The 71,303-nt window shown below is 48.2% G+C and overlaps 1 protein-coding gene across 1 annotated transcript; it reads left to right on the top strand.

Annotated features, from left to right (window-relative positions):
* Positions 1-28,644: 28,644 nt before the first annotated feature.
* On the top strand, positions 28,645-48,017 carry ST3GAL5 (ST3 beta-galactoside alpha-2,3-sialyltransferase 5). Its single transcript, XM_056862113.1, has 8 exons — positions 28,645-28,712; positions 30,610-30,644; positions 31,827-31,896; positions 36,722-36,836; positions 39,394-39,737; positions 39,933-40,119; positions 43,241-43,399; positions 47,751-48,017. The coding sequence occupies exons 1-8, from the start codon at positions 28,645-28,647 to the stop codon at positions 48,015-48,017; spliced, it is 1,245 nt and encodes a 414-aa protein (XP_056718091.1).
* The last annotated feature ends 23,286 nt before the right edge of the window (positions 48,018-71,303 follow it).

Here is a 71,303-nt window from a genome sequence, read left to right on the forward strand (position 1 = left end):
TAGAGGGGGCTTAAAGCCCAGACAGTATAGTTAACAAGGGGACCGTGTTTATTAGGTATTCAGAGACAATTTGGGAGGGGGGGCTTAAAGCCCAGGAAGTAGTAAAGAGGTACATGTGCGTGAGGTATTCAGTGATTATTTGGGAAGGGGGGCTTAAAGCCCAGACATTAAAGTAGTGTAGGGGAACCTGTGCATTAGAAATTCAAATAGTATTTGGGAAGGGGGGCTAAAAGCCCAGGCCTTAAAGTAGTGAAGACGTACCTGTGCATTAGGTATTCAGAGATAATTTGGGTAGGCGGAGGTTAAAGCCCAGGCAAAAAAGTAGTGCAGGGGATCCTGTCTTTTCAATATTAAAAGATTACTTAGGAAGAGGGGGCTTAAAGCCCAGGCAGTAAATAGTGTAGCGGAACCTGTGCATTAGATATTCAAAGATTATTTGGGAAGGGTGGCTAAAAGTTCAGGAAGAATAATAAAGAAGGGGAACCTGTGCATTAGGTATTCAGATATAATTTGGGAATGGGGGGTTTAAAGTCAGGGCACTGAAGTAGTATAGGGGTACCTGTGCATTAGGTATTCAGAGATTATTTGGGAAGGGGGGGCTTAAAGCCCAGGCAGTAGTGAAGAGGTACCTGTGCATTAGGTATTCGGAGATAATTTGGGAAGGGGGGGCTTAAAACCCAGGTAGTAAAGAAGTGTAGGCGATCCTGTGCATTAGGTATTCAAAGATTATTTGGGAAGGGGGGCTTAAAGCCCAGGAATTAAAGCATTGTAGGAGAACCTGTGCATTAGATATTCAAAGATTATTAGGGAAGGGGGGGGCTTAAAGCCCAGGAAGTAAAGTAGTGAAGGGGAACCTGTGCATAAGGTATCCAGAGATTATTTGGGAAGGAGGGGCTTAAAGCCCAGACAGTAAAGAAGTGTAAGGCAACCTGTACATTAGATATTCAAAGATTATTTGGGAAGGGGGCAACCAGTACATTAGATATTCAAAGATTATTTGGGAAGGGGGGCTTAAAGCCAAGGCAGTAAAGTAGTGTAGGGGAACCTGTGAATTAGATAATCAGAGATTATTTGGGAAGGGGGGCTTAAAGCCCAGGCAGAAAAGTAGTGAAGGGGTACCTGTGCATTACGTGTTCAGAGATAATTTGGAAAGGGTGGGCGTAAAGCCCAGGCAGTAAAGTAGTGAAGGGGATCCTGTGCATTAGGTATTCCGAGATAATTGGGAAAAGGGGCCTTAAAGCCCAGGCAGTAAAGTAGTGTAGGGGATCCTGTGCATTAGACATTCAAAGATTATTTGGAAACGGGGGGGGAAGCCCAGGCAGTATAGTGTAGGGAAACCTGTGCATTAGGTATTCAAAGATTATTTGGGAAAGGGGGCTTAAAGCCCAGGCATTAAAATAGTGTAGGGGAACCTGTGCATTAGGTATTCAGAGATTATTTGGGAAGGGGGCTTAAAGCCCAGGCAGTAAATAGTGTAGGGGAACGTGTGCATTAGGTATTCAGAGATTATTTGGGAGGGGGGGTTAACATCCAGGCAGTAAAGTAGTGTACGGAAACCTGTGCATTAGATATTCAAAGAGTATTTGGGAAGGGGGGTTTAAAGCCCAGGCAGTAAAGTAGTATCGGGGAACCTGTTCATTAGATATTTGAATAGTATTTGGGAAGGGGGGCTTAAAGCCCAGGCAGTAAAGTAGTGTAGGGGAACCTATGCATTAGGTATTCAGAGAATATTTAGGAAGGAGGGGCTTAAAGCCCAGGCAGTAAAGTAGCGTAGGGGAACCTGTACGTTAGAAGTTCAAAGATTTTTTCGGAAGGGTGGGCTTAAAGCCCAGGCAGTAAAGAAGTGTAGGGGAACCTGTACATTAGATATTCAAAGATTATTTGGGAAGGGGGGCATAAAGCCAATGCAGTAAAGTAGTGTATGGAAACTTGTGCATTAGATATTCAAAGATTATTTGGGAAGTGGGGGCTTAAAGCCCATGCAGTAAATTAGTGTAGGGAAACCGGTGCATTAGGTATTCAAAGATTATTTGTGAAGGGGGGCTTAAAGTCCAGGCAGTAAAGTACTGTAGGGGAACCTGTGTATTAGGTATTCAGAGATTATTTGGGAAGGGGGGCTTAAAGCCCATGCAGTAAAGTAGTCTAGGGGAACCTGTTCATTATTTATTTGAACAGTATTTGGGAAGGGGGGGCTTAAAGCCCAGGCCGTAAGTAGTGTAGGGGAACCTGTGCATTAGGTATTCAAAGATTATTTGGGAAGGGGGGCATAAAGCCAATGCAGTAAAGTAGTGTATGGAAACTTGTGCATTAGATATTCAAATATTATTTGGGAAGGAGAGGCTTAAAGCCCAGGCAGTAAAATCGTCATGGGCAACCTGTTTGTTAGATGTTCAAAGATAATTTCAGACGGAGGGGTTTAAAGCTCAGGCAATAAAATACTGAATGGGTTCCTGTGCATTAGGTATTCAGAGATAATTTGGGAAAGGGGGGCTTAAAGCCCAGGTAGTAAAGTATTAAAGTGGAAGGGGGTCTTAAAGTCGAGGCAGTAAAGTACTTAGGTACTGTGCATTAAGTACTGTGCATTAGGTATTCTGAGATAATTTGGGAAAGGGGGGCTTAAAGCCCAGGTAGTAAAGTATTAAAGTGGAAGGGGGTCTTAAAGTCGAGGCAGTAAAGTACTTAAGGGGAACTTGTGCGTTAGATATTCAAAGATTATTTGAGAAGGGGGGGGCTTAAAGCCCAAGCAGTAAAGTAGTGAAGGGCAACTTGTGCAGTAAATGTTCAAAGATTATTTGGGAAGAGGGGGGGCTTAAAGCACAGGCAGTAAAGTAGTGACAGGGAACTTGTGCGTTAGATGTTCAAAGATTATTTGGGAAGTGGGGGCTTAAAGCTCTGGCAGTAAAGTAGTTAAGAGGAACCTGTGCGTTAGGTGTAAAAATAATTTGGCAAGGGGGGGCTTAAAGTCCAGGCAGTAAAGTAGTGACAGGGAACTTGTGCGTTAAATGTTCAAAGATTATTTGGGAAGGGGGGGCTTAAAGCCCAGCCAGTAAAGTAGTGACAGGGAACTTGTGCATTAGATGTTCAAAGATTACTTGGGAAGGGGGGGCTTAAAGCCCAGTCAGTAAAGTAGTGAAGGGGAACCTGTGCGTTAGATGTTCAAAGATAAATTGGGTAGGGGGGGCTTGAAGCCCAGGCAGGAGTAGTGAAGAGGTACCTGTGCACTAGATGTACAGAGATAAATTTTAAAGGGGGGGCTTAAAGCCCAGTCAGGATAATATTTAAAGGGTACCTGTGCGCTAGATGTACAGATAGAAATTGGGGAGGGGGGCTTAAAGCCCAGTCAGGAAAGCAGTGAAAGGGTACCTGTGCGATAGATGTACAGAGTGAAATTGCAGAGGGGGGGCTTAAAGCCCAGTCAGGAGAGAACTGAAAGAGTACCTGTGTGCTAGATGTACAGAGAGAAATTGGGGAGGATGGCTTAAAATCCAGGCAGGAGTGTAATGAAGCGGTAGCTGTGCACTAGATGTACAGAGAGAAATTGGGGAGGGGGGGCTTAAAGCCCAGGCAGCAGTGGAGGGAAATGGTCCGTCAGAGAAAGGTGTTCAGAAAGGAATCAGGGTGGGTCGGCGCAAAGCCAAGGAGCAGAGGGAAAGTGTTCCTCTGAGGCTGATGATCAGAGAGGCAGGGACCCGTCAACCCCAAAAGGAAGACTGGGGAAAGGCCCTGTAAATAAACTGCCTGGAGTTAAATTCAAAGGGGGGGCGTTACCAAAGACTGACAGGCCCCCAGGCAAAAGCAGGGAGCATCCTAAGGGGAGGCAGCCAACAAGTTAGAGGGAGCGAGTTAGGGGGAGAGGGCTCTAAGTGCAGTTTTTACCAGAAGTCAGAGACACCAGGCTGCAGTTACAGGCACCAAGAACTGTCCAGCAGAGCCCCCACTTACCATTCCCACTCCTGTCAGCAGGCACACAGCTCCTGCCCTCCATAACGCCCACAGCCGCTCCCACCTACACTCAAGTCCTCAATGGATGGAGAGGCTGCCACACACCACCAACACCAATCCTTACCTGGGGTTAGGGAGGCTGCAAGGCCTCGGACACTAAGGGAGGGGCTCTGGGATTCAGAAGCTTTCCAGATATCCAATGTCCCCCCCACACACACCACCACATTTACTTACCTGTAGTTTGGGCAAAGAGTCTTCCCAGTTCTCTCCCCAATACTCAGCACTAAAACTTCCGACTGTAGAAGATCTCCCCCCCCACCTCCATCCCCGTGCCTCATTCCCAAGCTCCCCCATCTCCACAAATTCGGGATGGATTGAGTGGTCAACCACTGCATCCACTTGTCATTAACAGTACGATGAGGAAGAAGGCGGGTGGAACGGGGGGGGGGCCGACCAGCTCCTCAGGTGGTCCAGGAGCCATGACGGACCATCCAAAGCGATGTGCAGTCTCAGGAAATTCTGAAGCCATGGGGGTGGCAGGGACAGGGGGACAACTGTATTCTTGGCCTTCTTTTCTGGGGGGGGAAACAGACATTTGTAAAAATTAAAATGCAAGCAACGCTTTTTTTTTTAACCAAAGTAAGTGAAATACGGGAAGGGTATCATTAACGAGTAAGAAGGAAAATTGCAGGAGGGGGGCTATAAACCCCAACAGGTAGACAGGAGAAAGGACTTCTCTTAGATAGATAGTCAAGAGAGAAATCTAGGAAGGAAGGGGGCATAAAGGCCAGGAGGGAGACTGGGGGAGGGAGGGGATATCAGTGCAGTCCTGAGCATTTTTACCAGAAGAAAATCAAAGGGCCAGATTTGAAGGGGGGGCTTCTTACCCCTGGCTGTAGATGAAGGGGCCAACAGCCTGCCAAAGTAAAAGAGTGCCAATGGAGACCACCACGCTGCAGATCCACACCCCAAGCACTGTCCAGCAGAGAGCACCACCTGCCATTTCCTCTCCCGCCAGCAGGCACACAGCTCCTGCCCTCCAGGATGCCACACACCGCCTCCCCATACCTTCTCCAACTGGCATTAGGGCGGCTGCAGCAACGAAAGAAACAGAGAGAATTTTGCAGCCCCTCTAACGCCAGCAGAGGAGCTATGGAATTCAGAAGCTTTCCAGGCCTACAATACTTCCCCCACCACAATAAATAACCTTAATTTTCGGCAGTCTGCTTCATCGTCCCAGTTCTCTCCCCAAACACTCAGCCAAACTCCCCTCAAAGAAGACAGCAGCTCTCCCCCCTCCACTGTGCCTCAGCTCCAAGCTCAGAGAAAACTGGGAAAGGGGGGGCAGAGACCTGCCCACAGGCCAAAAGGGGAAGGGGCTATTCTCAGATAGATATTCTGAGAGAAAATGGGGGAAGGGGGCCTGAGACCCCCCCCCCACAAGCACAAAGGGGAAGGGGCTTCACTCAGATAAGTATTCTGAGAGAAAATGGGGAAAGGGGGGCTGAGACCCCCACACAAGCACAAAGGGGAAGGGGCTTCACTCAGATAGGTATTCTGAGAGAAAATGGGATAAGGGGGGCAGAGACCCTCCCAAAGGTCCAAAGGGGAAGGGGTTTAACTCAGATATTCTGAGAGAAATGAGGAAAGGGGGCAAGAGACCCCCCCCCCACAGCTCCAAAGGGGAAGGGGCTTCACTCATATATTCTGAGAGAAAATGGGGAAAGGGGGGCAGAGACCCCCTCACCCAAAGCTCCAAAGGGGAAGGGGTTTAACTCAGATATTCTGAGAGAAATGAGGAAAGGGGGCAAGAGACCCCCCCCACAGCTCCAAAGGGGAATGGTCTTCACTCAGACAGATATTCTGAGAGAAAATGGGATAAGGGGGGCAGAGACCCCTCACCCACAGCTCCAAAGGGGAAGGGGCTTCACTCAGATAGGTATGCTGAGAGAAAACAGGGAAAGGGGGGCAGAGGACCCCCCCCACAGCTACAAAGGGGAAGGGGCTTCACTCAGATGGGTATGCTGAGAGAAAACAGGGAAAGGGGGGCCAGAGACCCGCCCAAAGCTCCAAAGGGGAAGGGGCTTCACTCAGATGGGTATGCTGAGAGAAAACAGGGAAAGGGGGGCCAGAGACCCTCCCCCACCGCTCCAAAGGGAAAGGGGGCCAGAGCCCCCCCCCCACAGCTCCAAAGGGGAAGGGGCTTCACTCAGACAGATATTCTGAGAGAAAATGGGATAAGGGGGGCAAAGACCCCTCACCCACAGCTCCAAAGAGGAAGGGGCTTCACTCAGATAGAAATTCTGAGAGAAAACAGGGAAAGGGGGGCAGAGACCACTCACCCACAGCTCCAAAGGGGAATGGTCTTCACTCAGACAGATATTCTGAGAGAAAATGGGGTAAGGGGGGCAGAGACCCCTCACCCACAGCTCCAAAGGGGAAGGGGCTTCACTCAGATAGAAATTCTGAGAGAAAACAGGGAAAGGGGGGCCAGAGGACCCCCCCCCACAGCTCCAAAGGGGAAAGGGCTTCACTCAGATGGGTATGCTGAGAGAAAACAGGGAAAGGGGGGCCAGAGACCCGCCCAAAGCTCCAAAGGGGAAGGGGCTTCACTCAGACAGATATTCTGAGAGAAATGGGATAAGGGGGGCAGAGACCTCTCACCCACAGCTCCAAAGGGGAAGGGGCTTCACTCAGATAGAAATTCTGAGAGAAAACAGGGAAAGTGGGCCAGAGACCCCCCACAGCTCCAAAGGGGAAGGGGCTTCACTCAGACAGATATTCTGAGAGAAAATGGGATAAGGTGGGGCAGAGACCCCTCACCCACAGCTCCAAAGGGGAATGGTCTTCACTCAGATATTCTGAGAGAAAATGGGATAAGGGGGGCAGAGACCCCTCACCCAAAGCTCCAAAGGGGAAGGGGCTTCACTCAGATAGGTATGCTGAGAGAAAACAGGGAAAGGGGGGCAGAGGACCCCCCCCCCACAGCTCCAAAGGGGAAGGGGTTTCACTCAGACAGATATTCTGAGAGAAAATGGGGTAAGGGGGGCAGAGACCCCTCACCCACAGCTCCAAAGGGGAAGGGGCTTCACTCAGATAGAAATTCTGAGAGAAAATAGGGAAAGGGGGGCCAGAGACCCTCCCCCACAGCTCCAAAGGGGAAGGGGCTTCACTCAGACAGATATTCTGAGAGAAAATGGGGTAAGGGGGGCAGAGACCCCTCAACCACAGCTCCAAAGGAGAAGGGGCTTCACTCAGATAGAAATTCTGAGAGAAAACAGGGAAAGGGGGGCCAGAGAAGCCTCACCCACAGCTCCAAAGGGGAAGGGGCTTCACTCAGACAGATATTCTGAGAGAAAATGGGATAAGGGGGGCAGAGACCCCTCACCCACAGCCCCAAAGGGGAAGGGGCTTCACTCAGATAGAAATTCTGAGAGAAAACAGGGAAAGGGGGGCACAGGACCCCCCCCCACAGCTCCAAAAGGGAATGGTCTTTACTCAGAAAGATATTCTGAGAGAAAATGGGACAAGAGGGGGCAGAGACCCCTCACCCAAAGCTCCAAAGGGGAAGGGGCTTCACTCAGATAGGTATGCTGAGAGAAAACAGGGAAAGGGGGGCAGAGGACCCCCCACAGCTCCAAAGGAAAAGGGGTTTCACTCGGACAGATATTCTGAGAGAAAATGGGATAAGGGGGGCAGTGACCCCTCACCCAAAGCTCCAAAGGGGAAGGGGCTTCACTCATATAGAAATTCTGAGAGAAAACAGGGAAAGGGGGGCCAGAGGACCCCCCCGCAGCTCCAAAGGGGAAGGGGCTTCACTCAGACAGATATTCTGAGAGAAAATGGGATAAGGTGGGGCAGAGACCACTCACCCACAGCTCCAAAGGGGAATGGTCTTCACTCAGACAGAAATTCTGAGAGAAAATCGGGTAAGGGGGGCAGAGACCCCTCACCCACAGCTCCAAAGGGGAAGGGGCTTCACTCAAGATAGAAATTCTGAGAGAAAACAGGGAAAGGGGGGCCAGAGACCCGCCCACAGCTCCAAAGGGGAAGGGGCTTCACTCAGGCAGATATTCTGAGAGAAGATGGGATAAGGTGGGGCAGAGACCCCTCACCCAAAGCTCCAAAGGGGAATGGTCTTCACTCAGATATTCTAAGAGAAAATGGGATAAGGGGGGCAGAGACCCCTCACCCAAAGCTCCAAAGGGGAAGGGGCTTCACTCAGATAGGTATGCTGAGGGAAAACAGGGAAAGGGGGGCAGAGGACCCCCCCACAGCTCCAAAGGGGAAGGGGCTTCACTCAGACAGATATTCTGAGAGAAAATGGGATAAGGGGGGGCAGAGACCCCTCACCCAAATCTCCAAAGGGGAAGGGGCTTCACTCAGATAGGTATGCTGAGAGAAAACAGGGAAAGGGGGGCAGAGGACCCCCCCCCACAGCTCAAAAGGGGAAGGGGTTTCACTCAGACAGATATTCTGAGAGAAAATGGGATAAGGGGGGCAGAGACCCCTAACCCAAAGCTCCAAAGGGGAAGGGGCTTCACTCAGATAGAAATTCTGAGAGAAAACTGGGAAAGGGGGGCCAGAGACCCTCCCCCACAGCTCCAAAGGGGAAGGGGCTTAACTCAGACAGATATTCTGAGAGAAAATGGGATAAGGGGGGCAGAGACCCCTTACCCACAGCTCCAAAGGGGAAGGGGCTTCACTCAGATAGAAATTCTGAGAGAAAACAGGGAAAGGGGGGCCAGGGACCCCCCCACAGCTCCAAAGGGGAAGGGTCTTCACTCAGATATTCTGAGAGAAAATGGGGTAAGGGGGGCAGAGACCCCTCACCCACAGCTCCAAAGGGGAAGGGTCTTCACTCAGATAGAAATTCTGAGAGAAAACAGGGAAAGGGGGGCCAGAGACCCCCCCACAGCTCCAAAGGGGAAGGGTCTTCACTCAGACAGATATTCTGAGAGAAAATGGGGTAAGGGGGGCAGAGACCCCTCACCCACAGCTCCAAAGGAGAAGGGGCTTCACTCAGACAGATATTCTGAGAGAAAATGGGTAAGGGGGGCAGAGACCCCCCCCACAGCTCCAAAGGGGAAGGGTCTTCACTCAGACAGATATTCTGAGAGAAAATGGGGTAAGGGGGGCAGAGACCCCTCACCCACAGCTCCAAAGGGGAAGGGGCTTCACTCAGATAGGTATGCTGAGGGAAAACAGGGAAAGGGGGGCAGAGGACCCCCCCACAGCTCCAAAGGGGAAGGGGCTTCACTCAGACAGATATTCTGAGAGAAAATGGGATAAGGGGGGGCAGAGACCCCTCACCCAAATCTCCAAAGGGGAAGGGGCTTCACTCAGATAGGTATGCTGAGAGAAAACAGGGAAAGGGGGGCAGAGGACCCCCCCCCACAGCTCAAAAGGGGAAGGGGTTTCACTCAGACAGATATTCTGAGAGAAAATGGGATAAGGGGGGCAGAGACCCCTCACCCAAAGCTCCAAAGGGGAAGGGGCTTCACTCAGATAGAAATTCTGAGAGAAAACTGGGAAAGGGGGGCCAGAGACCCTCCCCCACAGCTCCAAAGGGGAAGGGGCTTAACTCAGACAGATATTCTGAGAGAAAATGGGATAAGGGGGGCAGAGACCCCTTACCCACAGCTCCAAAGGGGAAGGGGCTTCACTCAGATAGAAATTCTGAGAGAAAACAGGGAAAGGGGGGCCAGGGACCCCCCCACAGCTCCAAAGGGGAAGGGTCTTCACTCAGATATTCTGAGAGAAAATGGGGTAAGGGGGGCAGAGACCCCTCACCCACAGCTCCAAAGGGGAAGGGTCTTCACTCAGATAGAAATTCTGAGAGAAAACAGGGAAAGGGGGGCCAGAGACCCCCCCACAGCTCCAAAGGGGAAGGGTCTTCACTCAGACAGATATTCTGAGAGAAAATGGGGTAAGGGGGGCAGAGACCCCTCACCCACAGCTCCAAAGGAGAAGGGGCTTCACTCAGACAGATATTCTGAGAGAAAATGGGTAAGGGGGGCAGAGACCCCCCCCCACAGCTCCAAAGGGGAAGGGTCTTCACTCAGACAGATATTCTGAGAGAAAATGGGGTAAGGGGGGCAGAGACCCCTCACCCACAGCTCCAAAGGGGAAGGGGCTTCACTCAGATAGAAATTCTGAGAGAAAACAGGGAAAGGGGGGCCAGAGACCCCCCCGCACAGCTCCAAAGGGGAAGGGGCTTCACGCAGACAGATATTCTGAGAGAAAATGGGGTAAGGGGGCAGAGACCCCTCACCCACAGCTCCAAAGGGGAAGGGGCTTCACACAGATAGAAATTCTGAGAGAAAACTGGGAAAGGGGGGGCAGAGACCCTCCCCCAAAGCCCATGCAGTAAATTAGTGTAGGGAAACCGGTGCATTAGGTATTCAAAGATTATTTGTGAAGGGGGGCTTAAAGTCCAGGCAGTAAAGTACTGTAGGGGAACCTGTGTATTAGGTATTCAGAGATTATTTGGGAAGGGGGGCTTAAAGCCCATGCAGTAAAGTAGTCTAGGGGAACCTGTTCATTATTTATTTGAACAGTATTTGGGAAGGGGGGGCTTAAAGCCCAGGCCGTAAGTAGTGTATGGAAACTTGTGCATTAGATATTCAAATATTATTTGGGAAGGAGAGGCTTAAAGCCCAGGCAGTAAAATCGTCATGGGCAACCTGTTTGTTAGATGTTCAAAGATAATTTCAGACGGAGGGGTTTAAAGCTCAGGCAATAAAATACTGAATGGGTTCCTGTGCATTAGGTATTCAGAGATAATTTGGGAAAGGGGGGCTTAAAGCCCAGGTAGTAAAGTATTAAAGTGGAAGGGGGTCTTAAAGTCGAGGCAGTAAAGTACTTAGGTACTGTGCATTAAGTACTGTGCATTAGGTATTCAGAGATAATTTGGGAAAGGGGGGCTTAAAGCCCAGGTAGTAAAGTATTAAAGTGGAAGGGGGTCTTAAAGTCGAGGCAGTAAAGTACTTAAGGGGAACTTGTGCGTTAGATATTCAAAGATTATTTGAGAAGGGGGGGGGCTTAAAGCCCAGGCAGTAAAGTAGTGAAGGGCAACTTGTGCAGTAAATGTTCAAAGATTATTTGGGAAGAGGGGGGGCTTAAAGCACAGGCAGTAAAGTAGTGAAGGGGAACCTGTGCGTTAGGTGTAAAAATAATTTGGCAAGGGGGGGCTTAAAGTCCAGGCAGTAAAGTAGTGACAGGGAACTTGTGCGTTAGATGTTCAAAGATTATTTGGGAAGTGGGGGCTTAAAGCTCTGGCAGTAAAGTAGTTAAGAGGAACCTGTGCGTTAGGTGTAAAAATAATTTGGCAAGGGGGGGCTTAAAGTCCAGGCAGTAAAGTAGTGACAGGGAACTTGTGCGTTAAATGTTCAAAGATTATTTGGGAAGGGGGGGCTTAAAGCCCAGCCAGTAAAGTAGTGACAGGGAACTTGTGCATTAGATGTTCAAAGATTACTTGGGAAGGGGGGGCTTAAAGCCCAGTCAGTAAAGTAGTGAAGGGGAACCTGTGCGTTAGATGTTCAAAGATAAATTGGGTAGGGGGGGCTTGAAGCCCAGGCAGGAGTAGTGAAGGGGTACCTGTGCACTAGATGTACAGAGATAAATTTTAAAGGGGGGGCTTAAAGCCCAGTCAGGATAATATTTAAAGGGTACCTGTGCGCTAGATGTACAGATAGAAATTGGGGAGGGGGGCTTAAAGCCCAGTCAGGAGAGCAGTGAAAGGGTACCTGTGCGATAGATGTACAGAGTGAAATTGCAGAGGGGGGGCTTAAAGCCCAGTCAGGAGAGAACTGAAAGAGTACCTGTGTGCTAGATGTACAGAGAGAAATTGGGGAGGATGGCTTAAAATCCAGGCAGGAGTGTAATGAAGCGGTAGCTGTGCACTAGATGTACAGAGAGAAATTGGGGAGGGGGGGGCTTAAAGCCCAGGCAGCAGTGGAGGGAAATGGTCCGTCAGAGAAAGGTGTTCAGAAAGGAATCAGGGTGGGTCGGCGCAAAGCCAAGGAGCAGAGGGAAAGTGTTCCTCTGAGGCTGATGATCAGAGAGGCAGGGACCCGTCAACCCCAAAAGGAAGACTGGGGAAAGGCCCTGTAAATAAACTGCCTGGAGTTAAATTCAAAGGGGGGGCGTTACCAAAGACTGACAGGCCCCCAGGCAAAAGCAGGGAGCATCCTAAGGGGAGGCAGCCCACAAGTTAGAGGGAGCGAGTTAGGGGGAGAGGGCTCTAAGTGCAGTTTTTACCAGAAGTCAGAGACACCAGGCTGCAGTTACAGGCACCAAGCACTGTCCAGCAGAGCCCCCACTTACCATTCCCACTCCTGTCAGCAGGCACACAGCTCCTGCCCTCCATAACGCCCACAGCCGCTCCCACCTACACTCAAGTCCTCAATGGATGGAGAGGCTGCCACACACCACCAACACCAATCCTTACCTGGGGTTAGGGAGGCTGCAAGGCCTCGGACACTAAGGGAGGGGCTCTGGGATTCAGAAGCTTTCCAGATGTCCAATGTCCCCCCCACACACACCACCACATTTACTTACCTGTAGTTTGGGCAAAGAGTCTTCCCAGTTCTCTCCCCAATACTCAGCACTAAAACTTCCGACTGTAGAAGATCTCCCCCCCCACCTCCATCCCCGTGCCTCATTCCCAAGCTCCCCCATCTCCACAAATTCGGGATGGATTGAGTGGTCAACCACTGCATCCACTTGTCATTAACAGTACGATGAGGAAGAAGGCGGGTGGAACGGGGGGGGGCCGACCAGCTCCTCAGGTGGTCCAGGAGCCATGACGGACCATCCAAAGCGATGTGCAGTCTCAGGAAATTCTGAAGCCATGGGGGTGGCAGGGACAGGGGGACAACTGTATTCTTGGCCTTCTTTTCTGGGGGGGGAAACAGACATTTGTAAAAATTAAAATGCAAGCAACGCTTTTTTTTTTAACCAAAGTAAGTGAAATACGGGAAGGGTATCATTAACGAGTAAGAAGGAAAATTGCAGGAGGGGGGCTATAAACCCCAGCAGGTAGACAGGAGAAAGGACTTCTCTTAGATAGATAGTCAAGAGAGAAATCTAGGAAGGAAGGGGGCATAAAGGCCAGGAGGGAGACTGGGGGAGGGAGGGGATATCAGTGCAGTCCTGAGCATTTTTACCAGAAGAAAATCAAAGGGCCAGATTTGAAGGGGGGGCTTCTTACCCCTGGCTGTAGATGAAGGGGCCAACAGCCTGCCAAAGTAAGAGTGCCAATGGAGACCACCACGCTGCAGATCCACACCCCAAGCACTGTCCAGCAGAGAGCACCACCTGCCATTTCCTCTCCCGCCAGCAGGCACACAGCTCCTGCCCTCCAGGATGCCACACACCGCCTCCCCATACCTTCTCCAACTGGCATTAGGGCGGCTGCAGCAACGAAAGAAACAGAGAGAATTTTGCAGCCCCTCTAACGCCAGCAGAGGAGCTATGGAATTCAGAAGCTTTCCAGGCCTACAATACTTCCCCCACCACAATAAATAACCTTAATTTTCGGCAGTCTGCTTCATCGTCCCAGTTCTCTCCCCAAACACTCAGCCAAACTCCCCTCAAAGAAGACAGCAGCTCTCCCCCCTCCACTGTGCCTCAGCTCCAAGCTCAGAGAAAACTGGGAAAGGGGGGGCAGAGACCTGCCCACAGGCCAAAAGGGGAAGGGGCTATTCTCAGATAGATATTCTGAGAGAAAATGGGGGAAGGGGGCCTGAGACCCCCCCCACAAGCACAAAGGGGAAGGGGCTTCACTCAGATAAGTATTCTGAGAGAAAATGGGGAAAGGGGGGCTGAGACCCCCCCACAAGCACAAAGGGGAAGGGGCTTCACTCAGATAGGTATTCTGAGAGAAAATGGGATAAGGGGGGCAGAGACCCTCCCAAAGGTCCAAAGGGGAAGGGGTTTAACTCAGATATTCTGAGAGAAATGAGGAAAGGGGGCAAGAGACCCCCCCCCACAGCTCCAAAGGGGAAGGGGCTTCACTCATATATTCTGAGAGAAAATGGGGAAAGGGGGGCAGAGACCCCCTCACCCAAAGCTCCAAAGGGGAAGGGGTTTAACTCAGATATTCTGAGAGAAATGAGGAAAGGGGGCAAGAGACCCCCCCCCAAAGCTCCAAAGGGGAATGGTCTTCACTCAGACAGATATTCTGAGAGAAAATGGGATAAGGGGGGCAGAGACTCCTCACCCACAGCTCCAAAGGGGAAGGGGCTTCACTCAGATAGGTATGCTGAGAGAAAACAGGGAAAGGGGGGCAGAGGACCCCCCCCCACAGCTACAAAGGGGAAGGGGCTTCACTCAGATGGGTATGCTGAGAGAAAACAGGGAAAGGGGGGCCAGAGACCCGCCCAAAGCTCCAAAGGGGAAGGGGCTTCACTCAGATGGGTATGCTGAGAGAAAACAGGGAAAGGGGGGCCAGAGACCCTCCCCCACCGCTCCAAAGGGAAAGGGGGCCAGAGCCCCCCCCCACAGCTCCAAAGGGGAAGGGGCTTCACTCAGACAGATATTCTGAGAGAAAATGGGATAAGGGGGGCAAAGACCCCTCACCCACAGCTCCAAAGAGGAAGGGGCTTCACTCAGATAGAAATTCTGAGAGAAAACAGGGAAAGGGGGGCAGAGACCACTCACCCACAGCTCCAAAGGGGAATGGTCTTCACTCAGACAGATATTCTGAGAGAAAATGGGGTAAGGGGGGCAGAGACCCCTCACCCACAGCTCCAAAGGGGAAGGGGCTTCACTCAGATAGAAATTCTGAGAGAAAACAGGGAAAGGGGGGCCAGAGGACCCCCCCCCCCACAGCTCCAAAGGGGAAAGGGCTTCACTCAGATGGGTATGCTGAGAGAAAACAGGGAAAGGGGGGCCAGAGACCCGCCCAAAGCTCCAAAGGGGAAGGGGCTTCACTCAGACAGATATTCTGAGAGAAAATGGGATAAGGGGGGCAGAGACCTCTCACCCACAGCTCCAAAGGGGAAGGGGCTTCACTCAGATAGAAATTCTGAGAGAAAACAGGGAAAGTGGGCCAGAGATTCCCCACAGCTCCAAAGGGGAAGGGGCTTCACTCAGACAGATATTCTGAGAGAAAATGGGATAAGGTGGGGCAGAGACCCCTCACCCACAGCTCCAAAGGGGAATGGTCTTCACTCAGATATTCTGAGAGAAAATGGGATAAGGGGGGCAGAGACCCCTCACCCAAAGCTCCAAAGGGGAAGGGGCTTCACTCAGATAGGTATGCTGAGAGAAAACAGGGAAAGGGGGGCAGAGGACCCCCCCCCCACAGCTCCAAAGGGGAAGGGGCTTCACTCAGACAGATATTCTGAGAGAAAATGGGATAAGGGGGGGCAGAGACCCCTCACCCAAATCTCCAAAGGGGAAGGGGCTTCACTCAGATAGGTATGCTGAGAGAAAACAGGGAAAGGGGGGCAGAGGACCCCCCCCACAGCTCAAAAGGGGAAGGGGTTTCACTCAGACAGATATTCTGAGAGAAAATGGGATAAGGGGGGCAGAGACCCCTCACCCAAAGCTCCAAAGGGGAAGGGGCTTCACTCAGATAGAAATTCTGAGAGAAAACAGGGAAAGGGGGGCCAGAGACCCTCCCCCACAGCTCCAAAGGGGAAGGGGCTTAACTCAGACAGATATTCTGAGAGAAAATGGGATAAGGGGGGCAGAGACCCCTCACCCACAGCTCCAAAGGGGAAGGGGCTTCACTCAGATAGAAATTCTGAGAGAAAACAGGGAAAGGGGGGCCAGGGACCCAACCACAGCTCCAAAGGGGAAGGGTCTTCACTCAGATATTCTGAGAGAAAATGGGGTAAGGGGGGCAGAGACCCCTCACCCACAGCTCCAAAGGGGAAGGGTCTTCACTCAGATAGAAATTCTGAGAGAAAACAGGGAAAGGGGGGCCAGAGACCCCCCCCACAGCTCCAAAGGGGAAGGGTCTTCACTCAGACAGATATTCTGAGAGAAAATGGGGTAAGGGGGGCAGAGACCCCTCACCCACAGCTCCAAAGGGGAAGGGTCTTCACTCAGACAGATATTCTGAGAGAAAATGGGGTAAGGGGGGCAGAGACCCCTCACCCACAGCTCCAAAGGGGAAGGGGCTTCACTCAGACAGATATTCTGAGAGAAAATGGGGTAAGGGGGCAGAGACCCCTCACCCACAGCTCCAAAGGGGAAGGGGCTTCACACAGATAGAAATTCTGAGAGAAAACAGGGAAAGGGGGGGCAGAGACCCTCCCCCAAAGCCCATGCAGTAAATTAGTGTAGGGAAACCGGTGCATTAGGTATTCAAAGATTATTTGTGAAGGGGGGCTTAAAGTCCAGGCAGTAAAGTACTGTAGGGGAACCTGTGTATTAGGTATTCAGAGATTATTTGGGAAGGGGGGCTTAAAGCCCATGCAGTAAAGTAGTCTAGGGGAACCTGTTCATTATTTATTTGAACAGTATTTGGGAAGGGGGGGCTTAAAGCCCAGGCCGTAAGTAGTGTAGGGGAACCTGTGCATTAGGTATTCAAAGATTATTTGGGAAGGGGGGCATAAAGCCAATGCAGTAAAGTAGTGTATGGAAACTTGTGCATTAGATATTCAAATATTATTTGGGAAGGAGAGGCTTAAAGCCCAGGCAGTAAAATCGTCATGGGCAACCTGTTTGTTAGATGTTCAAAGATAATTTCAGACGGAGGGGTTTAAAGCTCAGGCAATAAAATACTGAATGGGTTCCTGTGCATTAGGTATTCAGAGATAATTTGGGAAAGGGGGGCTTAAAGCCCAGGTAGTAAAGTATTAAAGTGGAAGGGGGTCTTAAAGTCGAGGCAGTAAAGTACTTAGGTACTGTGCATTAAGTACTGTGCATTAGGTATTCTGAGATAATTTGGGAAAGGGGGGCTTAAAGCCCAGGTAGTAAAGTATTAAAGTGGAAGGGGGTCTTAAAGTCGAGGCAGTAAAGTACTTAAGGGGAACTTGTGCGTTAGATATTCAAAGATTATTTGAGAAGGGGGGGGGCTTAAAGCCCAGGCAGTAAGGTAGTGAAGGGCAACTTGTGCAGTAAATGTTCAAAGATTATTTGGGAAGAGGGGGGGCTTAAAGCACAGGCAGTAAAGTAGTGAAGGGGAACCTGTGCGTTAGGTGTAAAAATAATTTGGCAAGGGGGGGCTTAAAGTCCAGGCAGTAAAGTAGTGACAGGGAACTTGTGCGTTAGATGTTCAAAGATTATTTGGGAAGTGGGGGCTTAAAGCTCTGGCAGTAAAGTAGTTAAGAGGAACCTGTGCGTTAGGTGTAAAAATAATTTGGCAAGGGGGGGCTTAAAGTCCAGGCAGTAAAGTAGTGACAGGGAACTTGTGCGTTAAATGTTCAAAGATTATTTGGGAAGGGGGGGCTTAAAGCCCAGCCAGTAAAGTAGTGACAGGGAACTTGTGCATTAGATGTTCAAAGATTACTTGGGAAGGGGGGGCTTAAAGCCCAGTCAGTAAAGTAGTGAAGGGGAACCTGTGCGTTAGATGTTCAAAGATAAATTGGGTAGGGGGGGCTTGAAGCCCAGGCAGGAGTAGTGAAGGGGTACCTGTGCACTAGATGTACAGAGATAAATTTTAAAGGGGGGGCTTAAAGCCCAGTCAGGATAATATTTAAAGGGTACCTGTGCGCTAGATGTACAGATAGAAATTGGGGAGGGGGGCTTAAAGCCCAGTCAGGAGAGCAGTGAAAGGGTACCTGTGCGATAGATGTACAGAGTGAAATTGCAGAGGGGGGGCTTAAAGCCCAGTCAGGAGAGAACTGAAAGAGTACCTGTGTGCTAGATGTACAGAGAGAAATTGGGGAGGATGGCTTAAAATCCAGGCAGGAGTGTAATGAAGCGGTAGCTGTGCACTAGATGTACAGAGAGAAATTGGGGAGGGGGGGCTTAAAGCCCAGGCAGCAGTGGAGGGAAATGGTCCGTCAGAGAAAGGTGTTCAGAAAGGAATCAGGGTGGGTCGGCGCAAAGCCAAGGAGCAGAGGGAAAGTGTTCCTCTGAGGCTGATGATCAGAGAGGCAGGGACCCGTCAACCCCAAAAGGAAGACTGGGGAAAGGCCCTGTAAATAAACTGCCTGGAGTTAAATTCAAAGGGGGGGCGTTACCAAAGACTGACAGGCCCCCAGGCAAAAGCAGGGAGCATCCTAAGGGGAGGCAGCCCACAAGTTAGAGGGAGCGAGTTAGGGGGAGAGGGCTCTAAGTGCAGTTTTTACCAGAAGTCAGAGACACCAGGCTGCAGTTACAGGCACCAAGCACTGTCCAGCAGAGCCCCCACTTACCATTCCCACTCCTGTCAGCAGGCACACAGCTCCTGCCCTCCATAACGCCCACAGCCGCTCCCACCTACACTCAAGTCCTCAATGGATGGAGAGGCTGCCACACACCACCAACACCAATCCTTACCTGGGGTTAGGGAGGCTGCAAGGCCTCGGACACTAAGGGAGGGGCTCTGGGATTCAGAAGCTTTCCAGATGTCCAATGTCCCCCCCACACACACCACCACATTTACTTACCTGTAGTTTGGGCAAAGAGTCTTCCCAGTTCTCTCCCCAATACTCAGCACTAAAACTTCCGACTGTAGAAGATCTCCCCCCCCACCTCCATCCCCGTGCCTCATTCCCAAGCTCCCCCATCTCCACAAATTCGGGATGGATTGAGTGGTCAACCACTGCATCCACTTGTCATTAACAGTACGATGAGGAAGAAGGCGGGTGGAACGGGGGGGGGCCGACCAGCTCCTCAGGTGGTCCAGGAGCCATGACGGACCATCCAAAGCGATGTGCAGTCTCAGGAAATTCTGAAGCCATGGGGGTGGCAGGGACAGGGGGACAACTGTATTCTTGGCCTTCTTTTCTGGGGGGGGGGAAACAGACATTTGTAAAAATTAAAATGCAAGCAACGCTTTTTTTTTTAACCAAAGTAAGTGAAATACGGGAAGGGTATCATTAACGAGTAAGAAGGAAAATTGCAGGAGGGGGGCTATAAACCCCAGCAGGTAGACAGGAGAAAGGACTTCTCTTAGATAGATAGTCAAGAGAGAAATCTAGGAAGGAAGGGGGCATAAAGGCCAGGAGGGAGACTGGGGGAGGGAGGGGATATCAGTGCAGTCCTGAGCATTTTTACCAGAAGAAAATCAAAGGGCCAGATTTGAAGGGGGGGCTTCTTACCCCTGGCTGTAGATGAAGGGGCCAACAGCCTGCCAAAGTAAAAGAGTGCCAATGGAGACCACCACGCTGCAGATCCACACCCCAAGCACTGTCCAGCAGAGAGCACCACCTGCCATTTCCTCTCCCGCCAGCAGGCACACAGCTCCTGCCCTCCAGGATGCCACACACCGCCTCCCCATACCTTCTCCAACTGGCATTAGGGCGGCTGCAGCAACGAAAGAAACAGAGAGAATTTTGCAGCCCCTCTAACGCCAGCAGAGGAGCTATGGAATTCAGAAGCTTTCCAGGCCTACAATACTTCCCCCACCACAATAAATAACCTTAATTTTCGGCAGTCTGCTTCATCGTCCCAGTTCTCTCCCCAAACACTCAGCCAAACTCCCCTCAAAGAAGACAGCAGCTCTCCCCCCTCCACTGTGCCTCAGCTCCAAGCTCAGAGAAAACTGGGAAAGGGGGGGCAGAGACCTGCCCACAGGCCAAAAGGGGAAGGGGCTATTCTCAGATAGATATTCTGAGAGAAAATGGGGGAAGGGGGCCTGAGACCCCCCCCCCACAAGCACAAAGGGGAAGGGGCTTCACTCAGATAAGTATTCTGAGAGAAAATGGGGAAAGGGGGGCTGAGACCCCCCCACAAGCACAAAGGGGAAGGGGCTTCACTCAGATAGGTATTCTGAGAGAAAATGGGATAAGGGGGGCAGAGACCCTCCCAAAGGTCCAAAGGGGAAGGGGTTTAACTCAGATATTCTGAGAGAAATGAGGAAAGGGGGCAAGAGACCCCCCCCCACAGCTCCAAAGGGGAAGGGGCTTCACTCATATATTCTGAGAGAAAATGGGGAAAGGGGGGCAGAGACCCCCTCACCCAAAGGTCCAAAGGGGAAGGGGTTTAACTCAGATATTCTGAGAGAAATGAGGAAAGGGGGCAAGAGACCCCCCCCACAGCTCCAAAGGGGAATGGTCTTCACTCAGACAGATATTCTGAGAGAAAATGGGATAAGGGGGGCAGAGACCCCTCACCCACAGCTCCAAAGGGGAAGGGGCTTCACTCAGATAGGTATGCTGAGAGAAAACAGGGAAAGGGGGGCAGAGGACCCCCCCCACAGCTACAAAGGGGAAGGGGCTTCACTCAGACAGATATTCTGAGAGAAAATGGGATAAGGGGGGGCAGAGACCCCTCACCCAAAGCTCCAAAGGGGAAGGGCTTCACTCAGATAGGTATGCGGAGAGAAAACGACAGAGGACCCCCCCACAGCTCCAAAGGGGAAGGGGTTTCACTCAGACAGATATTCTGAGAGAAAATGGGATAAGGGGGGCAGAGACCCCTCACCCACAGCTCCAAAGGGGAAGGGGCTTCACTCAGATAGAAATTCTGAGAGAAAACAGGGAAAGGGGGGCCAGAGACCCTCCCCCACAGCTCCAAAGGGGAAGGGGCTTCACTCAGACAGATATTCTGAGAGAAAATGGGATAAGGGGGGCAGAGACCCCTCACCCAAAGCTCCAAAGGGGAATGGTTTTCACTCAGACAGATATTCTGAGAGAAAATGGGATAAGGGGGGCAGAGACCCCTCACCCACAGCTCCAAAGAGGAAGGGGCTTCACTCAGATAGAAATTCTGAGAGAAAACAGGGAAAGGGGGGCAGAGACCACTCACCCACAGCTCCAAAGGGGAATGGTCTTCACTCAGACAGAAATTCTGAGAGAAAATGGGGTAAGGGGGGCAGAGACCCCCCCCCCCACAGCTCCAAAGGGGAAGGGTCTTCACTCAGATATTCTGAGAGAAAATGGGGTAAGGGGGGCAGAGACCCCTCACCCACAGCTCCAAAGGAGAAGGGGCTTCACTCAGACAGATATTCTGAGAGAAAATGGGATAAGGGGGGGCAGAGACCCCTCACCCAAAGCTCCAAAAGGGAAGGGGCTTCACTCAGATAGGTATGCTGAGAGAAAACAGGGAAAGGGGGGCAGAGGACCCCCCCCCACAGCTCCAAAGGGGAAGGGGTTTCACTCAGACAGATATTCTGAGAGAAAATGGGGTAAGGGGGGCAGAGACCCCTCACCCACAGCTCCAAAGGGGAAGGGGCTTCACTCAGATAGAAATTCTGAGAGAAAATAGGGAAAGGGGGGCAGAGGACCCCCCCCACAGCTACAAAGGGGAAGGGGCTTCACTCAGACAGATATTCTGAGAGAAAATGGGATAAGGGGGGGCAGAGACCCCTCACCCAAAGCTCCAAAGGGGAAGGGCTTCACTCAGATAGGTATGCGGAGAGAAAACAGGGAAAGGGGGGCAGAGGACCCCCCCACAGCTCCAAAGGGGAAGGGGTTTCACTCAGACAGATATTCTGAGAGAAAATGGGATAAGGGGGGCAGAGACCCCTCACCCACAGCTCCAAAGGGGAAGGGGCTTCACTCAGATAGAAATTCTGAGAGAAAACAGGGAAAGGGGGGCCAGAGACCCCCCCCCACAGCTCCAAAGGGGAAGGGTCTTCACTCAGATATTCTGAGAGAAAATGGGGTAAGGGGGGCAGAGACCCCTCACCCACAGCTCCAAAGGAGAAGGGGCTTCACTCAGACAGATATTCTGAGAGAAAATGGGATAAGGGGGGCAGAGACCCCCCCCCCACAGCTCCAAAGGGGAAGGGTCTTCACTCAGACAGATATTCTGAGAGAAAATGGGGTAAGGGGGGCAGAGACCCCTCACCCACAGCTCCAAAGGAGAAGGGGCTTTACTCAGACAGATATTCTGAGAGAAAATGGGATAAGGGGGGCAGAGACCCCTCACCCACAGCTCCAAAGGTGAAGGGGCTTCACTCAGATAGAAATTCTGAGAGAAAACAGGGAAAGGGGGGGCAGAGACCCTCCCCCACAGCTCCAAAGGGGAAGGGTCTTCACTCAGACAGATATTCTGAGAGAAAACAGGGAAAGGGGGGCCAGAGACCCCCCCCCACAGCTCCAAAGGGGAAGGGTCTTCACTCAGACAGATATTCTGAGAGAAAACAGGGAAAGGGGGTGCAGAGACCCTCCCCCACAGCTCCAAAGGGAAAGGGGGCCAGAGACCCCCCCCCCACAGCTCCAAAGGGGAAGGGGCTTCACTCAGACAGATATTCTGAGAGAAAATGGGGTAAGGGGGCAGAGACCCCTCACCCACAGCTCCAAAGGGGAAGGGGCTTCACTCAGATAGAAATTCTGAGAGAAAACAGAGAAAGGGGGGCCAGAGACCCTCCCCCACAGCTCCAAAGGGAAAGGGGGCCAGAGACCCCCCCCCCCACAGCTCCAAAGGGGAAGGGGCTTCACTCAGACAGATATTCTGAGAGAAAATGGGATAAGGGGGGGCAGAGACCGCTCACCCACAGCTCCAAAGGGGAAGGGGCTTCACTCAGATAGAAATTCTGAGAGAAAACAGGGAAAGGGGGGCAGAGACCCCTCACCCACAGCTCCAAAGGGAAAGGGGGCCAGAGACCCCCCCCCACAGCTCCAAAGGGGAAGGGTCTTCACTCAGACAGATATTCTGAGAGAAAATGGGATAAGGGGGCAGAGACCCCTCACCCACAGCTCCAAAGGGGAAGGGGCTTCACTCAGATAGAAATTCTGAGAAAACAGAGAAAGGGGGGCCAGAGACCCTCCCCCACAGCTCCAAAGAGAAAGGGGGCCAGAGACCCCCCCCCACAGCTCCAAAGGGGAAGGGGCTTCACTCAGACAGATATTCTGAGAGAAAATGGGGTAAGGGGGCAGAGACCCCTCACCCAAAGCTCCAAAGGGGAAGGGGCTTCACTCAGATAGAAATTCTGAGAGAAAACAGGGAAAGGGGGGCCAGAGACCCTCCCTCACAGCTCCAAAGGGAAAGGGGGCCAGAGACCGCTCACCCACAGCTCCAAAGGGGAAGGGTCTTCACTCAGACAGATATTCTGAGAGAAAATGGGGTAAGGGGGGCAGAGACCGCTCACCCACAGCTCCAAAGGGGAAGGGGCTTCACTCAGATAGAAATTCTGAGAGAAAACAGGGAAAGGGGGGCCAGAGACCCTCCCCCACAGCTCCAAAGGGGAAAGGGCTTCACTCAGATGGGTATGCTGAGAGAAAACAGGGAAAGGGGGGCCAGAGACCCGCCCCACAGCTCCAAAGGGGAAAGGGCTTCACTCAGATGGGTATGCTGAGAGAAAACAGGGAAAGGGGGGCCAGAGACCCGCCCAAAGCTCCAAAGGGGAAGGGGCTTCACTCAGACAGATATTCTGAGAGAAAATGGGATAAGGGGGGCAGAGACCCCTCACCCACAGCTCCAAAGGGGAAGGGGCTTCACTCAGATAGGTATGCTGAGGGAAAACAGGGAAAGGGGGGCAGAGGACCCCCCCACAGCTCCAAAGGGGAAGGGGCTTCACTCAGACAGATATTCTGAGAGAAAATGGGATAAGGGGGGGCAGAGACCCCTCACCCAAAGCTCCAAAGGGGAAGGGGCTTCACTCAGATAGGTATGCTGAGAGAAAACAGGGAAAGGGGGGCAGAGGACCCCCCCCCACAGCTCCAAAGGGGAAGGGGTTTCACTCAGACAGATATTCTGAGAGAAAATGGGGTAAGGGGGGCAGAGACCCCTCACCCACAGCTCCAAAGGGGAAGGGGCTTCACTCAGATAGAAATTCTGAGAGAAAATAGGGAAAGGGGGGCAGAGGACCGCCCCCCCACAGCTACAAAGGGGAAGGGGCTTCACTCAGACAGATATTCTGAGAGAAAATGGGATAAGGGGGGGCAGAGACCCCTCACCCAAAGCTCCAAAGGGGAAGGGCTTCACTCAGATAGGTATGCGGAGAGAAAACAGGGAAAGGGGGGCAGAGGACCCCCCCACAGCTCCAAAGGGGAAGGGGTTTCACTCAGACAGATATTCTGAGAGAAAATGGGATAAGGGGGGCAGAGACCCCTCACCCACAGCTCCAAAGGGGAAGGGGCTTCACTCAGATAGAAATTCTGAGAGAAAACAGGGAAAGGGGGGCCAGAGACCCCCCCCCACAGCTCCAAAGGGGAAGGGTCTTCACTCAGACAGATATTCTGAGAGAAAATGGGGTAAGGGGGGCAGAGACCCCTCACCCACAGCTCCAAAGGAGAAGGGGCTTCACTCAGACAGATATTCTGAGAGAAAATGGGATAAGGGGGGCAGAGACCCCCCCCCACAGCTCCAAAGGGGAAGGGTCTTCACTCAGACAGATATTCTGAGAGAAAATGGGATAAGGGGGGCAGAGACCCCTCACCCACAGCTCCAAAGGAGAAGGGGCTTCACTCAGACAGATATTCTGAGAGAAAATGGGATAAGGGGGCCAGAGACCCCCCCCACAGCTCCAAAGGGGAAGGGTCTTCACTCAGACAGATATTCTGAGAGAAAATGGGGTAAGGGGGGCAGAGACCCCTCACCCACAGCTCCAAATGGGAAGGGTCTTCACTCAGACAGATATTCTGAGAGAAAATGGGGTAAGGGGGGCAGAGACCGCTCACCCACAGCTCCAAAGGGGAAGGGGCTTCACTCAGATAGAAATTCTGAGAGAAAACAGAGAAAGGGGGGCCAGAGACCCTCCCCCACAGCTCCAAAGGGAAAGGGGGCCAGAGACCCCCCCCACAGCTCCAAAGGGGAAGGGTCTTCACTCAGACAGATATTCTGAGAGAAAATGGGATAAGGGGGGCAGAGACCCCTCACCCAAAGCTCCAAAGGGGAAGGGCTTCACTCAGATAGGTATGCGGAGAGAAAACAGGGAAAGGGGGGCAGAGGACCCCCCCACAGCTCCAAAGGGGAAGGGGTTTCACTCAGACAGATATTCTGAGAGAAAATGGGATAAGGGGGGCAGAGACCCCTCACCCACAGCTCCAAAGGGGAAGGGGCTTCACTCAGACAGATATTCTGAGAGAAAATGGGATAAGGGGGGGCAGAGACCCCTCACCCAAAGCTCCAAAGGGGAAGGGCTTCACTCAGATAGGTATGCGGAGAGAAAACAGGGAAAGGGGGGCAGAGGACCCCCCCACAGCTCCAAAGGGGAAGGGGTTTCACTCAGACAGATATTCTGAGAGAAAATGGGATAAGGGGGGCAGAGACCCCTCACCCACAGCTCCAAAGGGGAAGGGGCTTCACTCAGATAGAAATTCTGAGAGAAAACAGGGAAAGGGGGGCCAGAGACCCCCCCCCACAGCTCCAAAGGGGAAGGGTCTTCACTCAGACAGATATTCTGAGAGAAAATGGGGTAAGGGGGGCAGAGACCCCTCACCCACAGCTCCAAAGGAGAAGGGGCTTCACTCAGACAGATATTCTGAGAGAAAATGGGATAAGGGGGGCAGAGACCCCCCCCCACAGCTCCAAAGGGGAAGGGTCTTCACTCAGACAGATATTCTGAGAGAAAATGGGATAAGGGGGGCAGAGACCCCTCACCCACAGCTCCAAAGGAGAAGGGGCTTCACTCAGACAGATATTCTGAGAGAAAATGGGATAAGGGGGCCAGAGACCCCCCCACAGCTCCAAAGGGGAAGGGTCTTCACTCAGACAGATATTCTGAGAGAAAATGGGGTAAGGGGGGCAGAGACCCCTCACCCACAGCTCCAAATGGGAAGGGTCTTCACTCAGACAGATATTCTGAGAGAAAATGGGGTAAGGGGGGCAGAGACCGCTCACCCACAGCTCCAAAGGGGAAGGGGCTTCACTCAGATAGAAATTCTGAGAGAAAACAGGGAAAGGGGGGCCAGAGACCCCCCACAGCTCCAAAGGGGAAGGGGCTTCACTCAGACAGATATTCTGAGAGAAAATGGGATAAGGGGGGGCAGAGACCCCTCACCCAAAGCTCCAAAGGGGAAGGGGCTTCACTCAGATAGGTATGCTGAGAGAAAACAGGGAAAGGGGGGCAGAGGACCCCCCCCCCCCACAGCTCCAAAGGGGAAGGGGTTTCACTCAGACAGATATTCTGAGAGAAAATGGGGTAAGGGGGGCAGAGACCCCTCACCCACAGCTCCAAAGGGGAAGGGGCTTCACTCAGATAGAAATTCTGAGAGAAAATAGGGAAAGGGGGGCAGAGGACCCCCCCCCCCACAGCTACAAAGGGGAAGGGGCTTCACTCAGACAGATATTCTGAGAGAAAATGGGATAAGGGGGGGCAGAGACCCCTCACCCAAAGCTCCAAAGGAGAAGGGGCTTCACTCAGACAGATATTCTGAGAGAAAATGGGATAAGGGGGGCAGAGACCCCCCCCACAGCTCCAAAGGGGAAGGGTCTTCACTCAGACAGATATTCTGAGAGAAAATGGGATAAGGGGGGCAGAGACCCCTCACCCACAGCTCCAAAGGAGAAGGGTCTTCACTCAGACAGATATTCTGAGAGAAAATGGGGTAAGGGGGGCAGAGACCCCTCACCCACAGCTCCAAATGGGAAGGGTCTTCACTCAGACAGATATTCTGAGAGAAAATGGGGTAAGGGGGGCAGAGACCGCTCACCCACAGCTCCAAAGGGGAAGGGGCTTCACTCAGATAGAAATTCTGAGAGAAAACAGAGAAAGGGGGGCCAGAGACCCTCCCCCACAGCTCCAAAGGGAAAGGGGGCCAGAGACCCCCCCCCACAGCTCCAAAGGGGAAGGGTCTTCACTCAGACAGATATTCTGAGAGAAAATGGGGTAAGGGGGGCAGAGACCCCTCACCCACAGCTCCAAAGGGGAAGGGTCTTCACTCAGACAGATATTCTGAGAGAAAACAGGGAAAGGGGGGCCAGAGACCCCCCCCACAGCTCCAAAGGGGAAGGGGCTTCACTCAGACAGATATTCTGAGAGAAAATGGGATAAGGGGGGCAGAGACCCCTCACCCGCAGCTGCAAAGGGGAAGGGGCTTCACTCAGATAGAAATTCTGAGAGAAAACAGGGAAAGGGGGGGCAGAGACCCCTCACCCACAGCTCCAAAGGGGAAGGGGCTTCACTCAGACAGATATTCTGAGAGAAAACAGGGAAAGGGGGGGCAGAGACCCTCCCCCACCGCTCCAAAGGGAAAGGGGGCCAGAGCCCCCCCCCCACAGCTCCAAAGGGGAAGGGGCTTCACTCAGACAGATATTCTGAGAGAAAATGGGATAAGGGGGGCAGAGACCCCTCACCCACACCTCCAAAGGGGAAGGGGCTTCACTCAGACAGATATTCTGAGAGAAAACAGGGAAAGGGGGGGCAGAGACCCTCCCCCACCGCTCCAAAGGGAAAGGGGGCCAGAGCCCCCCCCCCCACAGCTCCAAAGGGGAAGGGGCTTCACTCAGACAGATATTCTGAGAGAAAATGGGGTAAGGGGGCAGAGACCGCTCACCCACAGCTCCAAAGGGGAAGGGGCTTCACTGAGTTCATTGACCAATCAGATCTGCGGCTGGTGGCCTCAGTTACTGAAGGAAACCTGTTGCTGACCAAGTGACCAAAGCGGTGGAAGGAGGACAAATGAGGAGGGCGGGGCTGCAGTCCAAGACCGCCCATTTCTCACAGGTGACACCCTCCTTGTTTCCTGCTAATTGAGTGGAGGGTGGTTAATTGGCTGGCGCCCCAGTTCCTACCTTGAGGGGGGGGGGAGAGATTGGGGAAAAAAACCCTGAAATCTCAACCCCAAAAGGTCCCACAGCTTTGCTGAACTTCAAGCACAGTAGTTATTTCCCATCTCAACTTATTCTGCTGGCCCTTTGTAGACCCCAGGCTGGACCAAAGCCTGAAAGCAAGAATACTAAAGCAAAACCAGCAGAGGTATTTCATCACACAGATCCCCCACACGCACACACACACACACAGGCCCCCCTCACAGCACATTAAGAGTGTGGGGGAGAGGCGGGGGCAGCCTACTTTCAGCCAGCCTCTTCCTAAACTGCAGCCTGGATTTGTACCAGGTTTGCAATAGCGTGTTCCGGAAATTAAAACCAAGGTGTGTCTCCGGAAGGCCTGCGACACGCCTGCAGTGTCAGCCACTGTACTAAATTAAGGAATTTTGTTTTTATTTTTGAGCGTGAAAACCTTTTCCTTAAAAAGCAGAACACTCGTTCTAAATGTGCACATGAAAAAACAGGATTTTCTCAACTGGAAACACTGGGAAATCTGGAGCGCTAAAAAAAAACAAAAAAACCCTCTTGCGCTGTTAGGTGCCTTTACAGCAGTTTCAAGATTTTTTTTGTTGATGCAAATAGTTTAATGTGCTTGGTAAGAGATTATTAAGCTACTTGGTATTTTCAGTGTGATAAAGTTGAGCTTAATGAGCTTAACACAGAAACTGGACTACTCATTCTCAGGTGGGCGTCTTGAATATCGTGTGTTGCTCTCGCACAGCAAATGCAAGAGAGTTTGCAGGACGCTCCGAGGACCCTTTCAGCCCACCAAGGCCGCCCCCCCAAGTACAACGGGAGACGGGGACGTCCCTGCCCCCGCCCCCGCGCGCCCGCCCGGCGAGCCTCTCTCCACTTGCCCCGCCAGTGCTCGGGGGGGGGGGGCGTTTCAGAGGGTTCTGGAAAAAGCCCCCCTCCCCCCCCCGCTCCCCCGCTCCCGGCATGCGGGCCAGGAAAGGGGCCCACCGGCGTGGCGCCCCCAGCGCGCTCTGGGTTTCCAAGGGCGGGGGGTGAGGGGCTTTCATGCCCACGCGCCCCCCCACCCCGTTTCCTGCCCTGCTGGCTGCCGGTTCGATGCCCGCCTCCAGCCCCCTTTCTTTATCTAGACCCCCGGGGGGGGCCCCTGCTGTCCTTTGCCCCGGGGTGGACCCCGCCCCCTATTCCCACTGTGGAGAGGGGGGGCCGTGGCGTGTGTGTGTGTGGAGGGGGGGGGGCGTCCTCCCGGCTCCAGGCCGCCCGGTTCTCTTCCCAGGGACGCGGGGGGGGGAAGTGTCCCCCCCGCTCTGCAGCCGCCCACGGAACCCCCCACACACACACACACACACCCCACCCTCCACGCCCAGGCCGCATTTCCGGGGGGGGGGACGGGGGGGTTTCGTGCTGCACCCTCCGTCCCTTGGGCCCTCGCGGGGGGGAGGGGGGAGGGGGGTCTTCCGGAGACCGCCCTCTCCCCCCTCTCCCCGGCCACGGAAGGCGCCTGGGAGGGGGCGTCCTGGGCCGCTCCGCCATTGGCCGGCCTGCGTCACGTGCCCCCTCCAACCCCCGCCCCCCGCGGCGAGGAAGGCCGCGGAGGACGACGAGGACGCCCCCCCGCCCCCCCCCCACACACACACCCCGGCAGGTGAGGGGGGATAATGGGGGGCAGCCCGGACTCGCGGCGGCGGGAGTCCGGGGGGGGGGCAAGGCTGAGCGGGGATGGGGGTCCCTGGAGGGGGGGTCCTGGCGAGGGGCCCTCTCCCCCCCCGCGCGGGGGCCGCGTAGCCAGGGGGAGGGGGGCCGCTGGGGGTGGCGCGGAGGCGGGAGCGCGCCTGTGGGGGGGGGCTCTTCTGACAGGAGGGGCGACGGTGCCCACCCCCCCGCCAGACCCCCCCCCCACTCACACACCCCCAGCAGTTCCCTGGGGAAACGGAGGGGAGGGGGCTCGACTTCAGTGGGGCTCCTGGGTGTGTGTGTGTGTGTGTGTGGAGGGGGGAGGAGACCCCCAGGGCAGTTTTTTGGGAGAGCAAACCCCCCGGGGGGGCTTTTAGGGGAAGCCCCCTCCTCTTCGCCCCCTCCCCAGGCAGGAGCTGTCTTCCCAACGGGGGAAGGGGTGTGTTTTTCCCCGCCCCCCCCCAACATCTCCCATTTTCTATGTCAGAAAAATTGAAAATAGCTTCGTGGTGGTGGTGGTGGGAGGAATGGGGGGACCCCACCCCAGGGACCCCACTCCCCCCCCACACACACACACACACGCTCCAAAAAATGGTTTTGTTTCCCCAGGTGTTCCCATTTCCACGGATTATGTGGGGGGTCCTCAGGTCATGCAGAGGCTTCCAGGTAAGGAGTCCGGCATGTTGAACTTGGCGGGGGGGGGGGCAGGAACAATTTTGACTTCCAGCACGGGGGGGGGGGCACCAGAAGAGTCACTTGATACATTTCTGTATTAATACAAATACTATGTGTGCAGGTATCAACCTAGTAAAGCTTTATATTTGAGAGACTTCTACTTACCACTATCACAAGAAGAACCTATTAGACCAGCTGTTTGAGTAATTGAGGATAGAATTTACAACAGGTACACATGCCTGGTTGGGTTTGAACTGTTTGTATTTGTATTTCTGTAAATGTGTGCAGGTTTATAAAGGGTTTTAATTAACCACTGATGAAGGCCCCATAGGCCGGAACGCGTTTGGTATGTGGTTATAGTTATCAACCTCAGGAAATGCCATTGTGCTATTTTAATGCTTTTAAATAATTTTAACTTTTATATAGCGCTTCTAATAAATTATACTTTTAGTATTTATACATTGACTTATATATATTTTCCTTTCACCCAACCTTGGGTACCCAACAGTATAAAAACAAATAATCACAAATTGCTAGTAACGGAATTACCGTGACCCATGTTGCCCATACGAAACTCTCCAGAGTGTCTCCGGAAGTTCTGAAGGTGCACGCAAAGGGTACTGAGGGCTTCTTTAGGGATTTTTAAAAACGTTACTCCATTTTTTTTTAATATTGCAAAAGTTCATGAAAATTACCATATCGCACATGGTTGATTAATGGTTGCAATATGGACTGATATGTTCCCCTGTAAAAAGTGCTGTCTTTCCTATGGGGGAAATCTCTGAATTTTTGTCATTTCTGCAGTTTCCCAAGAATACCATGCTAAAAGGAAGTTTTGGATTGCACAAGCATTTACTATTAAATTTTTCTCAGCAGTGAATAAGCCAGGAGACTAAGAAGCAGACCCAGTAAAACATTCAAGATCTCTCTTAGACACTTACTTAAAATGGTTTAAGTAAAATGGTTTAAGTTAGACAAAATTCTGAAAGACGGTCTCACAAATACTAAAGGTGAGAGCATCTTTACCACTTACCCAAATGTGAAGATTTTACTTAATTAGGAGTCAGATACCAGCCATATAAAATTTTATAAATGTTTTCTTTCAAACTGACACATGGAGATGAACACATGAAGCTGCCTTATGCTGAATCGAACCCTTGAGGGTCTATCAAAGTCAGTATTGTCTACTCAGACCGGCAGCGGCTCTCCAGGGTCTCAGACATAGGTCTATCACGTCACCTACTTGCCTAGTCCCTTTAACTGGAGATGCCAGGGAATGAACCTGGGACCTTCTTCATCTGTAGAGCAGATGCTCTACAAACTGAGCCACAGCTCAGTCCATGAGCAAATTCTGTATCCCAATTGTATTCTTTGCCTTCATTTTCAACATTTTATCCCCATTAGCCTTAAATATAGCCCCGTTTAGTTGAGTATGTCCCAGTTGTATTCTTTGCCTTTTTTCAACAATTTATCCCCATTTAACCTTAAGTATATTCCCGTTTATTTGAGCGTAGCAGAATAAGATCAATTTTAGCATTCCGTGTAGACATCAATAATGTCAAAGTTTTTAAATTTAGTCTTTCTCTCCATAATGTCACCTTTATTTAAAGTATTCGTTTGCCTAACGTTTTAGCTATTGAAACCTGGGTGGCTGTAGCTTACTCTTCATCCCTCTGGTTTCTTTCCTTGTGCTACAGTGACTAGTCTTAATAACATCACTAACACTAACATAACTAACAGGAATTGTTTTTCTTTGCAGCAGGCTGGGTGAGGGTGACTCTGTTTTGCTGAAGACTGAGTATTTGTGTTCTGTACCACGCTCTACACGAAGATGAAAAGGAGAAGTTGGATTATAAAAAGTATTTTGAAGTAAGTGTCTTTGCCAAGTATGTCAAGTTGTGATTGAAATAATAGTAGGGGGGCAGTATGGGCAAAGAATAAAAATCTAATTGCTGAATTTGTTTTAAAAGTTACATTTGCCACCAAATTCTGCAAAGTAGCAATTGCTGTAGGCTGTCAGGTGTAAAGGTTTTTTTTTTTAATTTTTTAAATTTTGTTATACATATCCATACATTCAATTAACATTATCATTTAATCCCTTCTAAACCTCTGTTTAACCTACAATGTATTGTACTACTACCTAAATTTACTGTGATTTTCCCTCTTCCTTCTTCTATCTCTAACTTGTCTCCGTAATCCTCTTTGCTATTATCTTCTAATTCTTTATAAAACATTCTAGAATTGTTAAAAAATACTTAATTTCCTCATTCATTTAATTCTATAATATAGCTGTTATAAACAATTGAATTAGACTAAATCATAACCTTTACCATTTTGCATACTAAGTTCATTATTACAGTATACAATCCATGCCTCCCACTCTTTCACAAATTCATCATTGTCTTTCTGGTTTACTAACGCAGTCAATTTCACCATTTCTGCTAATTCGAACATTTTATCCAGTCAATTTTGTCCGGTGTCTCAGTCATTTTCCATTTAGCTGCATAGACCATTCTTGCAGCTGTGGTGGCATAAAGTAAAAAAGTTCTTTGTGTTAAAATATGGTCTGGTATAATGCTTAACAACATCATCTCCGAAGTTTTAGGGATATTTTGTTGTAAAATTAATCTTAGCTCGTTATATATCATGTCCCAATTTTTTTTTGCTGTCACATCACAAAGCCACCAAACATGATGAAAAGAACCAACTTTTTCCTGACATTTCCAGCAGGTTGGTGACATTGTACTGTACATTTTGGACAGTTTTTTCGGTGTCAAATACCATCTGTAAATCATCTTGTAAATGTTCTCCTTTATCGACTGGGAAAGAACCTTTTTCATATCTCTTGACCAGAGTCTTTCCCAACAATTCAAGGGAATATTATGACCAATTGTCTGTGCCCAAGTAATCATCGTTGGCTTAATTCTTTCTTGTTCTGTATATAATAACAACAAAAGCTTATACATCTTTGAGATTAAATGATCAGTGTTATCCAACAATGTCTGTTGTAAAATTGGTTTTTCTTTAAGAAATCCCGTTGTCATGTCTTATATATATACAGATTTTATTTGACGATATTGAAACCAGCTTAGATAGTCTTTGACATCTTCACAGTCTTTTAAGGCACATTTATTCCCTTCCCATTTTAAAAGGTCTTGGTATGTTATAAATGGTGATGGTCTTAATGGTCGTAAAGTTAACATTTCTTGTGAATAGTCAAAAAGGGCAAGAGTCCAGTAGCACCTTAAAGACTAACAAAAATATTTTCTGGTAGGGTATGAGCTTTTGTGAGCCACAGCTCACTTCTTCAGATACTTGTTCAGATACTTCAGTATCTGAAGAAGTGAGCTGTGGCTCACGAAAGCTCATACCCTACCAGAAAATATTTTTGTTAGTCTTTAAGGTGCTACTGGACTCTTGCCCTTTTTGACTACTGCAAACAGACTAACACGGCTACCCACTGTGAATTTCTTGTAAGGATATCCATAACGGTGTTATGGATACAGATGTTTGTATCTCAGCCAAGTTTTTATCAAGGATGATCTAATAGTATGATGTTGAAAAGCCATATGTGTTTTAAGTTTGTCATACCACAAATACCCATGCCATCCAAATCTATTATCAAAGCCTTCCAAATCTAGTAAACGTGCATTCTTTAACAGTATCCAATCTTTTAGCCATACCAAAGCTGAAGCTTCCGCATGTTTTCCGCATGTTTTCCATTGTATTGAGTCTTTGCAATAGAAAAAATCAGCTGTCATTTTTAAAAAAAAATTTTAATTTTTTTTAAAAAATTTAATTAAATTTTATTGTTTTATTCATCTGTAGTTTTTATTTTGTGTTTTATTTTCATTCTTTAAAATAATAATTTCAATTCTTTCTGACACTTGAATGTGGTGTTATCCTCTCCACTCGCTTCTTTAAAATTATCCCGAAATATACTAGTATTATCAAGTGGGGCGTAATGCATTACCGCTATCAAGTGACTTTGAGTCTGTTTGTTGCTGACATCAGGAGAGAAAGTGTGGATATCGGATCTGAAAAGGAAAGCCAAGAGATGAGTCTGATTGACATCCCAGCAGAATCAAAAGGGAGGGACCGGGCTACAGGCAGAACCAGCCTGGGAATCAGCGAGCACGCGGGTCGCTTGGTGAGGAGGGGAGGAAAGGTTGTTTGGAACTTAGCTTAGCCCAATCTATCCAAGGCCCGATGCCAGGGCAGATTGGCCCACGGCAGCCACCAAGCCCAGGGCCAGCCCTGCCCAAAGAGAGGCCGATGCAATCCGCCATCATTGTGAGCCGGAGGTGCAGGGAAGGAGGCACCTGTCCCAGCCTCATCTCACCCAGAGCAGCAAAGGGTCACCATGGCAAGGGGCACACCCCGCCCAGTGAGGAACATGCTGTCCGGCCCACACAGCCAGGCCAGGCACCTCCTGGTCGTGGCTGACCGGGCAGGCTCTCCCTTTCTCCTTTGCAGGGGTATGGCCAGGGAGGGCTGGGGGGCACAGCCTTTTTCCTAGGCTTTCCTGATCCCCCTGACCCCATATCATCAAATATTAGTGAGATCTGTGTCCTGATTCTGAACTCCTGTGCCCACGAGGGGCAGTGCAGCTGACCCGGAGTGGGTGCGTGGGTGTTACCATTTTATGAAAGCAAGTGGGGATTTAGTGAAAGAACGGCTCGACTTTTGACCCAGCTTTCCCTTTCAAACTAGAAAGTGAGTCAGGCCAGAAAGTGAATCTCTCTTTAGTAACTAACAGTAAATCTCTCTTTAGTAACTAACAGTGATTAAAACGAACTGCTGCCATTTCCCCGATTTATTTCCCCCAGTTATTTAAAATCGGGCTGGAGAGTGAGAGAGTCAGGAACAATTCTGAAGCTCCCATAACCGTGGCAAAAGGGCATCGGAAGAGCCCTGCTGGAGGAGGCAAAAGGATCTTTTGATCTAGCCATGAAGGCAGCAATTCTCCCCTTCTCTTTGCCCCCACCAAACTGGTGTGCGGAGCTTTGCTGTGTCAGAAACTGGACGTTCTATTTAATTGCCAGGATTGATAGCTGTTGTGATCATCCTGTACTTTATGAGTTCGTCTGATCTCCTTTTAAAACCATCTAACCCTGGGGTCATTATCTTCATATCTCTTCAGAGTAGATTCCAGAAGTAGATTAGATGTAGCATAAATAAACAGAACTAAACATTAAATACTCCACTGGGGAGGGCCCCTGGAAACCCATCTCACTTTGACGCCACTCCAGGGTAGCGTGCCTTCTTCTCCCCCCCTTCCCTAGGGTAGCCAGCAGGACTGTTATGGAGACAGAATTGGCTTTGTTCTGTAAACTGCTGGCCTAAATCTGGGGTATGTGAAGGCCATGCGCAAGGTTAGTCAAAGTATTTAAGCCAGTGTGTAGTGGTTACGAGTGTTGGGCTAGTATCTGGGAGACCCCGATTCAAATCCCCACTCAAACCATGGAAGCTCTCTAGGTGACCTTGGGCCAGGTCACACACACCTCTCAGCCCTGACCTATTGCATAGAATCATTGTGATGATGAAATGGTGAAGAGAAGAACAATGTAAACCAGTTTGAGTCCCCATTGGGGAGAAAGGCAGGGTACACATGAATTATATAAATAAAGTGAAGGATTTCATTTATGCATATTATGTCTTTTTGCAGTTTAATCATTTAAACTTGAGTTAAAGGGATTCAGTAGCATTTGCCGTGTATTTCATTCAGGCACACACACGTTTTTTAATGGGTGCCACGAATCACATTTCTCTCAGCTAACCCCAGCAAAATAACTGTTTCCCTTGTGTCTGAAAAAGTTGTGTCTGAGGGGATCTAATGAAACCTTTAACACCTGAGCCTGTGCTGAACCATGCCCTGCCCCTGCTCCTCACAGTCTGCCATTTTCAAACTGCTACTTCATAGTAGTTCTTGTCCCTCGTGACTGTAATCTTGCTGGGAAATGTGCTATGGATAAATTATGAAAAGGATACACATCGGTGTGTTCTCTTTGGTATCTGTAGGCCATGTGCATGTCTGTTTTGTGGCAGGCGCAACTAGCGATGTGAAGGGTTGGGGGGAAGAAGAAATTTCTCATGAGCGGAGGTGTTTCCTGAGGATGTGTTTCAGTTTTTCTAATAGAAAATTTGGGGAAGCATTGAAAAAAACTCCCATGGAATATTTTTTTCTCCTAGGATGCGAAATGCTTCTTCAACCAAGGTTTTTCACAATCAAAATGTACAGCATGAAAGTCAGATTTTTTCAGTTTTCCTAAAGGCAATATTGAGAAATTTGCAGGAATTATTTTTTAAAAATCTCCTATGAAATATTTTTGTATTTGAATTAAAAAGCATTTCACATATTCCAAATGTATCACATGAAAAAGACTGAGGGCAATGGAAAATTGGCATAATTCCACCATTACTATGGGCCCAAAACAAAACACAATTTGCTGTTGTATCAAGGTTGTGCAGATGCAGGTGTTGTGTGGTTGAGGCTGGGTCAACATATGCAGCTCAATAAAGTGGTAGAATGAGGCATAACAATATTGAATGCTAGTCCATAAAACAAAACTCCCAGTAGTGGGAAATATTCCTCGAGAAGCTTGGGGGTACTCTGGTAATTAAAAGAGTTTTAAAATGCTCTGCTACCCCACCCCCAAACACACATAAACATTTGGCCCCTTTCTTATTTTAGGTATGCGACAATAGTTGTGGTTGGCGTTTTCATCTTTTACATGGTCAAATCAAGCTTTGATTCTGAAGAATGTGATCTGATGAAAGTTCATTATGTGAACTCTGAGCATGCAAAGGTTGGTTGTGTACACAATTTTAGCACATTTTGCTACTCCTTAACTGTCAGATGTAAGTTAATTTCCTTCACATTTCTTTATGAGTTGTCAGTTGCTCTGAATTCTTGTGCAAGTGTGAAAGGAATACTGGTGAGCAAATCATTCAACAAACCCAGAAATGAAACCCAGCAGTAGTAAATTTATGCAAGTGAGATTTGCTTCCAAAGCCTATCGTGGTACCATTATCTGAAAAATGTAATTGCATTTGCTCCCATTGTTGTTCTTATACTGACGAGTCAGGTTGCTGGCTTCAGCCAGGAAAGGGTGGCCTATAAATCGAATAAACTAAACTATCCTGACTCTGGGACTGTAGCGGGTCTTGCTGCATATAGATGAGGATTCTGTAATCTCGCAGTGATTAACTGGTGTGAATGGCCTGAAGTGGCCTGTCCACCTGTATGGACAGTAATAGATTTAACCATTATCCTTTCTGGGTTCCCTTGGGTCACGCAATAATTTATGTAAAAACAGCCATATTGAAAAGCAAATTTCAAAAATTGTGTAGGCTGATCAAACAATAAAGAAATGTTCCGTCAATTAAATGTGTCCATGGAAAGGAGAACTCAAGGGTTTCCCCTGTGGTTGGAAATACAGTCTGATTTAGAATTTTGTTACTATTATTTCAAGTATGCATTCTTTTATGCTAAGTTTAGGTTTATTGGAAGATCTTGATTCAGCTAAAATTAGATAGGCTTGCAACCATTTAAAAGTGCTGATTACCATTTTCGGATAGGTGAAGTAAAGTTTTTAGCTGCACTTTTGACATAGCATTGGAAATCTTAACATTTTAAAAACTGAAAATAGCAATTGGAAGCTCAGTCATTCTGGATGAGTGGCTGTCAGCTTTGGGGAGTGTACTAAGAACATAAGAACATACTGTTTACCCACGCGTCCCATTCCCCCTAAAAATGGACAGAAAGCTTTCATGAGCAGGGTGGGCAGTGTTCACATCTTCAGGTCAACTTCTTTTTGAAAGCTTCATGTCTGAATTAGCCCAGTTTTAATGTGAAATACAATGAAACGTCAGGGTTCAAGCAGGTAGCCTTGAAATCAGCCTTGCAGGTCACACATGCATACATAACAGAAAGTATCCCAGCCTCTCTTCCTTGGCATGTATTTGTAAGACAGGGCAGCTTTAGAAGTGGTTCCAGCAAAGAGTTGGCCTGCAGTCTGTGGTCCTTACTCTAAAATGTGGAGCAGTTCTAGTTGACTTGAAGGTCTCTTTAAAGCATTGTTCATTAGAAAGAGGAGTTTCTTCTCATGGAAGTGGGTTACGCTCTAAGCTCAGGTAAGCCAAAGTGCGAAAGCCTTCAGAGGACAAGGAAAGTAGAAACACTCAGAACAGGTCTTGGGTGTGAGCGGAGGTCAGGCATGATGTGTCTGGAAGTGGGCCATGCTGTGGATGGGAGTGTATCCTGAGTCTGTGTCATTACACCAAGGCTCAACAAACTCGGGCGCCAGCTCACAATTGTGCCTCACAAAAGCGTTGTGGTGCCAGTTTCTATTCCCCATTGCCTCTGCCGCCACAGGTGTGGTCTGGCCTTCTCTGCAGTTCCATCGGTCCCTCCTCTTCACCAGATTACTCCAATCTCATCCCATGAGGGAAGAGCTCTATAAGTGACTGGCAGTGAAGCCCCTTGCCTGTGACTTCTCCTGCCTCAAAGACCTGAACAAAGTCTTTATTGAGGAGGAGAAACAGAAGTGTCAAGAGAGCCAGAGTGAAAATATTCTAGCTCTCTGGCTTAGGATTGCTCCGTAAAGAACTTTCCCCAGAATTTAAATACTTGACTTACTCTGTTCATCATACTTTCAAATATGCAATTTCTATCAGCCTTTAATTTGCTGTGAACTTTGTTTTCATACCATATTATTAATAATAACTATAGTCATAAACTTGAAAGTAGGCCCAGTTAAAATCTATGGTATTTCTTTCTAAGTAGCATTCCAATGCTTAATTGATTTTGCCTAGTTATCGCAACCAATTAAAAGGTCTGTGTCAGTCATTTATTAATACAGCACACAGCCAGTCATATACAGAAGAATAGAATCACCGATGGTTGACTAAAATCCCATCATTATTAAAACCAGAAATTCCAAATATAAAAGTATAAAATACATAAATACAAGTATAAAAAGTGTAAAATACATAAAATCCCTGTGATTAGTTTGGTAGCCATTTTAATTTTACTTTTAGAGTATTTACAAAAACAACCGGTGGCAGGCACTATTGTAGAAGAAATGCATTCCTTTTCTCTCACACATGAAGGAATGCCTCTTCCAATGTAGTGTCTTCTCCGAAATGTGTTTGCATCATCAGAAATTGTGAAAAGCTTAGGTTTTGTGGTAACAATTTTTAGAAAATGTCATCATTAAAATACAGAGCTCTGAAGGCTTAAAAAGGGAATCTGGCTGTTAAATTTTTGGACAGGCTCCTAGACCCCAAAGAGTGGTCAAGGCCTGAATCCCACCACTGGGACATGCTAATGTGTGTGTGACTTCTTGTGCTTTGATCTTCCAGAGAGCACAAAAGTATGCTGAGCAAGTTTTTCAAGCGGAGTGTCGGCCGTCTTTTGTGAAGAAACAGATGAGCAGGTTATTTGCAGAAAAATATAGTGAGCAGACATCTCCATTTGTAAGGAAAGGTGTAAATTCACAAAAAGCCGCCTTCAGATATGAGCCACCTTTTGGATTTCACAAGTTGTCTGAAAAACTTCAGGACGTGTTGGCTCTCTTACCTGAGCATGATTTACCAGAAAGCATACAGCTGAAACACTGCAAGCGCTGTGTGGTTGTGGGGAACGGAGGTGTCCTTCATGGATTGGAATTGGGCTGTGCACTGAATCGGTTCGATGTTGTTATAAGGTATCTTTTGCTTTTCTGTCTAAGGTTATATATTAAACACACTGTTCACTTTGATAAAAAAATCAGGTTTTTGATCCATGGTTGAATGTGTCTGTTATAATTGTTGTAAAGAAGTGAGAAATATGGAGATATTGTAGTTTTCAATGTTAAAGGGTTTAGGAAATGCACTGATTCCTATTTTTGTTAACTTTATAGATTAAATAATGCACCTGTTAAAGGATATACAGATGATGTTGGTAATAAAACCACCATAAGAATGACTTACCCAGAAGGTGCCCCCCTCTCTGAACATGAGTATTATCCAGATGGCTTGTTTGTAGCTGTTTTATTTAAAAGTGTTGATTTGATTTGGATTCAAGCGATGTTGAAAAACGAGTCACTGGTAAGTAATGACATTAAACATTTTTAATCATCTTTTAATAAGATTTTATATGTAAACAGGTCACCCATAGTTTGCAGATGGTTTATGTGTGTATTTCCCCTAGGAAACCTCCAATTTGAACCAAAGTAGCCTTTAAAAACGTTTTATCAGTGTTATCAAAATCAGTATAGCTGTCATTCCTAATGCTCACAATTCTGTGGACTTTGCGTACTAAATCTCAGAAAGTTATTTCTGTTTTAGGGTATGCATTCAACAGTTTGGTTAAGATTAATGTACAAAATTTTAGTTGGGTTCAGCAGTCTGGAAGAAAAGCCATATTAATCTGTAAGAAGACAAAAAGCAAATATGATGAGCACTAGCTTCAGTTACTAAGCTGAGGGTTGCGTCCATAGAAGTGTTTGTTAAATTTCTGTACAGTTTAAAATGCTGCAAGCTTTGGTTGTTGTGTTGAACCCCTTTCAAATTTTTAAGGAAAATCTCCTTCAGTTATAGCTGTATACAAAGAAGTGGTTTGTTTAATCAAGAGAGGAAGGTATTTCATAGCTTTATTCAACCACACATTCATATGCTGTAGCTCTACATAACACTTCAGTTAGGAAAGCAGTGGTGTAACTCTTCCCAGGTATAAAGAGGAAGTTGGTTCTTGTAGGTTATCCGGGCTGTGTAACCGTGGTCTTGGAATTTTCTTTCCTGACGTTTCGCCAGCAACTGTGGCAGGCATCTTCAGAGGATTAACACTGAAGGACAGTGTCTCTCAGTGTCAAGTGTGTAGGAAGAGTAATATATAGTCAGAAAGGGGTTGGGTTTGAGCTGAGTACTGTCCTGCAAAAGTAATGTGCTAATCATTGTCCTGTAAGTATCAAGATAATGTGCTAATGAGGGTATGGTATGTTAATATGGAACCATTGTATCCTGAAGTGATCTGTTAATGTGTGTAATCCAAGGCTAATCTGCATGGCTATTGTTGACTGTTGCCTTTGTTAGTCTGGAGGTTTTCATTATTGTCGAAGGCTTTCACGGTCAGAGTTCATTGGTTCTTGTAGGTTATCCGGGCTGTGTAACCGTGGTCTTGGAATTTTCTTTCCTGACGTTTCGCCAGCAACTGTGGCAGGCATCTTCAGAGTAGTAACACTGAAGGACAGTGTCTCTCCGACACTGTCCTTCAGTGTTACTACTCTGAAGATGCCTGCCACAGTTGCTGGCGAAACGTCAGGAAAGAAAATTCCAAGACCACGGTTACACAGCCCGGATAACCTACAAGAACCGTTTTCATTATTATTCTTTATTATTATAAAGAGGAAGGTTTGCAAACTACATTTCTTCTATTGGTACTGAGTACATAACATGTCGCTTGTACGGTACATATGCATAAACCATCACAACTTTTCTGTTTAAAATACACCGAATAACAAAGTTTCTGTCCTTCATTTCAATATATTTTAAAGGGGACAAAAGTGACTTATGCATGCACGTTCCTTTTATGACTGGCACAGGTCATACTTGATTTGTTTTTTGCAATCTAATGTGAGAAACCACCCAAAGATGAAATTAAACCCACTTGATGTCATAGGGTCAGGTGAAGTAAAAGGGAAGACCCAGAACAAGGGAGGCTTCTGAGAACCTCTGCGGGGAAGTCTGTCTCACATGGGAGGCATTCAGGGGACATTTATATTAAATTCTTTTAGGAGGCCTGTGAAGTACAAGCAGGACAGCCCCGTATAGTCTTCGTTTGTGGACTTCAAGTACTGCTGAGCTGATACCGGAGTTCCCTGTTTTCTTGCCTGGACTCATCTGTTTTCCTGGATGCATAACTAGGGGCTTAGTGATACATGCAATGCATGTTTTTGTATGTTATAGGCGGGGCAGGAGTAGATTGTAACTCCAGGCATCCCAGCCAGTGGGAGCTGGAGGGGGGAGGGGGTTGCGAACGGGGAAAGGGATAGTAAGGAAAGTTAAAGAAGCAGTTAGGATGCTCCACAAAGTTCAAGAAGATCAGGTAAACTGGTGGGACGTTCAGTGGCCTGATTGGCTAGGCTGGCTCGGACCACTACGGTACAAAATAGTCATAGTGGTAATAACAGCATGTATAGTTTTCTTTTCGCTAATGACCTGTGCCTGCTACTATCAGATGTGATCTTTAGTATATGCCTGGATAAAACTACTAAGACCCAAACCATAGGAAGTCTCCCTGGATCCTGGGAACCCTGAAGGACAGTATATGAGATTAATAAGGATGCAACAAACATGAAGTTGTAAGCAAAGGGGGGGTGTTTGTTGCAAAAGATAAAGATAGTTCCCAAGAAGTCAAAAAGAAACAGGAATTGAGTCAAAAAAACAGGAAATTTCAAAAGAATGTGGTTCTGGGGTTGGAATAGGGAAGTACAGTAGAACTGAGCAAGAAGTCGGCCAGGTCACTAACAAAAACGCAGGCACAATTAGCTTATGAATTTTAACTGATATACCCCTGGATGTATAACTAGGGGCTTAATGATACATGGCGATGTATGTTTTTGTATGTTATAGGCGGGACGGGAGTCGAGTGTAACTCCAGGCATCCCAGCCAATAGGAGCTGGAGAGGGGAGGGCTTGCGAACGGGGAAAGGGATATAAGGTGAGAGGACTGTCCTTCCTGCTCCCCGTTATTGCAAATAAAGGATTTTGCTTCCAAACACTAAAGTGTGCCTCTCATCTGTTTAGGGTCCTAGTGGTTTCTGGGAACCCTTGAGCAGGCCACTTTTTAGAACTGCCTTGCTTTTTCTAACACCTCTTTTTAAAGACTGGTGTGAGATAGTCCCATGTGTTAATATTGATTTCCAGTGTAGTCAGCTATACCAGTGTCCCTGGGAACAATTGTTGGCTTGTTATCCTTTTTCCTATTTTATTAAACGGTGAATTGTGAGTGACCTGGCCAAGAGGGTCCAAAACAGAAGTTGTAAACAAGAGTTCATAGCAAATAGACAGAAGCTTTTCTTTCTTTCTTTTCTTTTAATTTTGATTGTTAGAGGTCACTTGAAGAATCAAAACAGTATCATGTGTTACACAATGTCAATGCTAGGTGATGCTTCCGGTATTTCTTAAAATGTAATCAGTGTCGTCTTTTGGAATTTTTTTTTCTATTTAGCCGCTCTGGGTGCGATTGTTCTTTTGGAAGCAGGTAGCTGAGAAAATCCCTGTGACGCCTGAACAGTTCCGCATCTTGAACCCAATAATCATTAAAGAGACTGCTCTGGATATTCTGCAGTATCCTGAACCTCAACCAAAGTTCTGGGGATGGGATCAGGTGTGTATTCATCTAGAGCAATAAAAGATGCTGTTGTCTTCTGGCTTCTGTTGAGCCACTATGAAACATTTATAGCGTCGAAGGCTTTCATGGTCAGAGTTCATTGGTTCTTGTGGGTTATCTGGGCTGTGTAACCGTGGTCTTGGTATTTTCTTTCCTGACGTTTCGCAGCAGCTGTGACAGGCATCTTCAGAGGAGTAACACTGAAGGACAGTGTCTCAGTGTTACTCCTCTGAAGATGCCTGCCACAGCTGCTGGCGAAATGTCAGGAAAGAAAATACCAAGACCACGGTTACACAGCCCGGATAACCCACAAGAACCAATGATTTATAGCGCTAATATAGAGACCTTTACATTGAAGGCTACGTCAGTTTTCCTTTGTATATGTTGTGATATCGGGATTCATTCTAATACTGGCATGTGCCCCCCCCCGCCCAATGGTCCTGCAAACTTGGAGAAAGGAGCAGCAACTTCTGTTGCTCCCCTCTGCCACTGTAAAGAGCCCCCACTTTACACTCAGTGATGTTCCTGAAGTCTGCTGAGTCCCAGGAATAAAATTTCAGGTTACTCAGTAGACTGATACAGCAAGGGAAAACAGGAAATTCCTGTTCTGCCAAGTTATTGGGTGGTTGGGTCTTCTCCACTGTCTCTAGTATCGGAGGGGGGGGGTTAGAAAGGCAATTAAATTTAACTGAAATAAGTTTCTTCCTTTCTTTTACTTTTTGGGCATGAATGTGGATAAAGTATTTTTTTTAGCCCCCTAAAAGTTTGTGCATAATGCACAGATATCACTGGATTGTCACAAGCACTCCAGGATGATTCCTCTTTTTTGCTCTGTGTCTTTTAGGGCTCAATGTGAATCCTTTCCCTCCCACTACTTCTTTCCTGTCTTATAACCAACAGTCAATTCACTTGGAGTTTTCTTTCTTCTTTTTCTGGAATGGTATGGCCAGCGTGGTGTAGTGGTTAGGAGCAGTGGCCTCTAATCTGGTGAACCGGGTTGGTTTCCCCACTCCTACACATGAAGCCAGCTGGGTGACCTTGGGCCAGTCACAGTTCTCTCTGAACTCTCTGCCTCACCTATCTCACAAGGTGTCTGTTATGGGGAGAGAAAGGGAAGGCAATTGTAAGCAGGTTTGATTCTTCCTTGTGGTTGAGAAAGTCGGCATATAAAAACCAACTCTTCTTTGTCTTCTTTTCCCATCTTCATTCACCTCAAAACTTCATGGATCTGTTTTTCATCATCACGTCTTCTGTGCAGTCTCACATGGGAACTTCACACATGCAGGCCTGCCACAGGTGTTCTAAAAGCTCCTGATCGTGTGCTTTCCCAGTCTTCACCAATGTGTCTATGAAAGGGGGGAGAGCCCCTCCCTTCCTCAGCTCTTTCTATGCCGCTGCTGAACGACTTTGCCTCTCTTGTCTCCTGTAAAGCAAAGAAGATATAGAAAAAACTATGTCTTTCATTTTCCTCTCTGCCACCTACACGCATCCCTCAAATTCAAGGCTTCAAAAGCTTTTAAGAAATGTTCAAAGTGCGGAACCAAGATGGCTCAGTCGGATGGCCATGATGCTGGTCTTCTTTGCCTTGGAGAAGGCCTCAACCCTCCTTGGGACGTTGTCTGTCAACGGCATACCCCAAAGGGTCATAACGTGAGAGCCTCATTCCTCAAAGCTGCCTTGAAAGGAGCATCACGAATGTCTGACTCTTCCTGCCTGCAACTGCTCCACTGGTTCCAGTCCCTTCACTGGTTCCAATGCCTCTGAGGGATCAGTTTCCCCTAAGAAACCAGTCCAAGCCCCCAGCCAAGGAAGCCAAGTCTAGGACTCAAAGCCCTGGGAGGAAACTCCGTCCACCACCTCCTTGGACAGGACAATCAGAATCGTCACACAAAAGCAAAACCAGCTCCCTGGTTCCATCCATTCCAAAAAGACTCCCAGTGCTGGTTGCAGAGGTCCATCACTGATGCCCCCCACTCATGGAACTGCTCGCTGCTTTCCACTGCAAAAGGTGAAATCGTAGACCGGGAGGAGCCTCTGCGGTTCATCTCTCCATTACCTCCACACACACCACAGAGGAGAACCACGGCACAGGTCGATTTCAAAGGGTTACTGAAGAAGCCGGCCGCCTCCAGCCCTGGCGCACCCGAATCCCAGCAGCTGTCGCTGTCATCATCATCAGAGCTGCTGTTCACCTTACGGTTCCCTGTACTCATCCATTTAGGAATGATGGAGCCTCTCCTCATCACTGCATTCATCAGTACCGCTGTCATTCATTCAGATTTCAGGCACCATCCTTAGAGTCCGCCTCAGTCGGAGCCAAGACCACGGAGCTCCGTCCACAAACCAGAGTCAGTGATGCCCTGGGACAGCAAGCCATGGATCCAAGCGCTTAAAGTCTTCGTGGTTCTGATTTGGAAACAGAGCTTGCCTCAGAGCCTTCAGCGTTGGATGATGAGGGCAGGGGAGATCGGCTTTCCTTTTCACCTACCCCACGCCTAACGCCATGGTTACAGAGGCTTTGCGAGGTAAAGGTACCTGAAGGGTTCAGCCCGTTCCAACCCAGGAGATGTGGAGGCACAGAAACTTAAAATTCTTGACCACAAGGTATACATGCTTCTGCCACTCATTCTTTTAGGGTGGCAAACTTTGAAGCAATAATGGGAAGATGCCAGATCTTCCTTTGGGGAAAAGACACCTGGCAAAGGTTTTGCAGGTCAAAGCCACCAGGTTGGCTAAACAACAAATGAGCACCGTCCTCCAAACCGCTGATGGTTCAGCAAGATCTTTTGCCTCTGCAGTAACACTGGGGAGGGGAACGCCTAGCTAAGGCCCACATTCTCACTCCCAGTCATAGGGCCAGAGTGGAGAATTTGCCCTTGAGGGAAGGGAGCCCTTTAGTTCAGTTACTGATGCTGCCCTAGAGAAAGGGCACAGTGATGACTCTGGTCCCTCTGTATATCCTGACCCCCTCCCCACAAGTTCCCTAAGCCTTGCGCTCCCCACCAGAAATACTCCCGGCAACACTCTCAGCCCCCATTGCAAGAGCTCATCCTTGCTCATCCTCCCAAGCGCGGAGGAAGGTTCTTCCCATCCATGCCCAAGGGCGGTTGAGGACAGCGACAGTTTTCATCCTAGCTGGCCTCCCTCCCTTCCCATTTATTTATTTATTTATATTTTACCTGTTTTTATTCCCTTCCCTTGCTGAGGGTATCTTGTTTCTCCTTTCCCTTATTCTTTCCCCTCTGATTGATTCCCACTATTGTAACATGGTTTTAAGGGTGCCATTGGAATTTTAAATAGATACTAAGGAGTTTTAAATTGTAATTAATGTGTTTTTAAATTGTTGCTGGAATTTGCTGTTGCCCTGAGCCTGACTTGGTCAGGAAAGGACGGCATAGAAGTTGAAAGATGATAATCTCTTTGTAGGTTTGGGACCCCAAAAAGGGTTCATTTCTGCTCAGACCATCTCCCCCTGGATCATCCTACTAATTCATACATGTTACAAGGAAAGGGCGTAGAGTGCCTACTGCAAACCACTGTGCCCCTCCACCAGGGCACACGCCTCGTTCCCCCACCTTGAGAAACAACCTCTCCTCGGGACATCTGCAGAGCCAGTCACCTGATCCACGCCCTCCACCTTCATTAGGCCGTATGCCGTTGCCATGGATTCCCAGAGCGACTCCTCCGTGGGCAGAGCAGCCCTCCATAGCGCCTTTCAATAAGAGCTTTACACTCACCCCCTTGGGATATGTCAGCTCCCTCCTGTCCCTTGTGGGACTGCACAGAAGACGTGACAATGTAAACATGGTTGCGCTTACCTGGTGCACTGGTGTTGGTTGAGTTTTCTTCTGTGCAGGGACACATTCCTCCCTCTGTCTTCTCTGTGAGCTCTTCTGGAATCTCCAGTGGGTCCCACCTCTCCAGCGGCAGCGGCCTGGCTGAACAGAGTAGAGGGGCTCTTCCTCCCTTCTACGCATGTATTGGGCGGGAAATGGCACTGCAGCATGAGGTCCTGCTCGCACTGGTCAGAGCTTTCAGGATGCCTCCGGCGGGGACATTGCGCAGTTCCCACGTGCCTGCACAGGAGAACACTCGATGAATATCAGTTACAGGTAAGTGCCACAATGTTTTCTGTCCCGTACGTCTTTCACTCTGTTACTCTGGTTGAGCATTGACTCCCTTATTTTGGATCTCTGGTGGCAAGGTGCTGGCCCAGGACACCTCGAACTTGAAAAAATGGGAGCCCAACTTTTTTCATTACTAGCGAGCGACTGAGCATATGATGCCCTCATCATCACCATGATCATCATCTGTGCTAACGAGGGCTTCTTCTTTGCTTTCCTTTTAGAATGTGCCTACAATCGGCGTCATTGCTGTTGTTCTGGCCACACATCTATGTGATGAAGTGAGTTTGGCTGGATTTGGATATGATCTCAGCCAGCCCAAAATGAAGTTGCATTATTATGATAATCTTTGCATGGCTGCGATGTCTGAACAGACAATGCACAACGTGACCACTGAAGCAAAATTTCTTCAAAAACTGATACAAGAAGGAGTTGTGAAAGACCTCAGTGGAGGAATATACTGTGACTTCTGCCATGAAACAAGCTCGTGACCGAAGCGGGGCCCACGGGTTGTGTGTTTCCGCGGGCACCACCACCCCCCGTCTCCAAAGAGACCCTGTCAGTATTTCCATCATGCAGTTGCACCAAAGAACTTTATCATCTCCCTGTTTCAGTTTTAATTTCACACTCTGCTGATTTTTATGGACTTAATGCATTGTTTCCTGTAAGCTTTGGGTAATTAAAATGTCCCTTACATGTATTTATATGTATTAAATGGTTTAAGTGTGGAGAAATGTCTAGAATATTTTGGTCAATGTTAGAGGTATAAGTTGCTTAATATAATGAAATACTTTCTCAAGTAGTGCTGTTTCTAATAGACAGCATTTCTAGAACAGGAAGAAGAATAGTTTATGAAAGGGACTGTCATTTGTGGACAGAATTATCATTTACATATCTTTTAACAACCATTTTCTGGGGGCTTTAAAAATATCAGTAATGGACCAATTGCCAAGTTTTAAAGGCCCTCAAAAATGCTTTCTTGCAAAGGGCTGCCACAGGGACTGGAGCAGGGAAAAGGCCCACTGTGTGGGTGGCGCTGGGGGGATCCCAGACTTCCCTGCCTGCGCAATAACCAGCGGGACTTTTCTGTGACCTTTCCCAGACTATTGATAAGAGCGCACCTATACTGGCGGCGGGGTCACGCCACTACACTTTCAGCCCCCAACCTCAGGAATGGGCTGAATATGTTCTAAAAAGCATCTTGTTTAAAAAAAAGCTTCAGCCTGAAATGTTGAAAAGTTACTATTAAGAGTTATGCCTAACCTCATTCCTTGACACTCTGTGTTTGTATTCGCCTGCTTTGGTGGCCGTTTTGTGGCTAAGCCCATCACCCTCTGTCAGAACTCCAAATGTGCCCACGGGCTCAAAAAGGTTGGGGACCTCTGTGTTAACACAGTAAACCTTTGGTCTTACTTTGGCCAGAGCGATTTGCATATCTGAGTGCCAGAGTGCACTGAGCTTAGGAGACAGATGACTCAACTCCTGTTGGTGGTGGTGGGGTTTTACCCAGCCAGTCTGGGGTGAGTGTAGCCCCCACTGAGTAAAATATCGAAGTGGATTATAGGGACCTGTGCGTTTCTCCACATGAGCCACTCAGCAAACTGAGGATCCTCTGGCGTTGCTCTTCCGGCCATGTAGGTATGCGTGGGAAGGCAGGTTTTGGGAGGGTAGAGGCAAGGTTGTTAACATGCAGAAGACTAAGAAATGTGCGCCTGTTGCCAGACAGACCAGGAGGCAAGAGCGCTGGCAGAGGCAGTGAAAGGCCAGAGAGTTTGGATGCCTTTGTAGCTTGGAAGTATGCCAAATGAACCCAGGGCACAAGGCAGGATTAAGTCAGGCCGTTCGTGCTCACACATCACACAAAACCATAATTAAGAGTTAAGTCTGCTTAATAAACCAACGCCAACGCATGGTTTCAGACTGTGGCTGGAACGACAAACTGGCAGCTAGCAGAGCGCCCTGCAGTTAGCGGAGACAACCGTGGTTAGTTTAATTGAGCTGTGGTTTCACATAATATCTGAATTGAGCTCATGTGTCATGTTCAAGAGCAAGGCATGTTGTTTCTGTAGCAGCTGTGTGTGGATCACAACACTGTACTTCGTATTGATGGGGAAGACTTCAAAAGGTAAAACTCAGTCATCATTCTCGCAAGGTTTTTCCCCCCCTTTAACCTTAAACAGCAGCAGCATCAGTTCAGACAAGGGCTGTGTGAGTGGGGACTTTTAGCTCTTTCCCCCCCTCCATCTGTGTAATTTCCCCAGTAAAAACTATCCTTCCAGGGCCATATTTCACCCTGGGGAGTCCCAGAAGCAGCAGCCGCAGCAGGCAAGAAAGTAGGGCCAACTTTGCACCCCTCTTTGCTGCAGATGGAATACATTGGCACAAGTATGGAAAGACAGAAATAAGGATGATAATGACATGAAGAGCCGACATTTTTCCTACAGTGGGATTATCACAGTACAGTATGTGGAGAGGCCCTGAGAATTCAGGATAGCCCACTAGTGCCTCAGACATGCCATATGGCCCATCCAGTGCACTGAAGCACTTTCCTGTCCCATTCAAGTAAAGATTCCAACTCAGGTGAGAAAATGACAACATCTAGCAGATTCTACCAGGGGGTGCTGTGATGCACCATAATAAATTATTCTCTTCCTAAAACAATGTAGCTATAATTGGGATTATTTCATTTAAAAGCTTTTTGTAACAATTTATGTGATAAGTAACAAATTAATGGTGGTGTAAGTTTAGAGGGACTGGATCAATAATTTGTTAGATACGTGAAATGTTACCTTAAATGGGAAGATGTGTTTTGGGGCAGGAAAATAATGTGAAGCGTAGGACCAAAAGGGCCATGAAATGTGTGTCTCATATTCACTTTCTGAAACAAACAATAATACTAGTTTCAGTTGCTTTCAGTTGCTTACTTTGTCTCAGTATCTTCCCTTGTTTCAAACTCCTTATTCATCCATGTATGTTTGTGGGGAAAAGGAGTTCCAAGTGTTTAATTCATTTATTCATTCATTCATTTATTAGAAAAAATAATGTAACAATAGAAATGCATAAGAAAAAGGAGCATTTGGCACTTTAGGAAAAAGTAAATATTGAATACATAATTTAACTAGGCACCAAATTAATGGTTAGGTTAGAATTCAAAAGGAACCTTGTGCTTGACAATGAGTATAATAGAAAAACAACAAAAATACTGGTGGCCAAAGCAAACTATCAAGTCTATTATAGGTTTATAATGCTATGATACAAAGTATCAAAATATCGGGAAAATATCCTTTGTGGCAATAGATGAACATCTATCATATTGCCAAGAAATACATCACGACAGTTCAAACAGAAGGCTAGTAGCCATTGGCAATATAATAGATGTTCATCTGGTTCTTGTAGGTTATCCGGGCTGTGTAACCGTGGTCTTGGAATTTTCTTTCCTGACGTTTCGCCAGCAACTGTGGCAGGCATCTTCAGAGTAGTAACACTGAAGGAATGTAACACTGAAAGATGTTCATCTATTGCCACAAAGGATATTTTCCCAATAGATTAAGCTTTGGCGAAATGGGAGTCATACTGGGTCCCCATCTCGGGAATTAACAAGATCTACCTTCACTCCGAGATCTTGAAAGCAAGCTCACAGGCTGAGAGATTGCGGGCTTCTTCACTATAAGGAGCACTGCATTTCTGGGGAGACGTGTTTTGCACCTGGATCAAGTTCTCTTAAAAGAGGAACTGCGAGTTATTGGTGTGGCAGACCTAGGATTCCTAGGCGGGTTTTCTTACTTTGGGACTTTATAGTATAAGGCCATTTACGCATGGCCGTTTATCCTGGTAAACTCCCTGGCTTATGGTGAATCTACTGAGGCTCCACGCACGGCCTGCGTGATTGACCCACCCGATACCGGAACTTCCCCTGGTCTGCAAAGTGCTGGATTGCAGCGATTTAAATTTAAAAACCACTGCAAACACGAGAGCTTCCCGGAGCATTTAGCATCCAGGTTGGCTCCCTTGCCGGAAGAAGCCTAGCAACCCCCCAACCCCGTGGCCCCCTCTCCCTCCCCCCCCAACTCTGGCTTCCTCTCACCTCCACCTGGCTGCGGCAACCTCCTCCACCACCACCACCCCGGCTTCCCCTCTGCTCTGCCCAGGTGAAGGAGAGCAGAGCTGCAGCGGTTCCAGCCATGCGCACCTTTTCCCTCGTGCCTGCAGGCTTTGGGGGAAAGTGTGCTATTTCCAAGGCACAAAATAATCCGCACACCAGGATAAACGGCCGTGCGTAAACGGCCTTCATGTTGTTTTTTGTATCATTTTTGTATCTACTTTATAATTGTTGGATGTATGATATTGTGTTTTGATACTTTGTATCATAGCACTATAAGCCTATAATAGACTTGATAGTTTGCTTCAGCCATCGGTGCTTTTTGTTGTTTTTCGATTATACCAAATTAATGGCAGCAGCTTGAATTTTTCGATATATTTACAACAGACACCCTGTGAGGTAGGTGGGGATGAGAGAGCTGTGACTAGCCCAAGGTCACCCAGGTGGCTTCACGTGTAGGCATGGGGAAACAAACCCAGTTCACCAGATTAGCCTCCGCCGCTCATGTGGCAGGGTAGTGGGGAATCCAGTTCTCCCGATCAGAGTCCACCGCTCTTAACCACCACACCATGCTGGCTCTCAAGTTTTTTTTAAGGTATACAAAATGACCTATATAAATAAAATAAAAATAAATTAACAGATGGTGTGTGTGATTTTTAGAAATGGACAAAAGAACAGAATGGATCTGTTGATTTCAGAATTTTTATTACACATAATTTAAAGTTAAATCAGTTTTATCCTTGGAAGCAAAACCCCTTTTGCTCTGACTCACTTTTTCAGGCGTCCATGAAAAGATCGGGCTTTAAATAATGCTAAGGTCCCAGATATTCTTGTGTAAGAGCCCATTTGTTTCAGCAAAGGAAAACAACAGCAACCCCCCACACACACACACACACGCTTCACATAGGATATAACTGTATCAATTACCGACTCCTTAATTTTCATGGTTTTTTCTCTCTCCTTCCCACAGACAGAAGTTGTGTATGCAGGATTTTAGTATTTCCTCTCCGGCTCCAGCTTCAATTTGAAAGACTCTAAAAGTTGACTGGACTCCAGCAGTGTGTCGTTATGCCTGGCCTCTGCTGTGCAGGAGAGTTGAAGTTGGCTGGCCAAGGGACGGGCATGCAGTAAATCTTCAAGAGTGTTTCCTTTCTTTGCAAAATCCATGCAGTGCCTTTTATTAGGGTCCTCCAAACAGAGAGCAAACTTTTGAGCTGCTCAGAACTCATCACCAGGAGTTTTCCAAGTGTAAATCTCAGTGTAAAGGAGGAAGAGGAGGAGGTGATGTAGAGAGGTGCCAGCCCCCCCCCCCCGCACAAAGCCCCACCATAGAACAGGGTGCCAACTACAGCCACAGCCAATCATACCCCTTCCCGACAGTGGCTCAACCTCCTCCCACACCCAATCACACCCCTCCCCCCCAGCCAGGCCACACCATGCTGCAGGGGAGGGTGCGCAGGGGGCTCTGCCTCGAAGGTCTCTGGCGTGCACACTTAGAGCACGCAGCCTTGCTCTTCAGTGGTGGGAAATGCACCGATGTGACACTTGGCACCCCAGGGGGTGAGCAAACATACTTGTTGTGTGGCTAACATGTCATATCAGAACCAGTACTGGCACCTCATCCCTAGAGGCACACACTAAAGGGAGGGAGCTGGGGGGGGCGGTCCGGTAGCCTTCACCTAGGAGTGTGCGCCCGTCTCAAGCACAGCCTTGACGATGCTGGCTCCCACAGCGATGGCTAGCAGCGTGTATTCATGGAGGTACCTGGAATGTGCTCGTTTCATGCCATGGGGACGTAGTAGTGCCCTTGGTGCCGGGAGGGAGGCTGGCAGGGATGCTGGCAACCCTGCACTGGGCTTTTAGCGCAACCCTTTGGCAGGGTGCTCCTCCCCCCCCCCCAGGAGGGGGACTGGGGCACAACTGGAGGGGAAGAGGTGGCCTCTCCACTATGGTGCTGGCAGCCTTCCACCCGTGGCAGCTCTTGCCTGGCAGTTCACATTGGAAAAAGCCCCTACCAGCAGAAATGCCATTTTTATTGTCTGCTATTTTGGATTTGGGCTGAGGTAACCATGCTTTTCGTTTGATTGGATTGCTAGCTTCTTTTGGCCTGGACTGAATGGTGGGCAGAAGACTGGACTCTCAATCACTGCTGACCGTAAAGCTCACGGGCAGGTGGGCCGTCTTTTACTTCTATATCCCAGTAGACAAAACTCAGCGGCAAAAGTTCTTGCTTTGGTACAAACTGCAAGCCACCCTATTTGCGCTGACCTCTTATCACTGAGTCCCAATAAGGTGGTGTTTGTGAAAAGGAAGGGATGCTTATGGTTGGACACAGAAGCAGGCATCAAATATATCTAAAGCCAGGAAAAGTAATGTTAGTGTCCAATGAAATGCAAATTGTTAGCATAGTGAACTATGTAGACAGGAAGAAGGAATGGAACAGGTGGTCCCTCCTCTCCCATTTCTCCCCAGTTTCCTTCTCCGTTGCAGGTGTCAGTGCACCAGTTGCATGTGCGTCCAGCCACACAGAGAACTGACTGTGCCCCCCATAACCAGCTACAGTACCTGAACTGGTCTGTGTAAACTGGCCTTCCACAGTAGTGGCTCGGGGTGGTGTCAGCTGCCCTTCAGGGCACATCAAGAGGTTGTGAGGTTTGAAACAGTTCTGTGCAACAACACACACAGAGACACACACACCCTTGGATTGTCCTGTGCCATCTACATCCTGGCAGTTAAATGCCTCTTTTCTTGACTTGGCTTGTGTGTGTGTGTGTCCCAACAACCTATGACTTGTTAATTATCCCTTCTAAGTCCTTTTGCTGCATCTTCAGCTGAAGCACATAAACTAGTGCAAAACAGATTGACAAAGACCTGGCAGAACAAAAGTAAAATAGCTCATGTCCAGCTTTGCCCTCAGTATCTATGTAGAGATAACCAGCTAAGGAACATTAGAAGTTACTCACTAGCTCTCACGAAGGAAGTTCTGAGGGCTCCCAGTTACCCCTCACTTTATCTTGTGTTACGTCTACATAGATACCAAGGTGTTGGTGGTGCAAATAACCACACTTTTTCATGAGCTCACAGTTCTGGGCTGGGGCAGCCCACTTGGTTTCTTTATATTTGAGAAGCTGAATGTACAAATGGAGTCCTTTAGCAAATGTGGAGTCTGTAAGTAATGGGATATGAAAGCTCCCTTTGTGCCGTCACCTGCAATGGCCCATCAGCATCTGAACATTGTTACCTGATGATGGAATCAAAAACTGACAAGGAACGTGTGAAGCAGTCGTCAGTGTGTGGAGTACCACACCATGTGCAGACAGGGAGCTTTCTGAAGTCCAAGGGCCTGTGAAAAGCTCACTTAAGAACAGACAGTGTAGAAGAGGTAGATCCAACCCAAGGCTACACAAGTAAACAACAATGAAGAGTCTCTGCTCGCAATCTGCAGTCTTCAAAGGTTGGCAAAACACGCTGTGCTGTGATATAGAAAATACAAACAGATTCCCTCCAATCCGGTCAGATTTCCTTCTGGAAACCTGGGCTGAAATTCTTGGAGACTGGCTGATCGATGACCGACCATACTGCCAGGCTTCTAAAAGATCATATGAGCCTTTGGAGCCTAATTTTATTTCCCTTTAGTAAATTGGAAACATCCTGCCAGCCCCCTCCATCAATGGTTCTTTAGGAAGGATAGCACACAGTCAGCTTGCCACACACACCCCATGTGAAGACAGAGAGGAGGCCCTTCCTGGATGCAATGGATGGCAAGTGAAGGCTCTGGGGCTCATGCTGCTAGTTTAGAAGGATTATGGATTTGCTGGCCCAAGACACGTGATAAGAATTAACAGCAAATTGAGGTGGAGAGAAAAAGCCTGGCTTGCAATTCCAAGGACTCTTTCCTGGGAGTAAGACCCACTGAGTAAAATGGCATTTACTTCTGAGTATCTGCTTAGGATTGCTCCCTCTGTCTCCCTACCTGACAGGTACAAATCCAAATCCATTATGCTTATATAAATCAAGCATGAAAATAACTAATTTGTACTGAAATAATAAAGATCCAAATTTAAATATAATATAAAGCCATTATTGCTTTCCACTTGAATGAGCTTTGATAATATAACCTTATAAAGAGAGATTATTGTATTGTAATACTCAATTATATTCACCACCACTACACAGGATGTGTGTTTTTCATAGTCTGCTTACTCCAAGTGAGTTTCTCCATACTTTTTTACTTCAATTTGAAGTGAAAATACAATATAGAATCCAAATGCCTTTGCATTACACGGGTTAATATTTCTAAATTCCAAAATGTGACATCACAAACAATTCTGGAATAGTTCTACTAGTATGTCCTGTCTATTTGTTATATATATATTATATACACACACTGTTTAATTACTTGGGTTAAATGGCACTTAAAATATTCTGCAAAAAGTTTTTTCCCCCATTGGTGTTCTCACCCTTTTGTATGTGAAAAAGTCAGCTCTTGATGCATAAGAAGTGAGGAATAGAAACCAACAGCCGTGGGGTTGATTTTGGTACATCTTGGCTGCTGCTTCTGCATGTGTACAGATTTCGGCACTTCTGCCATACCTGGTCCATAGAGATTAACACAATAAAAACATACTGAAGGATTTGTTTAGTGACCAATAGCGGTCCCCGTTGGAACCAGGCTCCTGCATACAGGCCAGCTCCCATTAGTATAAATTAGATGTGCATCTGAGTACAAAAGTAATTTATCCACCCTGCATTGCTTCCAATGGGGTAAACATTCCCATTCATACACAAAGCATGCATTAAATTGTGCATACCATGAAAAGTAATAGGCAACTTGTGCATTAAGATGTAGATTGAGATGCTAGTCTAATTTATGCTGTAGTTCCTCAAACACACGGAAACCTGTTTCCACTAGTGGATCACTTGCTCTGCGTTAGGGCGAAAGCAGAGAAACTCCCATCAGATCTTTGGCATCAATGACATTTCAGCCCACTATAAGCTGAGGGTAACATTTCCTATGGATGCAAAGGGGGAAAAGTGCTTAACACAATGCACAAACTAAAGCGGAGTTGTCTTGAAAAGAAAATGATGTAAGAAGACAGCAGCAGCCTCTTCACGCTGGTTCCCCACATCTGGTTTCCATTGTCAGTCTCCATCTTGGGAAAAAGAAACATGTCTTCCAAGAGCTGCTGCTTGTTTTCAACTGGAGGGTTTCAACGGGTAGTTTTGGCGATACGGGACTCCCGGCTCCTGCCAAATTCAGCCTCTGAAGTTATCACTCCTGGAAATAAACAATATCAGAATAACATTAGGAGTCAATGTGAATCCAGAGATTGCCTAAACACTGGGTCTATTTTATTTAAAACATTTATTAGCTGCCTTTCTACCTTAAAGGAGCTTAAGGCAGCTTACATTGTATACAGCAATAAAAACAACTCCCCCACCCCCATAAAACCACTAATTTAAAATCAATAATTTAAAACTGCCAGTAGGCAGAAGAACTAATCAACTGCCGTCATGATTAAAACTGTCTTCATCTGCCTCCTAAGAGTGAAGAGGCCAGACCATCCCTCCCCCAGGAGAGGCTGTTCCATAATCATGGGGCTACCACTGAAAAAGACTTCTTTTGGGTACCTGCCAGGACAAGCTTCTTTGATTGGTGGGACGGTCAAGAGGGCCTCTCTCTGTGATCTCCATTCCCAGGCAGAAACGTATGGGAGAAGACAGCCCTCCAAATGCTCTGGTCCCAAGCCAAGTATGGCTTTAAAGTTCAAAACAGACACCGTGAATTGGGCTTGGGAGTGGATCAGAAACCAGTGTAATTGATGCAGGATTGGGGGTCACATGATCCCGATAACTTGCCCGGACCAGCAGTCTAGCCACAGCATTCTGCACTATCTGCCGCTTCTGAACACTCTTCAAGGGAAGCCCCAAGCAAAGCGCATTGTAATAGTCCACCTCAGATGTAACTAACATATGCATCACTGTGAGTAGATCAGACTGTAATCAAAAGCAACAGTTCACTAATTAACTATCACTTAGGCTTGTGTATCTGATCCACATCGAGATCCTGCTGTACACTGCATTGGTCAGGTCGCACCTGGAGTACCGTGTGCAGTTCTGGAGGCCTCCCTTCAGAAAGGATGTGGACAGAATCAAGCAGGTGCAGAGGAGAGTGACAAGGATGATCAGGGGCCTGGAGACCAAGCCCTACGAGGAAAGGTGGAGGGAGCTGGAAATGTTCAGTCTGGAGAAGAGGAGGGTGAGGGGGGGGACGTGATTGCTCTCTTGAAGTATTTGAAGGGCTGTCACAAAGAGGGCAGGGAGCTGTTTCTGTTGGCAGCAGAGGACAGGACTCGCAATAATGGATCTAAATTACAGGCGGAAAGATACCAACTGAAAATCAGGGGAAAATTTTTTACAGTAAGAGTACTCCAACAGTGGAATCAGCTGCCTAGGGATGTGGGTGAGCTCCCCCCTCACTGGCAGTCTCTAAGCAGAGGTTGGACAAACACTTGTCAGGGATGCTCTAGGCCATGGAGCAGGGGGTTGGTCTAGAATGGTCTGTATGGCCCCTTCCAACTCTATGATTCTAAGATCTTTTTTTGAAACTATTTTAGCATTTAAAGAGAGTTGCTGGTGAATTTAATGATGCAAGTGAACCCCAAATTAGATTGTACGTCTGGTCTGAATTCCAAATAAACACAATTGCTTAAAGGAACAGCTGATCTTAAATCAACTGACTGCTGGTGCTTCTTGCACCCGCACCCGCTCCGGGGCAGACATCATTTCTGCAGCTCTTGTCATTTTTATCAAAAATCAACCGCTACAGAGATCAATACATTGTTTTCTCCCAGACCACGCAGAACGATCTCCCACAGGGGGGACACTCAAACTGTAATGCCGGCCACGTGGGGGTGCAGATCCCACAGGGAAGGCCACATGCAAACTCCTTCCTTCAGACGGCTTCTCAGCATCTGACAGCCCAAAGCCATCCACCTTCCAAACCCAGAGGTTCCATTCAGCTACTGTCGTGATACCCAATGATGGACCAGTCCCCAATAAATCTGCCCACCTCAGATACTTTAGCCTTGCCTCACAGGGTAAGTACTCCCCAGCTTTGTGACTTTTTAATTGGCCTTTTTAGCTTTTCAATATTCCTTTCGGGGTATGGAGTCCTGAACTGTACATGGTACTGTATAATGTGAACAAAGGGCGTTAACGTGCTGACAGTTTTACTCGCAGTCCCGTTCCTGGCGAGTCCCAGCAGGGCATTCGCCTTGTTCCATGGTCATTGCTTTCAGTGAGCTGTCCCCCATGACCTCAAGAGTCTTTTTCTTGATCTGTCACAACTGGTTGAGGCCCCATCAGTGTATATATGAAAGTATGATTTTTTGCTCAGAAGTGCATCACTTTGTGCTTGATAACTGCACAAGCACAGTCACGTAATGCCAAAGACACAGGAAGAACCCATCTTGATTCAAGCCAAGAAGCCTCATCCACAACACTGAAAGAGTAACAAAAAGCTGCCTACAGATGAGGCACAGCTGTACAGCTTCCTGTCCTGTGACTGATCCACGAGGTATGATCCCAGGTCCCAAAGAACAGTGCTCATGAAACATTTAGCAAACATTCCAGTAAATTAAAAAAAAATTCAACATAATACCAAACTATCAGACACAGCTATCAAGCTGGCTTCCTGAGGTAATCAGAAAAGAGACAACCATCTCCAGCCACAATCAGCAGAGCTACCTAAAGTAACAGCTAATTTTTGACCACCGCAACTATCATGACCCCCAGAGGGCATCAACTGCAAGGGGTAAATAAACCCAATTCCCAGTACACTCGGTTGCCACACCAGAATTGCCTCCACTGTCATGACAACTGTCTAAACGCACAAAGAGGTAGGTTATGCTGAGAGACAGAGGCTAGAACATTAATATTTTAATCACTGATTACTGCTAGTTCCTCTGAATTCTCAGCTTTAATTTCAGAAAGAAGTCTCTAGCCCATTTCCTTGCTGCAGCCGAAAAGGGCTGCAGACTTACATTTTTCAAGGAAAGCTGGGAATTCAGAGGAACCAGTTGGTGACACACAACACCGTTGAGCTACTGAAACCCCACTCCTTTCTCTGTGACTGTTTACCCCCTTCATCAAAGGTTGTTCCGGCAACCACGGAAACTCTTCCAGGCATCTGTTTGTACAGAGACTTCAGCCGAGAATAAAGTCTTTCTCCAAGCTCAAGAGAAGCCTCAGCCACAACTACAGAGAGAGAGAAGCTGGGCTTTTTGAATGGTTTATAAAAGAAACGAACAAGAAATGCCTCAGGCACAACACATTTTCCTACAGCTGAACTACCATTATGACAACTGCCAGCCAACCAACTTGCAATATTAGTAGAGGACCACCAAAGCTACAATTCTACAAGAGTGTAGATTCACAGTATGAGGTGAGTGTATCTTGCCTCACAACACTGCGTTAGAAGCCTTAGACTCCACATTGCAAGATTTGCAAATCCATGACCTAACTGTGGGAGGGGTGGCTGCTGTATTAGTTGAGGGCTTCTGATAAATATTTCCTGCTAATCTGCAAGGACTCGTGTTCAGCGTTTGGTCTGTCCAAACCCTAACCAAGTATGCTAGGTTATAGCGACACTACAAACAAATCTATGGCATAAAAAGCAACACACACTACAGTGAGGGGAAAAAGTATTTGATCCCCTGCTGAATTTGCCCGTTTGCCCTCTGACGAAGAAATGACCAATCCATAATTTTAATGGTAGGTCTATTGTAGCTGTGAGAGACAGAATAACAAAAGGAAAAACCCCAGAAACCCAGAAGACAAAAGTCAGAGATTGATGTGCATTATAACGAGTGAAATAAGTATTTGATCCCTTTGCAAAAGATGACTTAGTACTTGGTGGCAAAACCCTTGTTGGCAATTACAGAGGTCAGACGTTTCTTGTAGGTGGCCACCAGGTTTGCACACATCTCAGGAGGTATTTTGTCCCACTCCTCTTTGCAGATCCTCTCCAAGTCAGTAAGATTTCGAGGCTGATGTGAAGCTACTTGAACCTTCAGCTCCCTCCACAGATTTTCGACGGGATTAAGGTCTGGAGACTGGCTAGGCCACTCCAGGACCTTAATGTGCTTCTTCTTGAGCCACTCCTTTGTTGCCTTGGCTGTGTGTTTTGGGTCATTGTCATGCTGGAATACCCATCCTCGACCCATTTTCAATGCCCTGGCTGAGGGAAGGAGGTGCTCACCCAAGATTTGACGATACATGGTCCCGTCCATCGTCCCTTCGATGCGGTGAAGGTGTCCTGTCCCCTTAGCAGAAAAACACCCCCAAAGCAGAATATGTCCCCCTCCATGTTTGACGGTGGGGATGGTGTTCTTGGGGTCGTAGGCAGCATTCCTCCTCCTCCAAACACGGCGAGTTGAGTTGATGCCAAAGAGCTCGATTTTGATCTCATCTGACCACAACACTTTCACCCAGTTCTCCTCTGGGTCATTCAGATGTGCACTGGCAAACTGCAGACAGGCCTGTACATGTGCTGGCTTGAGCAAGGGGACCTTGCGGGCTCTGCAAGATCTCAGTCCTTCACAGCGTAGTGTGTTACCAACTGTTTTCATGGTGACTATGGCCCCAGCTGCCCTGAGATCATTGACAAGTCCCCCCCCCCCCGTGTAGTTCTGGGCTGCTTCATCACCGTTCTCACTATCATTGCAACTCCGTGAGATGAGATCTTGCATGGAGCCCCAGACCGAGGGAGGTTGACGGTTAGGGTTGTCACCTTCTCACCAAGCTGCTTGGCAATAGTCTTGTAGCCCAGTCCAGCCTCGTGCAGATCTACAATCTTGTCCCTGACATCCTTGGACAGCTCTTTGGTCTTGGTCATGGTGGCTAGTTTGGAATCTGATGGATTGATTGCTTCTGTCGACAGCAGAACCCTAACCCTAACCCTAATCTGGCTGGTTGATAGGGGATCAAATACTTATTTCACTCATTATAATGCACATCAATCTCTGACTTTTGTCTTCTGGGTTTCTGGGGGTTTTCCTGTTGTTATTCTGTCTCTCACAGCTACAATAAACCTACCATTAAAATTATGGACTGGTCATTTCTTCGTCAGAGGGCAAACGAGCAAATTTAGCAGGGGATCAAATACTTTTTTCCCTCATTGTATATCAGCTTGGTTCTCTGTTATTCCATCACTTTCTATTCTGACCAGGAAACTGAGGAACAGGCTTTATTCTGAGTGCCAGGAGTCACTGGGGCAGGGAACCAATTCAAACTCCCAGAAGTGAACCGCTTCCCCTGCAGGCCCTCAAGAACCAAACAAGGCAGGGTGTCATGCCTTGTCAGCGTGGCAGTGGGAAAAGGCCATCCCACAGACCCTGGTGGTCCAGCTCTATGATTCTATCACTAGGAGCTTCTGCACACCTGGGGAATTCCCAGGCATGCAGACAAAAAAGATGCTGTTGGTTTTTTAAAAGATGCTGTTGGCACCCTCCCACACACCCCTTGAAGAAGACGGGGCACACTCTCTGCTATCCAAGATACGGGGAATGTTCTCAGCAGCTCCCCGTTAAGTAAATTTAAATAAAAATATGAGGGGAAAGGGAATATTGGCTTCCTGCAGCCCCTAAAAGCTTACATCCCCCTTCAGCAACTTTATTAAAATGAGGTAAATTATTTTCTCTCTTTCCACTGTATCTGAGCAAGTGAGCTCCCACTCATGAAAACTCATACTTGAATAACTGTTGTTAGCATTTAACTTGCCTCTGGACTTCTCTTTTACATAATGTTAATCTTGTGTTAGGCCCTCTTTTATAAAACTGTTTGTACTCCTAGAAAAAAAGATTCCAGGAATTAATGACTGAGAAGATTAAAAAGAGAATACTTTATTCTCTTTGAATCTGGTCTTTGAAGAGGTGTAACGAAGTATTTACAACAAAGCTGAATAGCAATAATGATTTTCTATTATTTTGCTGCGTATAAATACATATGTGTGTAGAATTAGGACCACATATGATTAATTTACTAGCAGTCCTAAATTATGGTTTTAAATGTTGGTTTTGATGCACTTTATGTATTCTATTTTATGTATTTTATCTATACTGTAAGTCTCCTTGAGCTCCATAAGAAAGAAAGGTGGCTAGTCGATGTTTTAAATAAACAAGAATTAAAAACCCCTTTTTTTAGAATTTTAGAATTAAAAACACATACGCACAGAAAGCAACTCTAGCAGAAAACTGTCTAAAGCTGCAGTTGCTCGGCTATTATATTTATAAGCCGGCTTCCTCTCTCACAAAGAGACCTTTAGCACAGTCTCCCCTCTCCCGCCTCCCTTAACAGCTGCTCTGAATGCTGTATCCTGAGCGAGAAGGAGGCTCTGGAAGTGTTGTTTTGGAACAGATGGCCAGGAGAGGGCTGGGGAATGTGCCAAATTCTGCAATGACTGAGTGCTCTGGCCTCCAGCTCGCGTGCCTTTCCTTGCCCTCTGCCCTGAGTGGCGCCAGCAGGACTTCCCAACTAGCGCTCTGAACATCTGGAGTCTGCAACTGCCAGGAGAGCAAAAGAATGGGGGGGGGAGAGGAAAACCCTCCTTGCCGCCATCTATTCCACAATATTACTCACTAACAGAGCTAATCAAAACCAAAAAGGAGCCCTCGCTTGCATGCAGACACACACAAATATTAAAAACCCTGCAAGCTAACCAGTCCCAGGTCAACAGCCTCACCACAACTACTATGCACTGTTATGCTCGGAAAGCTAATGAGGCAAGCGGTATTATCTTTCAGATCCTGGAGTCAGAGTGGCTGGGTGATGGGTGGGAAGGCGGAACCAGGATCCCTGCCGTCCTCTCCCTGCATTTCCCTGGCAGATGTGTGGTTTTAACTCACACAAGATGCTTTCTGAGAATCACGCTCTGCCCCCCCCCCCCCTCACTGCTCAGCTTCAAAAAAGCAGCAAGGCCAAAAGCCAGTCTTACTGTGGGACTTCTAAACTCACACAAACCACACAGCTTCCAGGTTAAAACCTGCCTTGAATTGTAACAGAAAGGTGGGGTAAAATTACTTGAATGATCTATAATACTACAACGATCTCTGTCCATCTGTGGCAGGCATAAAGCAACAGAAAATAAAACTAGCAGTTTCAATACTGGCCACCAGTTCCAGGAAGATCATGGAAGTGGCAATTTCAAATATGAAGGGAATCAGAACCTCCTGGCCCAGAGTATCCCTCAGCTATTTGCAGTGGAAGCCACAGTTGACTAGCTAGAAGCCAGGAAGCTGGAGGCAGCAGAGACAGGGAGGGGTGCAGAATATCCCGTCCTTTACAAAACGGAGGCAGTTCACTTCTCTGAGCGGTACTTCAAACCCCAGTCCTTTCTCTGTGACTGTTTACTTCCTGAAGTACTGAAATTTTTACACTCAGCTGTTCTAACTCATTTCTTTTAAAGAATAGTTATGTGTTGTCAAACAAAATGTACTGAAAATGCTTATTATTATAGAAGAAGAGCAAAATGCCACTTTCAACATGAGTCTGGTGTGGAGCACACGGGGCAGAGACCCTCTAAAATAAGACTGCAAATCCACTAAGATATGGGCCTGGTGAGTGGACTGTGCAGGGACTGGCCCCTAGTAAATAATAAAACAAGCCCTACCAGAAGCCTCTGTATGATGTATTTTGTTCTGGGTGCGCATTCATGGGGTTGAGAGATGACAGCTTTTCCTGCTGCTGGTTAAAGAGTTGAAACAGGAGTCAGGACAAGATTTGAAACAGGAGTCAGGCTCCCACTGGGCAAATCCCCAAGCAATCACTGTGCTATGGACAAACAGGGGGCCTGCAGGGATACTGGCGGAGGGGCTCCACCATCAAGTGTGCCACGACCTCTGAAACAACTTTTATGAACACCCTGGGGGCAGCTGCCAATCCAAAGGGCAGCCCTGTAAACTCGTAGTGACGGTTATTACAGGAGAACCTTAAGAACTTCCTGCATGGCTGATATATTGATATATGGAAAGAGGCATCCTTAAGGTTTAGGGCCTTAAGCCGCTCTGAGCTGTACCTAGTCTGGAAGAGCAGCCTAAAAATCCAATAAAATAAATAAATAAATGAGTAGGATGACAAATCACATATCCCGTTAGTAAGGGCACGATTTCAGACAAAGAAAACATCCTAAACTTTCTAACACTGTTTAGATCCCTGAGACCCAAGATTGGACATTTTCCTCCCCCTTCTTGTCTATCAGGAAGTATCTAGAGTAGAACCCATTGGAAACCTGAGAGAGCAGAACCTCCTGAATCACCCGGCCCAGATCTGTGGGGCAGTAGAAGACAACCACAGTGGGGAACAGTTATAAACTCCAGATAATATCTAACATTTATTATCAATGACATCCAGGCATCATGTGCAACACAACTCCACTAAATCGCAAACTTTTTCAACCTGTTCAAAAGGTAAGGCAAACTTTGTCTGAACTAGGCTCTAGTCATGAAGATGACTTCTTCATCATAGTACGATCAGAAGGAGACTGGCCTCCCTCCTTCCCTTTGTGCCAGGGCTGACACGTCCTCCCTTGCTGAGGTGGAAAGAAAGGCTGAGATTGGCCCTGCCGGCGGTATTGTGGTGGCTGGCACCTAGAGGTCCTGAGTGGGCGCAGGGACTGGTGACACCGAGGGGGAACGAGGCCGCCTGACCCTGTCCTCAGTTAGTTCCGGGATTTTTAAAGAATCCTCCCAGAGGCCTTGAGCCTCGAAGCTCTCTCCTGCCTGGCCTGTAAATAGGCTGCAAGCACGACATGAAGACATAACAAGTCCCCCACCTAGGCCAAAAAGACATTCAGCGCATTTGTCATTGTGTGTCATTTTAGTTCCACACTGTTTGTGAACAATGCCATCCCGATCGACGAAAGCTCCTGAAAACAAAAAACTTTAACTGCAGAAACACGAAGCTAGAATCACAGTGGCAGAAAGAGAGCTGAAGGGAAGAGCGCTCCCCTGCCCCTCCATCGTGTGCCCATTTGGGCAGAAAGAGTCATTGACTCTGGCGCAAGATGGAGGGGAGTGGGGAGCGCTCCTATGGAGGGGATCTTTTTCAAAGTTTTCAAATCTGTTCTCCGCAGCTGGCCTGCGCATGCAGTTCCCATGTGGGACTGCACAGAAGCCACAACGATGAACTAGACAAGCTTGTGAAGGAATCCCCTACACATATACAAGAACACATCTATTCAGACACACCCCAGGAATCTTGCCCAGGTGCTTTCTATCGGCTGCCCAAGAGACAATCTAGGATGCCCCCATTGACTCAGGAATCAGTACTATCACCGTGGGGGTGTCTGGCTATACGGCCTCCATGCTCAGGTCTTGTGCCATCAGCATCTCCACCTACTTATGTGACACTGCGGACTTCCCGATGAAACTACAGGCCACTGAGAGCCTCCCAGAAAACACTATTTTAGCCATCATGGACGTTCAGTCTGTAGACACCAAATTCCCCATCAGGAATATGAACACCAGAGCAGACGCTGTTACCAAGCACTGCTGCCGTGTCATCACTCACAAACGTGTCAGATGAATGGCACAGCCTTATGGCACCACAGCATTCAAACATTTTTGTGGCTGGCGTAGAGCAATGCTTTTGCAGCTCCTACCAATGAATTCCACTCCTGTACTTATGATTTATCAACAGAACCTTCATTGTCTCTATACATGGGACGCTAGTTCTTGAGAGAGTCCATCCATCAGGTCTTAACTTCCACCCAGCATCTACCCGAGTGTGGAGTGGTCCACGCAACAGGTACATTTCCTGGACACTGCCTGATGGACACCTAAGCATCCCCTTAAACCAGAAACATTCTGACTGCCATACATGAAAGCAAGACCAAATGATAAAGAGCTACAGGAGCTGCCCATTCATATCACAAGGGCTGTCGCTTTCCCCTTTTATCTGGAACATACCTTTCTTTTTTTAGACCTGCCTTCTGCTTGCAAGGTCCTCGTGCATTGCTCCACGCACTCCGAGAAGCTCAGGTTACTGTGGTCAGCGCTGTAATCCAGGTCAGCTAGTCTAGCCAAGGAGAGGATATAGTTGCAGGCTATCCTTAGGATGGCCAGCTTGGACAACTTCTGCCCATAAGAATAGCAGGGAACCTAGAAAGGGTAAGAACAACAAATTAGGCGCAGTGCTCAGGCGGGTAGAAAAAAGTCACTAAACAGTAAGTTCAATAGCTTGTTGGCTTCTGTCACAAGAAACACTAAATGCCACATGAAGCCTTTCCATTCTGCTCCCTGGACTAATGCAACTTCACATGAAATGCATTTGCTTCTCAGCAGGACCATATCGGCACTTGTAAACAACAGCAGCAATGTGAATAATCCCATTCAAAGAGACTCTCTTTCATAAAAGGGATAAATCTTAGGAATAAGTGTGCTGACCCTTGGGCCTTGGAGCACAGAGACCAAGGCTCTGCCGGGAGCGAGCTGGAGGGAAGGACCCCTGCCCAAGCCCCCAACTGACACCTACAGCAGCCACTCAAGGGCTATTCCTGTGCTCCTGCGCAGCTCCCAGTTACTTCAAAGGGGCTTGACCTGAGCAACCCACAAGGGGCAGGAGAAGGCAAACAAGCACTAATATGAGGAGTCCCACCACCCTAGAGAAAGAGCACGTTGCACACAAAAGGACTGCAAAGAGAAACAAACCATTTTAGCTCCTTGCCAGCACTGATGAGAACCCTCAGGCCAGCTCCACCTCAGGGCACAAACACCAAACGGAAGCCTCAAATCCTCCCAAGAGCAGAGACCCCACAGAAGTAAACAAAGAGAGGGACCCCTGCCTCAACTCCGCCCCGACAATATTTCTTTACTTATTTCATTTACATCCTGCCTTTCTCCCCAGTAGGGACCCAAAGCACCTTATGTCCTTTCCCTCTCCTCCACTTTATCCTTACAACAACCCTATGAGGTAGGCTAGGCGGAGAGAGACTGCAAGGCCCAAGGTCAGCCAGTGAACTTCCATGGCAGAGCAGGGGTTTGAATGCTGGTCCCTCGGATTCGAGTCCTACACTCTAACTACCACAACATGCTGACACGTACCTAGTGGTGTATTGCCTCACCAGCCCTTCTTCCCTTGGTAGTTATTAGCCGTCTCTCCCACAGAAGGAACACTGAATAAATTAGGTTCAGTGCAGGAAATCCCCCCACAGCCATTGCTAGCATCACTGTGGCATCAGTGTTGTGTCCTGTCATGAAGCACCACGTGCCAGTAGGGGACAAAGAGAGACCCAACCACGTTTCTAGATGACTTCCAGCCTCTTCAATCGTTGCTACTGTTGGCCAGACGCTCATGACGCCGCTCGCCTTGAAGGATCAGAGCCCCAGAAGAGGGCCTGACGGAAACTGCCAGCAGAGCTCCAACACCACTCCCTAGATGCGACGAGTGGACAGTTGGCCGGGGTCACCTCCTCTCCCAACAGGGGTAGGAAGCACCAAGGTGGGGAGGAGGAGGTATAAGAACCTGCAGTAGTGCCTCTGTCCCAGAGTGACAGCCCACATCACGTGAAGAGTGCATGAACCCACAGGCTGAACATAAGCACTGCTTTCCTTCCCGCGGTCACCAGGCAGACTGCCAAAGAGGGTCGCCAGCTGGCTTGCAGAAAAATGCCCCCCCCCCCTTTCATGTGTGGAAATGGGCAGCTGAAGCTTTTCCACTCTATGGCGGTAGATAACACCCCATTAAGCCTCTATTAAAGGGCCAGGACATTTTTCTTCAGGCCAGTGGAAAACCCCACCTCCAACAGGGTGGCAAAGAGGCCACGACAGAGCCCATTCACAGGACCGACAGGTCCAAACTCCTGCTGAACTTACAACACAACGGAGAGCTGCGAGGACTGGCGCGCACCGACCGGCTTTGCTGTGGGGTTACCGAGACTCTGGCTCTAGCCTGGCTGTAGTACTGGTGCTTCACAAACGGCTATTTCACCACCACAGATGTACCCGTCAAAGGGTACCCAGCAGTAGGGCCCGCTCTCCCTATTGCACTCAAAGGCCCAGGAACCTTGCCACGCCAAGGGAGTCGGCATCCCCAGCGCAATGGCCTGCTTTCAGGGCTTCCCTCCCGTCTGATAAACGTGCCGCTTGCTTCACAGCTGCCTCTCGATTTTAATGGGGTTTGGGAAAGAAAGACCAGCAAAGGAGGTGGCTCTGCTCCTCCCTTTGGATGTGTCCGCACTAGGTAGACGTTAGACCGTTCCTGTTTCACACAAATGGTGCGCAGGGAACACATCTCTGCAGAACAGAAGTGAGACGTGTGCATGGAAAGTGCCACCAAGTCGCCGCCAACTTATGGTGACCTCTCATTGGGGTTTTCAAGGCAAGAAACAATCAAAGGTGGTTTGCCCTTGCCTGCCTTTGTGTAGTGACCTTGGACTTCCTTGGTGGCCTCCCATCTGAATACTAACCAGGGACGACCCAGCTTAGCTTCCAAGATCTAACAAGGTTGGCCTAGCCGGGGCCATCCAGGTCAGGGCAAGCGGGACAATGCGAGGCTCTGGTTTCCTGTAAACTATACTGTTGAACATTCTGCGTAGTCCAAGATGGCATAAGAGGTGCGGTGCCCTGACCTAGATAGCCCAGGCTGGCCCAATCTTGCCAGATTGTGCAAGCTAAGCGAGTTCAGCCTGAGTTCAGTCAGTATTTGGATGGGAGACCACCGAGGCATACCAGGGCCGTGACGCAGAGACAGGCAATGGCAAACCCCCTCCAAACGTCTCTTGCCTTGAAAACCCCAAAGGGGGTCAGCTGTGACTTGGCGGCAAAAACAGACAAATAAAAAAAGAGGTCTGGTATACTCCTAGCACAACCAGCAGAACATGGCTCTTGAGTAAGCCCCATCGAGCAGATCTGCTTAAAAGGGTGGCTCTGGACATCTGCTAAACATTTAGCCCTTGGAATCAGTTGAATGTGGGCAGCAGAGACATGCCGCTGTGAAGGCCTTTGGTCCAATTTCGCAGCACGATGAGCAGCAATCCCAAGGGTTAAAGAGAGGACAGGTCCTCCCCACTTGCTTGGTTTCCAGGGACAAAACCGAAGCCCCCTTTGGACGTGCAGTTCTGAAACAACGAGAAACAAGAATCCTGGGGAAAGTGAAACAACCCCCCTCGTATAGCAGTGTGTGAACAATAAAATAATAGAACTCCTTGTCAGCCAAAAGATTGAAATATAAATTTGCAGAAAGGGACTCTATGATACAGAAGAGCATAATTGTAAATTTTCACAATACAGGAACAAAACATAAAGGAACCCCTTCAGAAGAACCATTCTGTGACAAAAATCAAAATCATGTGCTAATTTGCAGACTGTCAAGGTTCTTTTTTTTCTTTGTTCCTATTTTGTTCCTGAAATCCCTGGATCTTGGAGTCACAAATGGACATACCTATGGACCTGCAAAGAAAAAAAGAAGTCCACCATTTGCAGTCTATGCTGGGGTAGGGGTGGGGGGAGATCCAGGCATCAGGACGTGTGTGTGTGTGTGCTCCTCTCAGACAGCTCACTGATTTCCCAGAACAGGCTTCAATTTGAAGGACAGCCCAGTGAGGGAGCAACAAGATGGCCAGATCTGTCCTTACAGGATTTCGTTTTCATCCCTAGTAATTCCATCTTCCTGGAGGCCTCTGGGAACTGTAGTTTTGTGATGGGGTGATTAAGGAGCTAGAAATTCTGAGCATCTCACCAAGCTCCGATTCCCAGGGTGATGTAAGACACTGATGCACTGAAACATACGGCCCCGGGATTTCTCTTTACATAGGACCTTAATTTCATTCAATGAATCATCTCAGTCCAAGACCACCAGTCCAAGACCAAGCTGTGCAGTTCGGGCACAGCTTCAGAAGAGCCAGGTTAGAACTCACTCAAGGCCATTGATGGGTTGACCCCACCACCCCCACGTGCATCTTCCTAGAACCTAGCAAGCTTTGATGGCCAGTCACGCACAAGCAACAAGGAGGAGGGAGGGGTTATTCTGGCTGTCGGTTAAACTGCCTTTTGGGTCACAAATAATTTTCTATCAAAATTAGAACAAAATTTCAGGTGAAGGGCCATGCTCAGGCAAAACACCCATAGATATTCCTAGAGAAGTTAATGACAAAATTTATAAGAGTCAAGACATTTTGAGGGGGGTGGCATGGCTCAGTGGTAGAGCATCTGCATGGCATGCAGAAGGTCCCAGATAATACTTGATGTGAAAGACCTCAGACTGGATGCTAGAGAGCCGCTGCCAGTCTGAGTAGACAACAATGATGTTGGCGGCAGCGTAAGGCTTCATATGCAGACATATGTAAATATCTTATGTGCCGGTGAGTCCCAAAGACAGAGGGAGAGGCCTGGACACCTGCTATTTACAAAGTTTTCAAGTTTAATCATTTGGTGAAAAAAAACTGGCAAGGGGGGGAAATAAGCAATTTCTGTTGGAAATATCAATGTTTTTTCAAGTTCTATTTTGACAAAGTCAAGACAAGGACAAAAGGAACACTTGTTTATCAGTAGGGCCATTTGTAAGCAGTCTTGTCAATTCAATGTGCCCCCTTTTAACTGCTGGGGGGCTCTTTTGGGGGGGCAGATTCCTCTGAATAACTGGGAAGAATGATCGAAATGGCCCCTCCACACAACCCCCACCC

This window comes from Euleptes europaea, chromosome 16 (genome assembly GCF_029931775.1).
Source record: "Euleptes europaea isolate rEulEur1 chromosome 16, rEulEur1.hap1, whole genome shotgun sequence".
Classification (NCBI taxonomy): domain Eukaryota; kingdom Metazoa; phylum Chordata; class Lepidosauria; order Squamata; family Sphaerodactylidae; genus Euleptes; species Euleptes europaea.

Coding starts and splice junctions, on each gene's coding strand:
- ST3GAL5 (XM_056862113.1), top strand. CDS start 28,645: ATGCGGGCCAGGAAAGGGGCCCACCGGCGTGGCGCCCCCAGCGCGCTC. Junction 28,713..30,609: donor TGGGTTTCCAAGGGCGGGGG/GTGAGGGGCTTT, acceptor GAAACTCTCCAG/AGTGTCTCCGGAAGTTCTGA. Junction 43,400..47,750: donor AGTTCTGGGGATGGGATCAG/GTGTGTATTCAT, acceptor CTTTCCTTTTAG/AATGTGCCTACAATCGGCGT.